Source organism: Setaria viridis, chromosome 5 (assembly GCF_005286985.2).
Source record: "Setaria viridis chromosome 5, Setaria_viridis_v4.0, whole genome shotgun sequence".
Lineage (NCBI taxonomy): Eukaryota > Viridiplantae > Streptophyta > Magnoliopsida > Poales > Poaceae > Setaria > Setaria viridis.
The window spans coordinates 26,282,337-26,352,416 of NC_048267.2; the positions used below are offsets into that span (position 1 = coordinate 26,282,337).

The 70,080-nt window shown below is 44.8% G+C and overlaps 6 protein-coding genes and 1 long non-coding RNA gene across 9 annotated transcripts; 6 read left to right on the forward strand and 1 right to left on the reverse strand.

Annotated features, from left to right (window-relative positions):
• Positions 1-9,275: 9,275 nt before the first annotated feature.
• Positions 9,276-9,578, forward strand: LOC140222857 (uncharacterized). The gene has a single exon (XM_072293980.1). The coding sequence runs from the start codon at positions 9,276-9,278 to the stop codon at positions 9,576-9,578; it is 303 nt and encodes a 100-aa protein (XP_072150081.1).
• A 2,040-nt stretch (positions 9,579-11,618) lies between these two features.
• On the forward strand, positions 11,619-12,287 carry LOC117856439 (uncharacterized). The gene is made up of 2 exons (XM_034738807.1): positions 11,619-11,778; positions 11,914-12,287. Exons 1-2 carry the CDS (start codon positions 11,619-11,621, stop codon positions 12,285-12,287), a joined length of 534 nt encoding a protein of 177 aa, XP_034594698.1.
• A 5,548-nt stretch (positions 12,288-17,835) lies between these two features.
• On the forward strand, positions 17,836-21,097 carry LOC117858269 (calcineurin B-like protein 9). Of its 3 annotated transcripts, none has more exons than XM_034741309.2 (9): positions 17,836-17,995; positions 18,093-18,399; positions 18,509-18,591; positions 19,471-19,530; positions 19,692-19,800; positions 19,890-19,942; positions 20,046-20,126; positions 20,205-20,317; positions 20,499-21,097. In XM_034741309.2, exons 1-9 carry the CDS (start codon positions 17,843-17,845, stop codon positions 20,554-20,556), a joined length of 1,017 nt encoding a protein of 338 aa, XP_034597200.1. In that variant the 5' UTR covers positions 17,836-17,842; the 3' UTR covers positions 20,557-21,097. The 3 variants fall into 3 exon arrangements, with proteins under 3 accessions (XP_034597200.1, XP_034597199.2, XP_034597201.1); XM_034741308.2 differs by having other exon boundaries at positions 17,843-17,995; positions 18,090-18,399; XM_034741310.2 differs by having other exon boundaries at positions 17,854-17,995; positions 18,096-18,399.
• Positions 20,388-21,052, reverse strand: LOC117858271 (uncharacterized). The gene is made up of 2 exons (XR_004640936.2): positions 20,774-21,052; positions 20,388-20,643 (listed from the first exon to the last, which is right to left on the reverse strand). It is a non-coding gene; the product is annotated as an uncharacterized lncRNA (long non-coding RNA).
• A 1,338-nt stretch (positions 21,098-22,435) lies between the features above and the next one.
• Positions 22,436-24,973, forward strand: LOC117858270 (uncharacterized). Its single transcript, XM_034741311.2, has 2 exons — positions 22,436-22,669; positions 24,256-24,973. The coding sequence occupies exons 1-2, from the start codon at positions 22,552-22,554 to the stop codon at positions 24,591-24,593; spliced, it is 456 nt and encodes a 151-aa protein (XP_034597202.1). The 5' UTR covers positions 22,436-22,551; the 3' UTR covers positions 24,594-24,973.
• Positions 24,974-25,818: 845 nt separating this feature from the next.
• Positions 25,819-27,988, forward strand: LOC117856438 (uncharacterized). The gene is made up of 7 exons (XM_072293981.1): positions 25,819-25,843; positions 26,205-26,323; positions 26,438-26,571; positions 26,619-26,683; positions 27,122-27,286; positions 27,414-27,507; positions 27,706-27,988. Exons 1-7 carry the CDS (start codon positions 25,819-25,821, stop codon positions 27,986-27,988), a joined length of 885 nt encoding a protein of 294 aa, XP_072150082.1.
• Positions 27,989-29,772: 1,784 nt separating this feature from the next.
• On the forward strand, positions 29,773-32,669 carry LOC117858739 (uncharacterized). The gene is made up of 8 exons (XM_034741864.2): positions 29,773-30,076; positions 30,223-30,341; positions 30,536-30,618; positions 30,960-31,081; positions 31,572-31,736; positions 31,844-31,937; positions 32,084-32,258; positions 32,363-32,669. The coding sequence occupies exons 1-8, from the start codon at positions 30,034-30,036 to the stop codon at positions 32,381-32,383; spliced, it is 822 nt and encodes a 273-aa protein (XP_034597755.1). The 5' UTR covers positions 29,773-30,033; the 3' UTR covers positions 32,384-32,669.
• The last annotated feature ends 37,411 nt before the right edge of the window (positions 32,670-70,080 follow it).

Here is a 70,080-nt window from a genome sequence, read left to right on the forward strand (position 1 = left end):
AGCGGTGATGCTAAAGCTCACTAGTAGACTTGTTAGTTGTGGATCTTGAATCACTAAGTTTCAATAGAGGGATATTGATTTTAGTGGGAGTAGATTCTGTTAAAATAGTTTAATGTAATTTGCTCTATCATGGATACGTTTGTCTTAGTGTATTTTGCATTACTTTTGTTGTAGATTAAATGGCACCTAGCAACACCACCACATCTTTTGCTTTGCGTTCGGTCCTTGAGAAGGACAAGTTGAATGGAACAAACTACTCGGATTGGATCCGCAACCTGAGAATTGTTCTCAGGGCTGAGAAAAAGGAAGATGTTCTAGACAACCCACTACCAGAAGAACCTGCTGAGGATGCACCCGCCGCTGCTAAGAATGCTTACAAGAAAGCATGTGATGCTAACCTCGAAGTAAGCTGCCTTATGCTTGCTTGCATGGAACCCGAGCTGCAGATGCAGTTCGAAACAAACCATGAGGCGCACGATATGATCGTGGCGCTTAGAGACATGTTCCAAACACAGGCCAGGACTGAAAGGTTCAATGTGTCTAAGGCCTTTGTTGAGAGCAAGCTAGCAGAAGGCGCAGCAGTAGGACCATACGTAATCAAGATGGTTGGTTACACTCAACGGTTGGAGAAGCTAGGCTTCCCACTGGGCCAAGAGTTGGCCACTGATTTCATTCTTTCGTCTCTTCCTCCTAGCTATGGGAACTTCATCTCGAACTACCATATGCATGGGACGGAGAAGGGTCTGAATGAGCTGTGTGGCATGCTTAAAACAGCAGAGGCTGACATAAAGAAAAGCGCTAGTACCAGCCATGTGATGGCGATACAGAACAAGCCCAGCTTTAAGAAGAAGGGCAATTCTTGGAAGAAGAAGGGCAAGGCTGGAACGTCCAAGCCAAACCCACCGCCCAAGGTTAAAGCTGGACCTGGACCTGCTCCAGATAAAGAGTGCTTTTACTGTCATGAACTTGGTCACTGGAAGAGAAACTGCAAGCAGTACCTAGCTTCGTTGAAGAACGGCGGAAGTAAGAGTACTTCTACCTCATGTACGCTTGTTGTTTATGTTATAGACAACATATTTCTCGCTGATACAGTTATTAATTCTTGGGTATTTGATACCGGATCGGTTGCTCATATTTGCAATTCGATGCAGGGAATGATAAGAAGTAGAAGCGTGGAAAGAGGAGAAGTTGATTTCCGCGTGGGCAATAATGCAAGAGTTGCTGCTTTGACCGTCGGGACGATGCAACTCCACCTCCCGTCAGGATTTATTATGGAGTTGAATAATTGTTATTTTGTTCCTAGTTTAAGTCGAAACATTTTATCTCCTTCATGTTTGATGAAGGATGGTTATTCATTTGCGAGTGAAAACAATGGTTGTGTGATCTCTAAGAATAATATGTTTATGGCTTTTGCACCCATTGTGAATGGATTATTTGTTTTAAATCTTGATGGTTCACCTGTCTGTAATGTAAGTGCTAAAAGGCCTTGGCCTAATGATTTGAGTCCTACCTACTTGTGGCATTGTCGTTTGGGTCATATAAGTGAAAACCGCATGAAGAAGCTCCATTCTGATGGACTTCTAACTTCGTTTGATTTTGAATCATACGAGACATGTGAGGCTTGCTTGCTAGGCAAGATGACCAAGACGCCTTTCACAGGATTTCATGAGAGAGCAGTAGACTTGTTGGAACTCGTACATAGTGATGTATGCGGACCAATGAGCACGACGGCTAGAGGAGGATTCCAATACTTCATAACTTTCACTGATGATTTTAGTAGATATGGCTATGTCTACTTGATGAGGCACAAGTCTGAAACCTTTGAAAAGTTCAAGGAATTTCAGAATGAAGTTGAAAATCAGCGTGGCAAGAAAATTAAGGCCTTGCGATCTGATCGTGGAGGCGAGTATTTGAGCCACGAGTTTAGCAATCATCTAAAAAGTTGCGGAATTGTTCCACAACTTATGCCGCCTGGAACACCTCAGAGAAACGGTGTGTCCGAGCGACGTAATCGAACTTTGTTAGACATGGTTCGATCAATGATGAGCCAGTCGGACCTACCATTGTCATTTTGGGGATACGCTCTAGAAACAACAGCTTTCACACTTAATAGGGTACCATCTAAATCCGTAGTTAAGACACCATATGAGATATGGACTGGAAAGGTTCCCAGTTTGTCTTTTCTAAAGATTTGGGGATGTGAAGTGTTTGTCAAGCGACTTCAGTCGGACAAGATCACACCCAAGGCGGATAAGTGCATTTTCGTGGGATATCCAAAGGAAACTTTGGGATATTATTTCTACAACCGATCAGAAGGCAAAGTGTTTGTCGCTCGGAACGGGGTTTTCCTAGAGAAAGAGTTTCTCAAAGGAGAAAAGAGTGGAAAGACAGTGCATCTTGAAGAAGTTCAAGATGAGCCAATCGGGCAAGAATCAATGAGTGATGCTAACGTAGCAGAACAAGTTGAGATACCCATGGCAAGAGAAGCACCGCCACAACCACGAAGGTCAGCAAGGCTCCGCGAAATGCGAGAAATATTATTGTTGGACAATGATGAGCCTGCGACATATGCAGAAGCAATGATGGACCCAGACTCCGAAAAATGGCAGAGTGCCATGCAATCCGAAATAGAGTCCATGGGAGACAATCAAGTTTGGAACTTGGTTGACCCGCCTGATGGTGTTAAAGCCATAGAGTGCAAGTGGATCTATAAGAAGAAAAAGGACATGGATGGAAATGTTCACATCTATAAAGCCTGACTTGTCGCAAAAGGTTTTCGACAAGTTCAAGGAGTTGACTACGACGAGACCTTCTCGCCCGTAGTGATGCTTAAGTCCATTCGGATTATTCTAGCTATAGCTGCGTATTTCGATTATGAGATATGGCAGATGGATGTCAAGACAGCTTTCCTGAATGGAAACCTAGCTGAGGACGTGTATATGATACAGCCCGAGGGTTTTGTCGATCCGAAAAATGCTGGAAAGGTATGCAAGCTTCAGAGATCCATTTATGGATTGAAGCAAGCATCTAGGAGTTGGAACATTCGTTTTGATGAAGTGGTCAAAGGGTTTGACTTCACCAAGAACGAAGAAGAGTCTTGTGTTTACAAGAAGGTTAGTGGGAGCTCTGTAGTATTTCTAATCTTATATGTGGATGACATATTACTGATTGGAAATAACATTCCTATGCTTGAGTCCGTAAAGACTTCACTGAAAAATAGTTTTTCGATGAAGGACTTAGGGGAAGCGGCATATATTCTGGGCATTAAGATCTATAGAGATAGATCGAGAAGGCTTATAGGTTTGAGCCAAGATACTTATATTGACAAAGTGTTGAAGAGGTTCAACATGGAAGAGGCAAAGAAAGGGTTCTTGCCTATGTCACATGGCATACATCTCAGCAAGACTCAGTGTCCTTCGACTGCTGATGAGCGGGATCGCATGAGTAGAGTGCCATATGCCTCGGCTATTGGATCTATCATGTATGCAATGATAAGTACTCGCCCAGATGTTTCATATGCGCTAAGTATGACAAGCAGACACCAATCTGATCCAGGTGAGAGTCACTGGACAGCGGTGAAAAACATTCTTAAGTACTTGAGAAGGACTAAAGATATGTTCCTCGTCTATGGAGGTCAGGAGGAGCTCGTTGTAACAGGTTACACCGATGCTAGTTTCCAAACCGACAGAGATGATTCAAAGTCACAATCAGGATTTGTGTTCACGCTAAATGGTGGTGCTGTTAGTTGGAAGAGTTCCAAGCAGGAGACGGTGGTCGATTCTACGACAGAAGCCGAGTACATCGCGGCTTCGGAAGCCGCGAAGGAAGGTGTTTGGATAAGGAATTTCCTCATTGAGCTTGGTGTGTTCCCGAATGCGTCCAGCCCATTGAATCTCTACTGTGATAACAATGGGGCAATTGCGCAAGCAAAGGAGCCAAGGAACCACCAGAAGAACAAACACGTAATGCGGCGATTTCATCTCATTCGAGACTTCGTTAACCGGGGTGAGATCAAGATATGCAAAATACACACGGATCTGAACATTTCTGATCCGTTGACAAAACCACTCCCGCAGGCTAAGCATGATGCGCATGTAAGAGCTATGGGTATTAGGTACCTTCTAGATTGACTCTAGTGCAAGTGGGAGACTGTTGGAGGTATGCCCTAGAGGCAATCATAGAGATGATGATATTCCATTTGTATCCATGATTTGTATGTTGTGTTCATTGAATATCCATTGAAGGCTACTTGAATTGATTTGCAATTATGTGAATTGTATGTGAAACTCTTTACTTGTATGGTTATTCTAAAGTTGTCCCTAGTCGGAGTTCATGTGAGGACACACATGAATATTAGACTAGCACATGTATTAGTTGATGACTATGTTTCACAAGTCATGGACATGGAGATGTTGAACTAATAATGTGGACACATGTGGAGACATGTGTTAGGACTGACCCAACGCGAGAAGTAGTTCTCTCTTTAAACAACATATACGCTTTGTCCTTAGACCTGAGATTGTCGCATGTATTCTAGATGTGGATCGACCTACTTAGGGGCTATCAAACGCTACGCCGTAACAGGGTAGTTATAAAGGTAGCTTTCGGGTTTGTCAAGAAGCATGCTATGAGACATGGTCAATCAAGATGGGATTTGCCCCTCTCTGATTGAGAGTGATATCTCTGGGCCCCTCGAGTGATCGGATCCGAAAATGCATGGCCATGCTACGTACGGTTAAGAGTTAACCTACAAAGGGATTCCGAATCACAGGATCGAGAAAGAGCGGTCGGCTTGAAGCTAGACCAAATATCGTGAGGCAAAGGGAATAGCATGTATATTATGTTGTGATGGTTCGTCTGATATGATCTTCGTGTGCGTATAGGAGTTGGCACGTCTTGCTAGAGGCCGCTACCGACTATTGGGCCGAGTAGGAGTACTCGGGCCATGTCTATACGTATCCGAACCCATAGGGTCACACACTTAAGGGGCTGGAAGCCCAATTCGGATATGATCCGAGTTGGATTAGGTTTAGGAGTACTAATGGGCCTCGGATCCAGAGGCCCGTCAGGAACCCCTATAAATAGAGGGGTGGGGGCGTCCTAGGGTTTACACCTTTTTGGCTGAACACACTTGCCGCGCCTCCCACGCCCTCGCCTGTTGCAACTCGCGGATCTAGCAATCCGGCTTGCGACGCTTCCTCCCTGCACGTGTGGATACCTTGGAGGTGTTGCGCCTGCAGCACTTGGACGAGCCGCCGACGAGCCGCCGACGAGCCACGACGAGCCGACGACGAGCTGCGGTACCGGAGGCGATCTTGCTGTGCACGTGGACGAGCTGCTGAGGAGCTGTTGGACGTGATCGACTACGTACGACTACGTGATCGTCTTCACTGCACCGACGCATATCTACATCTTCCGCACCAGTAGTGCGTCGAGTGGTAATCCCGTGATCCTTATACGGCAGTTCTTCCTGGTTATACGCGGTAGAAAATTTTGATTTGCGCTAGTGTAGCCTACCTCGTATCAGAACAGTGAGTTGTGTAAGGCAAGAGCTTATAAATAGATGCAACCCCTTATGTTTGTAAGATGGTTGTGATGTACCCACTATAATTATCAATAGAGCATGTTGTTCTACCCTTATATCTTGGACTAGATCTTGTACCCTAAAGGCTTTGGATTAAGCTCCTGCTGTCCATGGATTCAGATTCGACCTTTTAATTTGCTGCATCTTCATCTCTAGAACGATATCTAGCTGAGCACGTTGAAGTGGTTCCTTCAATACTTTTTGATGTTTCTATCTATTAGCATATTGGAGAGGTTACTCCAATACTTGTGCTATATATATCTATTTTTAGCAGCAACGTGGAGCTGTTCCTCCACAATAGTGTGGTGCACCAAAGGATTTATACTATTAGTTTATGCAACGAGTTGATTGAAAAGACATATGTATAGTCAGTTCTTTACATAACTTGACTATAAAATCGCATTTGTACCATCGGTTAGTGGTACAACTTGACTGTATATATGGATTGCACATCATAGGTTAAATTGATAACCATCACATTATATTTGTGCAGAAATCATCACAAGCAGCATATTTCACACAGTTCATCAATGGCATCCGTTGGCACCGGTTATTATGGCCTTTTTTTTTGCCTATTTATCCTTATATTTATGCTTAATCTCATGCATATATGTTGATTTTTTGCGATTTTTTGAGCATGTTACAAAATTAGGTTAAAAGACAATAAAATGAGGTCAATTTAGAGTAGGAATGGCAACTGGCACAAACCTACTGGGTTTTGCCATCCCAAACCCATGCCCGCGAATATAAGATCCGCCCGTTAAAAAACCCATGACCCGTCACAGGTTTAATTTTATGCCCAAAACCATGCCCATTGGGTTAACGGGTACCCACAGGTCGCCCGTGGGTACCAAAGCAAGAAAACATTACCATAAACATGTATATATATATATATATATATATTCACAATTCAATATATATGCATGCAACATTGATGTAGATTAATGGTAATATAGTAAGATAAGATATAAGTGTTATCCAATCATAACACCACATGTTAACAAAGCACTTCAAATCAGTGAAATAAATGCACAATATAGATCTTAAACTAACAAAGTTTATTGTTTAACAATTTAACTTATGATAGGAAGTACCACATGCATATCAGAATTGGGCTTTGGCCATTAAAATTGAGGTGTGGGCTAAGAACATGGGCTTACTTGGTGGTATATGGCCGGGTTTAAAAAAACCATGGGTTCATGGGTTCGGATTTTATGTTCCCAAACCCATGCCCACAAACACGATGGGTCTCACTTTTTGTTCATTATAAAATCCATGGGTAGAAAAATTGACCCACGTCCGTGCCCTAATGGAGTAAAAACCCATCGGATTTCGGGTTTCGGGCACCCATTGCCATCTCTAATTTAGAGCTTATGGAGAATTACAAGTCCAAGACCATTTCATATGGTGAAGATGAAGACCAACAGGTCAAAGATGGGCTTGACATCACCCGGTGCTAGCCAATCCTTGGCTTGCCAGAACTCCAGTTCAACTCCAACCAACTTAAAAGACCGCATCTTCACCAGAACCTTCTAGAAGATGGAAGTACCATTAAGTTAATTCATGGCAGAGCTCGTTGCCCACACCCAGCCTAGGGATCAGCACCCCCAGCCGCACCACCAACCACACCAGCTTACTGCTGAGCAGCGGGAGGATTACCTCCGCGAGAAGGCGGAACACCTTGCCGCTGAGGTGGCAGAGCTGGACAACCGCCGTGCGCAGTTCAAGCGCGATCATGCCAAGCTGAGCAAACAATGAGGTGAGCCAGTGTGTGGCGCAGCCCGCGACCGCTCATGCCACGTGCATGAGCAAATCATGCGCGACGGGGGCGGTGTCCACCACTTTGCGCGGGCCAGCCAGAACGTGGCCGCCGCGGCGATGATCCTGTGCTCGATCCCTGAGCTGCAGGACCCTAAGGGCTTCCATAGTCGTCGTGAGCTCAAGGGGTGGCTTGAGACTGCAGTAGTCCAACAGGTGGAGAGCTCCCTCTAGCAAAGGCAGGAGGCGAGTAGCAGCCACCGCACACGAAATGCGGGCGGCCCCAGGCTTCCTGTGCACCGGACACTGTCGCGACAGGCCACCAAGGAGTCGGCCAGCCTAAGGAAGCGGCAAGGGCATCGCGGAGACCTGCCGCCTCGACGCACAGCCGCCTGGGCGACGCCCATGATGCACAACGCACCATACAAGCGCAGCGCCGCGAATGAGCGAAGTCTGACCGACAGCGTCACCACGACTGTGACGACCACCGTGGTCGCCACGATCGCTAATACGAGCGCTTGCGCTCCCCGACTCCAGATGGCCCAGGCCCGAAGGCATTCGGGAGAAGAATACGCTCTGCGCCCTTCCTCGAGCACTTCCACGCTCCGACCAACATCAGCAAGTACGCTGGGGACACGAATCCCAATGTCTGTATTGAGGACTACCGACTCGCCTGCCGGGCCTGCGGCACCAATGATGACGACTTCATCATCCAGTACCTGCCAATCTTTCTCGCATATTCGGCGCAGGCGTGGCTGGAGTACCTCTAGCTGGATTGCATCCACAGCTGGTCAGACCTCCGCCAGATATTCGTTGACAACTTTCGGGGTACGTATGCTCGATCCAGCAACCCTTGGGACCTCATGAGTTGCAAGCAGAAGTCGGGAGAGACTCTCCGAGAGTACATTCGCTGTTTCTCCTGGCAGTGCAACGAGTTGCCTGATGTGGTTGACGTCGACGTGATCGGGGTGTTCATCTCAGGGACCACCTGTGAGACCCTCGTCCACAAGCTCAGGTGTGCCAAGCCCCGCTCCACCAAGGAGCTGCTGGACATCGTCACCAACCACGCCTCCGGAGAAGAGGCGGTGGTCATGATCTTCAATAAGGGGAGAGGCACCACCAGGCATGACGGTGAGGGGGGAGGCGGTCCCTCCCGCTACGATGGCAAGAAGAAGAAGAACAAGAAGCACCACGAGGGCGACCTCGTGGCGGCCGCCGACCGCCCTAGCAAGCAGCAGAAGGGGGGAAGCCCACCCCTGACCACTTCGAGAAGATGCTCGAGGGACCGTGCCCGAACCACGACTACACCATGAAGCACCTCTACAAGGACTGCGACCTCATGAAGTGCTACCTGAGGGGCGACCTCAAGATTGGCACAAAAGGGAAGCAGCCACAGGACACTAATGTCAACGCCAAGGAGGAGGACACCTTCGCCGAGCCTCAGCACTGCCTCATGATCTTCGGGGGCTCAGACTTCTACGAGAGCCACAAAAGGAAGAACACAGGCAAGCATGTACTGAGTGCTGACCCCGTCGTCCCGACCTACTTGAAGTCATCAGACACAACAATTATCTTTGACAAGACGGATCACCTCAACCACATCGGGGCACCCGGGAGGCTTCCTCTCATGGTGGCCCCGATCATTGCCAACTCCCACTTGTCCAAGGTCCTGATGGATGGGGGCTCCAGCCTCAACATCATATACATCGCCACCCTAGATGACATGAAGATCCCGAGGTCAGAGCTCCGACCAATGGGGGCCCCATTCCATGGGGTCATCCCGGGGAAGCAGGCAGTCCCCTTGGGGTAGATCGACCTGCCCATCACGTTTGGAACCCACGCCAACTTCCGCGCTAAGATCCTCACCTTTGAGGTGGTAGACTTCGAGGGGTCCTACCACACGATCTTTGGGAGGCCATGCTACGCCAAGTTTATGGCGATCCCGAACTACACCTACCTCAAGCTCAAGATCCTCGAACCCCGAGACGTGATCACGGTCAGCGCCAACCATGAGTTCGCACTTCTCTACGACGTAGAGAAATGCGAGCTGGCGACGCAGACCATCCGCTCTCCGGTTCTTCGAGATCCAGCAGATCACAGAAGAGGTCACCTCGGACTCCAACAAGGCCTTGACCTCGGGGCCTTCAAGCCCACGGAGGACGCCAAGGCACTCCAGATCAACCCTGAGGACTCTAACAAGGTGGCATGGATCGGCACCACACTATCCGCCAAATAGGAAGGCGAGCTTGTCGACTTCCTGTGTGAAAATCGAGACGTCTTCGCATGGAAGCCCTCTGACATGCCGGGGATCCCGAGGGAAGTCGCCTAGCACGCCCTCGACATCAGGCTGGACGCCAAACCTTTGAAGCAACGCCTGCACTGCTTCGACAATGAGGAGCGGAAGGCCATTGGCGAAGAGATTGCCCGGCTCCTAACAGCCTTTCATCAAGGAGGTCTTCCACCCCAAGTGATTGGCCAACCCCGTGCTGGTGAAGAAAAAGAACGGCTCCTGGCGCATGTGCGTGGACTACACGAGCCTGAACAAGGCGTGCCCAAAGGTCCCGTACCCATTGCCCCGCATCGACCTGGTGGTCGACTCGACCATGGGGTACGAGGTCCTCTGGTTCCTTGACACCTACTCGGGCTACCATCAGATCGCGATGAAGGAGTCTGACTAGCTCACGACCTCCATCATCACTCCGTTTGGTGCGTACTACTATGCCACGATGTCGTTTAGACTTAAGAACGTGGGCTCCACATACCAGAGGTGCATGAACCGCTGCCTCGACTACCTGGTCAGGGACACGGTAGAGGTCTACATCGATGACATCGTCATCAAATTTCACAAGACGGAGCAGCTCATCACCAACCTGAGAGACACATTTGAGTGTCTTCGCCGCTACAACATAAAGCTCAACCTGGAGAAGTGTGTCTTCGGGGTGCCTAAGGGCAAGCTTTCAGGCTTCATCATCTTTGAGCGTGGCATCAAGGCCAACCTGGAGAAAATTGCCGCCATCAGTAACTTGGGGCTGATCACCAACCTCAAGGGCGCTCAGAAGCTAATGGGGTGCCTGGCCTCCCAAAGCCGCTTCATCTCGCGGCTCGGGGAGCGCGGCATGCCTCTATACAAGTTACTAAAGAAATCCGACTAGTTCCGCTAGAACGATGAGGCTCAGGAGTCTTTTGACAAGCTCAAAGCCTTCCTGGCCACCCCACGACCTTGGTCTCACCGACCCCGGAAGAGCCCCTTCTACTCTAAATCGCCGCGACCACACAAGTGGTTAGCGTGATGCTCGTCGTGGAGCGCAAGGAGTCGTGGAGTGCAGAGGCCGGTGTAGTTCATCAGCGGAGTACTGTCTGACACCAAGGTACGCTACCCTCAAATCCAAAAGATGATTTATGCCATCCTGATCTTGAAGCGCAAGCTTCTCCACTACTTTGAGAGCTACCCGATCATGGTGGTAATGTCGGCACTGCTCGGGGAGATCATCCAGAACCGCAAAGCTTCTGGTCGCGTAGCCAAATAGGCAATGCTGCTCATGGGCTACCAGATCAACTACGTGCCAAGGACTGCGATCAAGTCACAGGTCTTCGCCGACTTCATCGCAGAACGGACTGAGACCCAGACCCCCCCTCCCACCCCCGACCAGTCATGAGTACCGGCAATGTACTTTGACGGGTCGGTCATGGCAGCAGGCATGGAGGATGGCGTTGTGCACACCTCCCCAAAAGAGGACTGCCTCCACTTTCCTACCTTCAACAACATGGCGGCATATGAGGCCCTCATCCACGGCCTTAAGATCTGGGCGCTTGCCACCTCTACATCAGGGGCGACTCGGAGCTAGTCGTTGGCTAGGTCATGAAAGAGGCCTTGTGTTGCGATGAAAAGATGATCTCCTGCTGTTACGAGGTGCAAAAGCTTGAAGAGAGGTTCGATGGTCTTGAGCTCTACCAAGTCATCAAGCGTGACAACCTCATCGCCGATTTCCTAGCGAAGCTCGTGTCCAGCCGTGAGCAAGCCCTGCCAGGTGTCTTCATCAACAATGCCCATGAGCAGTTGATCAAGTTCGCCAAGGCGCCTACCCCTGCGTCCGATGCAGCCAACCCTGACCCAACATCAGAGCCACCCACGGCGGCCAAGCAGGGCACCCCCAACCTTGAGGTCACGACACTCAAGCCAAGCTAGACCACGCCCTTCCTCGACTACCTCCTGCGGGACACCCTTCCCACCAGCGCCACTGAGGCATGCCACCTCGCTAGGCGTGCGGAGGTATTCATGGTCGTCGGGGAGGAGCTCTACAAGTGTAGCCCATCGGGCATCCTCCAGAAGTGCATTCCCGCTGATCAGGGGCGGGAGCTGCTCCTGGAGATCCACGTCGGCATCTGCGGTCACCACACGTTCCGGACGTCGCTGGTCGGCAAGGCATTCCGACATGGTTTCTACTAGCCCACGGTGGTGGCGGATGCTCAACAGATCGTTCGCTCCTATGAGGGGTGCCAGTACTACACACGACAAACGCACGTGCCGGCTCAAGAGCTGCAGACCATCCCGATCACATGGCCCTTTGTAGTGTGGGGCTTTGACCTGGTCGGGCCCTTTAGAAGAGCTCTTGGGGGCTACACACACCTTCTCGTGGTGGTGAACAAGTTCACCAAGTGGATCGAGGTGAAGCCTGTAACCAAGGTCATGTTGACAGTCGCGGCCGAGTTCTTCCTCAACATCGTCTACAGATTTAGGGTCCCGAACTCCACCATCACCAATAACAGCACGCAGTTCATGGGAAGGAAATTCCTGCGCTTCTATGGTGACTACCACATTTGGGTCGACTGGGCCTCCGTGGCCTATCCACGCACCAACGGGCAGGTCGAGCGGGCTAATGGTATGGTCCTGCAGGGCCTCAAGCCTCGCATCTTCGACGGGCTCAAGAATTTCGCGGGGCGATAGGCTGGCGAGGTGCCCGCGGTGCTCTGGAGCCTAAGGATGACCTCGAACATGTCCACGGGCTTCACTCCTTTATTCATGGTATACAGCGCGGAGGCCGTCCTACCCACCGACCTAGACTACGGGGCGCCCCGTGTCAAGGCGTATGACGAGGCGAGGTCGGAAGACGTCCGTGTGGGGGATAGATCCCCAGTACCCGCAAGGAAGAAAGAAGACGGACTCCTACTAGGATTCCTCTGTCATTCTACTAGGATTTATACCATGTAATCCTATTAGGACTCCTTGTAACCAACTAGTAATCCTGCCCCCGGAGTATATAAAGGAGGGCAGGGGTACCTAGATCAGCAGCTCAGAACCATCATCAATAGCCAATAATCAAGCTACACAACACCCAAGCGCAGGGCACAATATACAACACCCAAAACAGAACGTAGGGTATTACACGAGATAAAGATCTCACACGCAATGGCAATGGCTAAACAGGGACTGAGAGCCTAAACGTAATAGGCTAACTACTCAGGAGAAATATGGCCGAAACAAGAGCATGACATACAATATTTACATTATATTCATCACTGAATAAATTTCAGTAGTTCCAAATTCTACAAATATGCTACATAATGTATGCATTTCTTTTTTCAGGTCAAGTTTCGATGACGACTCTCCAGGATGCTCAGCGTACCTATAATGGCTTCGCTAGCTCCCAGGCTTAGGGGCTAAGCGCCCATTACTACTCGGAATACCTCCAGTGGCTCAGCTAGCTTCCAAGCTTGGGGGGTTAAACGCCAATAACTACTCATCGTGGCTCCAAGGGCTCACCTAACGCATAAGCTCGGCGGCTGGACGCCGCTAAATTACTCGAATGATGACTGACGTGAAGACTAAAGCTCGCTAGACCCTTGGATTGATTATTTAATCATTTTAAGCTACACCCAAGTTGATTTTTTCAAGATAAAGAAAGAAGATTCAAGGTTTTATTGACCCTCAGCCTGATTTTTCGATTCAACCTAAGGCTCGGGGGCTACTCCATATGAAGTGCGACTTCGGCCACCCTCCATATCACACTCCAAAGATGAAGATTACGAAATCAAAACTATCAGGACTTGAGCACACCATAGCCTCATGGTAGCTTTGAGGAACTTTGAAGATTCAGCCAGACAAAGTACTCGAAGAGTACCAAAACTACTCGGAGAAGATCTGAAAAGTATTCGAAGGCTACTACACTCGATTATGAAGCGTTCAGGGGCTTGTCGGGGATAGATCTCCAGTACCCGCAAGAAAGGAAGAAGATGGACTCCTACTAGGATTTCTCTGTAATCCTACTAGGACTTATATTATGTAATCCTACTAGGACTACTCCTTATAACCGACTAGTAATCCTGCCCTGAAGTATATAAAGGAGGGTAGGGGTACCTAGATCAACAGTTCAGAACCATCATCAATAGCCAACAATCAGGCTACACAACACCCAAGTGCAGGACGCAATATACAACACCCAAAACAGGACGTAGGGTATTACACTACTCTGGTGGCCCGAACCTGTATAAATCCGTATCTTGTGTCCTCACTTTTACCTTCAAGTTCCAGGTCCGACGATTCTCCACCAACCAATCTACTACATCAGGATACCCCTAGGTTGCCGGGTATAAAACACTGACAGTCCACCAGAACGCGCTCAACCAGCTCGACGAAGCGTGAGAAGTGGCGCTCCTCCAATCAGCCAAGTACCAACAAGCCCTCCGACGCTACCACATCAGGAGCGTACGAGGTCGCGCCTTTCGGGTCAGAGACCTGGTCCTCCGAAGGGTCGACCAAAGGGAGGCACAAGCTCAGGCCACCATGGTGATTTAGTTTTCGAAAGTTAATTGAAAGTATGTGGATTTGTCTACAAATGACACTGCGTGTTTTATTTATTTATTGAGGAGGCACTATATGTTTTATTTCAAAATTCTAAAATAAACACGTGAAGGAAGCGAGCTTAGCTCAACTAGCTAGAGTGAAAAAGATGTGGTCGTGCACTCTTTCTGGCTCGAATTTGAGTCCTCTCTTACTTAAATTTGGATGCCTATTTCTTCTCCATGAAAACCGCATAGCTCCTCCCAGGTCAATCTATTTTTTTTAAATAAACTCGTGAGAAAGTGTGAACAATTTTGAACAATTTTCCCGTGTGGAGGCGCCGTCCAGCTGCTCATGCCATCGACTGCTGAGCTTAAAGAAGGCCAACAGTATCTTCCTCCACCAGGCAGAGCGTAACCCTGTATTTGATTTTCCGATGTCTTCCGCGTTCACAAAGCCAGTGCTGGACGGGTGGGATGCGCGAGTCAGATGGATCGCGCTAAAACCCCTGAATAATGCACGGGGACACGGGGTGACGGGTGGGAGGAGGGAACGACCTCGCGTGAAAACGAACGCATCCCAGGCCCCCAGGCCAATCCAAGCCGATCCCCAACAAGGGGAACAGCCACTGCCAGGCCACCAAGAACTCGGCTCGTCCTCTGCCTATATATAAAACGCATCAAGTTCGTTCGTTAGCACTAAAAAAACACACTAGCATCATTGCTCGTCCACTGATGATGGACTAACGAAAGAAAGCTTGACGGCGATCAGAAACCCGATCCCCTTTCTCGCCTGCATGCCGTCGCCACCGGCTTTGTTTAACCGGCCAGTGTGCCCTTAAAGCGGCGCACGATCGGCACGAGCCACCAACGCCGCAGGCTTTCCATTTCATCCGTTCAGCGGGGAGCAGAGCTACTGAGCTACCACGGGCGCCCGTTCTCCATGGACTCGAGCTTCCGGCTTCCGATTCTCCTCCGAGGACATGGTGGGTTAGCAGTTGCAGTTCTTTCCTACTCGTATCCCAATTCTGCTTCTCCCCGTTGATGATCTCGGGTTTCTTGGTTCTATAAAAAAAAAAAGAACGAATAGGCACGAGACCGTGCCTATTTCATTGATAGAGTAGATTATTACAAGAGTGTTGCAAATATATTTCTCTTACGCAATTACTCTCTCGATAAGAAAAACGCTAAAGCTTTCGCCCCTGCTAAAATCCATGTGCCTGCTTCCTCCTTAATTTTGGCCAACAATGAGGTTGTGGCCATCTCATGATGGTTGAAAATTCGTCGATTCCGCTCCTTCCAGATTTCCCATAGTATCAGCAGTGCCATAGAGCAAATTCCTTTCCGAGGGGCTTCGGTCCTTGTAGTCATATTCATCCACCATTCCAGGGTGTTGTCGGTTGGGGGCCATTCTGAGGGTTGTAGACTTGGTTGCGAAGCCCAAGTGGCAACGAGGCTCCATATTCGCTTGGTGTATCTGCACTGAGCCACTAGGTGGTGTCCTGTCTCTTGTTGTACACGGCACAAGGGGCAATCGGGGGAGTGAGGCCATCCTCGTCGCGCAAGTCGATCAGCTGTCATACGCGGTTCTGTAGGATCAACCACGTGAAAAATTTACACTTCGAGGGCGCCCAGCTCTTCCATATTGTTTTGTGGTGCGGTGCATAAGTGGATCCCAGGAACTGCGCCTTGTATCTAGTCTGAAAGCGATCGCATTCGCATCGCAGTCAAAGGCCTGAGCCAAAGAATACATAGTATTGTTGCTCGTCCATTGATGATATATTGATATGGATTATTACATAAAAAAAATACACTACACTAGTATTGTTGCCCATCCATTGATGATGGGATTACAGAAAGAAACCTTGTGGCTCATAAGAAATCGGTTCTGTGCCTTCGCAGCTATTTGGGGTCGCCATTGGATTTTTTTTTCTTTAATTTGGGATTAGTGCGGGAGTTCATTAGCAAGGCGATTGAGTTCGAACCGTTTGTAGATTTGGTTTTTTAATGTTGATATAATAGGTGGACAAGAGGAGTATAAGGGCAGGAGAGAAGTTCAGGCGGGTTGGGACGCTCCCATGCTACCGACTCGCGGATGCCCCCCCCCCCCCCCCCCCCCCCCCCCCCCCCCCCAACCACCTAAAGATACATAAAAATTGATCTAAAATACGAATAAATTTATCTTGTCATCTTCTACTATCATCAAGATGAATAAAAAGTTGTGCATTGGAAAATAAAAGAAAGAGAAATCGGAGCATGAATAGTAACGGCGCAGGTTAAGAAATAAACAATTACGCTCGCAACTATTCATTGACTGATTTCTCTTTTTCATTTCTTCCTGCATAAAATTTTGCTTATCCTCAATTTTTACATGATAATAAAAGATGATAAGATACATCTATTCATATTTTTGGATAAATTTTCGATGTATATCTAGAGTGCATTAGCGGGTTAGGAGTACGGGAACACCTCAATCCACGGAAGTACCGAACCTTTCGCGTAGGACCCGCTCAAGGTTGAACCTAATCGTAGGAAAAAGAACCGAATATAGCACATAGTGGAGATGGACTGCTATCTGCAGAACCAAAATCAAACTTCAAAGAAAGATCGAATCATGCGGCATCCAGCTAAATAAAATACTCTTTCGTAGCGATGGAGAGGACATGCGCATCATCAAGTGCATGTGCTGCTCCAACTACCTACCGGTGGTGTAGCTTATACTTTTTTACTGTTCCCTTCTGCCCAACAAAACAATGGACACAGCACTTGAGACAAACAATGGTGAGAGATGTAGAAACTGGTTAGATTTCTCATAGTCTTGGATCAGCCGACTCAATCTCTCGAAGATGCTCACAGGAGTAGAGTTGATTCGAGACCATGCTTGAAATGAAAAATGGTGAGAGAGGTGTGAAAACTGGTTAGGTTTCTTGTGATAGAACCTACCCATACACATTCGAGTCCTCGACTTGGTGTGGCTACTTATTTTTTCATAAATTTATTAATTATCAATGCTATACTTTTAATGCTAGACGACATGCCATGTGACTGGAACGTTGAATGACTTCATCTATCTTAAGATTTGACATTTCAGCATTTTGAAGGTACTCATATGTTAGGGTTACATGCACGTGTATGTTTGCTATGATTTGACAAGAAAATAGAGTGATATATAGGTTGGTGCGTATTTGATAATAGATGAGGCACAGCTGCTAAATCACTTTTAAACTTTGCCTAATTGTTTCGTGAAAAGATCCATCTGCCGCGGCTGGATTTCGATCTGACGGCACCGAAAATGGCCGCCCTGTCCACAACTTCAGTATTGAATTATTGATGAATCCGGTCCCCTTATCTCCTACCCAACGGTTTTTGTTTAGGACATGTTTGGATGCAACATCATAAATTTTAGGACATGTCACATCGGATGTTTAGATACTAATTAGAAGTATTAAATATAATCTAATTACAAAACTAATTACACAGATGGAGTCTAATTTGCGAGACGAATCTAATAAGCCTAATTAATCCATGATTTAACAATGTGGTGTTACAGTACCATTTGCTAATGATGGATTAATTAGGCTTAATAGATTCGTCTCGCGAATTAGTATAGAGGTTCTGCAGTTAGTTTTATAATTAACTCATGTTTAGTCACCTCCTAATTAGTGTTGGAACATCCGATGTGACCTCTCAAGAACTTGTATCAAACACCCCCTTCACCGGCAAATGCGCCTTAAAGGGATGCACGATTGGCACGGGCTACCGGGGCGGCACAGACGCTGCATGCTTTCCAGTTCATCCGATCCGCGGCGAGCGAACAACGGGCGCCTATTCGCGATGGACCCGCGCTTCGGCTTCCGATTCTCCTCCTCCGACATGGTGGGTACTGGTTGCAATTGTTTCTCTGAGTGCAATTCTGCTTCTCTTGATTGATCTTGGGTTTCTTGGTTCCGGCGGTGGGCCGGCGCGTCAGCAGCAGTCGGCGAGCTCTCTGTCGCTGGGGGAGCGCCTCTGCGCGGTCTTCTTCCCCTTCGTCGCCATCGCCGAGGCCGTCTTCTTCGCGCTCACGGACTGCCTCGCCGACCTCCGGCCCGGCTCCGACTCCTCGTGCGCGCGCCGCTACGGCACCGGCCCTTCCTCCTCCGGCGCCACCTTCGTCGCCGCCGAGAAGAAAAGGAGCCACTACCACCGCCACCGCCACTACCGACCCTTCCTACGCCGGGACGGCTGGACCCCCCCCGACCTCCATCAGCTTGCGCACCTCGCCGACGAGTCCCGATGCTGTAATAATCCTATCTTTTCCCCCTAACTCATGGCTGGCTGGTTCGTCCGCCATTTTCTCGCAATGCCGTTCGATCTGACGCCCTCTTGCGCGCATTGGATTGAACCAAGTCTCGGTGAACGAGGTGGAGGCCCTCTTCGAGCTCTTCAAGAAGATCAGCTGCTCCATCATCGACGACGGCCTCATCCACAAGGTGCATCCAACAAAATCCCTCTTGAATTCCTGCATCTCTATGCATGCCCTTGCCTTCATAACGGGATTTGGTTAATTTGGACATCAATTTCTTTCCGTCGTTTCTTTGAATGAAACACTCCTCGCAGTACTTCGATCTAAAGGACTTTTTTGTCTTTGGCCATGGACGATTGGATTTAAATGTAAAAGAAATGGGTATTCTTATGAGCAGGGACATTGCCACTCTGTCATCCCTGCATAATTGAATAGTATTTGGTCATCGACAACGATGTGCAACTTAGTACATAGATCTATCTCGAATTATTGCACCGCACGCAATGAGTTGGATGATTTCCATAGGGCTGGATTAGTTAGACATTGTCATGTTCTTGTTTTGGAGTTGATTGGACACTGTCATGCGACAGGCACACATGAGAGCATTATAAAATTTTGTTTGACAGCCCATAGGATCGATTGCCTGAATTTCCCCATGTTGCGTGTTTCATTTGGCCTAAGGATAATACCAACACCACAGTAGGCTTGGTTGGCATGTTCCTTCCTCTGCCATCCCAAGGTTGTGTTTTAATTGGTGAAACATTGAATCACCAATATTTTTAGTTAAGCTGGTACTGTAGTGATTCTTTGTGTTTATTTTTTGACTGATGTAAGTCAAAGTCAGCTAAATAGTATTCAGGCCTCTCAGAAGCATCTCTTATGCGTGTGCAATGACACGTTGGGATGAACAATAGTTGAATAAGAGAATACATAGAGTAGTGAACAAAATTGGAATGCCCTTTGTCTTCGCATACAATTAGAACGATTTCTGAACAACAACAAAAAAAAACCTGGAGTGGTCATAAAATATTTTTCGTAACTGTTCCTCTGTTGAATCGTTCCTCAGGAAGAGCTCCAGCTCGCTTTGTTCAAAACTCCAAGTGGCCAGAATCTTTTTCTTGATAGGGTGAGTCCTTACTTTACTTTGCTCTTTTCAAAATGTTTTTAAATTCTTGATATATTTACCATATCATACTCTATTTTCTCCTGATTATCCTCAAAACATTTTACATTGCATGGGGCCTCCTTAAATAATGACATGAAACTAAGATTGTCCCCGTGATACAGGTTTTTGATTTGTTTGATGAGAAGAAAAATGGTGTAATAGAGTTTGATGAGTTCATTCATGCTCTTAGTGTCTTCCATCCGTTGGCACCTATGGAAGATAAGATCAAATGTATGTAAGCTACTCGCAGGAACTGTTTTCTCTATATTCATGTATTTATCTATTTTTATGTTGAGATCTATCTTTCTGGATTATTTCAGTTGCATTTAGGTTGTATGACTTGAGGCAAACTGGTTTTATTGAGCGTGAGGAGGTTAGTTAACAAAGTTTTCTCTGTATATATTGGTATCTTGGATGCGGTTTCTTGTCTAGTATTTTGCCACTAAGATGACAAATCAGCATGGCTTATTTTATAGGTTAAGCAAATGGTCATTGCTATTTTGTTGGAATCTTATGTGGACTTATCAGATGACCTTCTCGAGGCCATTATAGATAAGGTAGGCAATAATCAACTGGAAATTTTGTTATTTCTTTACTGCTATTGCATGAATGTAACTTTGGATGTATTTTCCCAGACATTTGAAGATGCTGATGCCGATAGGGATGGAAAAATAAATCAAGAAGAATGGAAAGAATTTGTATTACGCCACCCAAACCTGTTAAAGAACATGACACTGCCCTATCTAAGGTTTGCATCTGTTCTTGTGATCTTTATGGAAAAGTAGGTATATCATGATGTTTTGTCAAACACGCTAATGTTTGGAATCCATGCAAAATCTTATCTGCAAAGTAGTACAGCAAAAGAGATCCATAAATACAAGCCAGGGCTCTAGTATTGTTTACTGATTTCTTACCCCTCAAAAATTCAGGGACATCACAACCGTCTTCCCTAGTTTCATCTTCAACACTGCAGTGGAAGATGATTAAGCAGTATTGGGGTTGCTTGAGCTGAATCCTGATGACTGGTGGCTGCCGATTATGTCAACTTTCTCGTTGATATCGCCTCCCCACCTACTGAGAAAAATATGTGATCCATCATGAGAACTTGCTGAAGAAAAATCACCATTGATGGCTGAACATTAAAGCCGCCACCTGACCACCTAACAAAGGCTCATCCAGGGTGGTGAATCAGCGATGGATCTACCTAATCCTCCCAGATGGCTGCCAATGGATCTGCAACTGGGATGCCAACAAGCTGCCAGATGGCTGCTTCATCATGGACCTAATCCTCCCTCTCCCCTTTGACGTCAAGAGCAATCTTATCTCTTGTAAAAAAAGAGAGCAATCTTATCCCTTGTAAAAAAAAAGAGCAATCTTATTCTATCACAAACACAGGTAGTATGTCTCGGACGATGCTCCTTTTGGGTAAGTCGTCATTTCTGTCTGTTTGTTGCAAGGGATAAGAAGAATGATGTCACCTCGGCTTGGCCGCTAGCAAAGCGCATTTCCTTGCTTTTCCTGGTGCTAATCATGGCCGTACTAATAAACTGAAATCAAATCTCTTTCGGTTAGAATAAGCTTTGCGTGCAGATTTGGATGGTTCAGCCGTTCACAGCCACAAGTTACTAAGTATTAGCCATCAGTTTGCTTCCAGAAGATTCCTTGTCGTGCTAAAACATTGTCTCAACGATGCTACGAACACTAACCCACGATGAGTCCAGGCCTTAACTTTGTCGTACCTGTTTCGTGAATGGCCACGGAAAATCAAGTTTGCATCAGTAGCATACTTGTTATACAAGTTTATTTATATATCAAGCCTTAGACACGAGACGCATGCGCAAATTTAAACCTTGTACTACCGAATCTTTCCTTTCTCTCTTAGTGAAATATGTGCTAAACTCATTCTCTAAAAAAACAAGGTCTATGTCTGCGGATTTTCTTTGTTTGCAATCCTGCTAGTCGTTTAAGTTGATCGATCTCGTTAACACTCTGGTTTTTATTTTTTCCAATTAGGCCTCTAATCATGTCCTTATAACTTTGATGCATATACAGTACTTCGTAAGGAAAATCTATTGCAATAGGTTACTTTTGTAAGAGACTCACGTCATTGATTCTTTACGTGATGATTTCCGCTATCAAATTCATACTCGCTATTCCGATGCTATGCTAACCAAGTTTCATTTAAGTTGTCGTACTACTGTAATATGAAACAACTTAATTTGCAATCCTTCACCTCCCATGCCCGATGATATTCTCGTCACCTCTCTACCCACCTCTACAACGAATGTCACCATCAATAGGTTTGATGCGCTTTCCTCAAAACAGTAAACCTCAACCATTTAAACCCACCTTACCTGAAGAGTAACTCATATTAATGGAGAATGACCAAACCTGTATTGCTAACAATATGGATGGTTCAAAAATATGTGTCCTCCCGTAGAAACATGCGTGTTAATGTCTCCTTTTCTTTTGGTGAATGTTCTCCTAAGATCTTTGTTTGGGTCGGGTTTTGAATTTTGGCAAAACCGGTGAACCTCAGTCCACTATGTATCCAACGGTAAATTGACATATGGGCACTTTTAGTATTTTTTTATAGAATTTGAATAGATTTTCAAATTTAGTCAAAAAATGAAAATTTCAAAAAATTAGCTAAAATTTCGGCCGGTTTGAACCTAATGGTCTTACCATCCCTTCCAATTTTTTTTTCTAAAAAACAATAGCTTGAACGCTAGGTATTGGGAGCTAATTTTTTAATTCAATTCAATTCATATAGATTGTGAGGGGGTGAGTTTATTAAAACAAGGTCTTATTATCGAGCAAATGATTTGAGCAAATGATTGTGACGAAGGGATTTGAACGGCAAGGGAAGAGGGTAAAAGAGTCAAAAGTTAAATCTTCATCAGTGGTCCGCGCAATCGTCTCGCCGCCGCCGTCCCCGCCTCCCCGGGCCGTCATCGATCTTCCCTCCCTCGGCCCGTCGCGATGGCCACCGGCGGCAAGCCCGACCCTGCCGCGCCGCCGCAGGCGCCTTCGGCGGCGAAGGGAGTCTTCATGCGCCGCATCTTCCCCTTCCTCCTCGCCACCAACGTCTTCATCGGAGGTGAGAGAGAGGAAACCCCAGACCGACCGATCTCTCCCATTTTCACTCTTGTGCTCGATGTACTCGCTACAGTTCGTTTGATTCGATTTTAAGCTGCGATATGTGTCTCCTAGGGTTCTGCGGCCCTTCCTGTGTAGATTATGCTCGAGAAAGATCACATATGGTAGATTTGCAGTAAATATTAGTCGATTTGCAGTAAATATTAGTGATTTAATGATAAAAATAATTAGAAGCCAACCATGCTTGTAGTTTTAGCCATGGCATTGATGGTTGTGACTAGGTCACCTCAGTTTGGTCCTGGTGTTTTCATGGAAAGATGTGGCATTTCACTTGTATAAATGGTAGGGTTGGATGACCTGGCATGTCGTGGTTAGTTTTGTAGTTGATGGAAAACGGGTGTGGGTCAGTCTATCTTGTGCTGTACTAGATGTCAAAGGGATATGTTTACCTGGTAAGATGTGAATGGTTATATTGTGGAAATATGCATTTTTCTGTATTGTGTCAGAGGTAAAGAATTATTCAGAGGGTGAAAATAAGGCATGTATTGGACTTTTCAACGAACTGCACTTAGTATAAAATTCTCTATATTAAATTGCCAAACAGAAGGATAGGCAAAAGAGTTCCCAGACTGATTGTTAAATGAACTTAGTGATGGATGTACTCATTGCTTGGAATTTATCGGTACCAGTGTAGACATGCTATTATGGAGGTGGCGGTGGTTGAAATCAACATAGAATTTGATCATGGCCATTTACAATTTAGATGGAATGCTTCTGCAGTGGTAGGGAATTTCTAGAAAAAAATGGTCCCACACGTAGTAGGTGGTGCATGCTCCTGTTTAGTAGGAAACTGATGGGATAGACCAAGTGAACTCCACTTAGGGCACAGTGGGTGACTACAGAATCTCAGCCCCTTATCTGTCGCTATGTAATAACCATATTTGCAAGTGACATTCTAGGAGTTCAAAAGGCATGATATAGTGTATTCACAACTCTGTTTGATGGCTAGTCATCTGGGTATGTGCCAGGTTGACAATCACCAGCTTGATTTAACCTGTACTGTGGATTAAGGTGAGCAGATTCATGGAGTTCACATAAGATAGGATGTATTATTATTTTTGTATATTTGGTTTATTATCATTTTTTAAAGAAGGAAAGTACTGTAAGGCGCACATCAGGATCTAACAGATATACATGGGCACACAGCGCAAAACCATTTACATCAGCTAAAATTTGAACTTGATATGCGGTCGATACTAATATTACTGTGGTTTTTTTTGTCACCCACTTAATCTTTAACTGTTGTTTCCATGCTTGCATCACTCACTGCACAAATGCATGGAAGTACTACTGATTAAGGCATGCGAAAAAAACTAAGCTATCTAACATTTGATCTGTTAATTGATGTAGGCATGCCTGCCACACTATCATTAGAGTACCATGTAGGCATGCCAGTCACATATGTTTGTAACCATTGTATTGTTGACTATGCGGTGCTGAAAGCTATTGCAAAATGCATGTAGAACTCTTTTTTTACCTTGTGTATGTTCGCATGCTGCAGTAAGTTAACATCCACTTTCCATGCAGTTTATGTTTTTGCCAAGACCTACAAAAGAGACCAGGACAAGAAAAATGCTGAGGCTGCCGCTGCATCTGCTGCTGTTGCAGCATTGTCATCCCCAGCAAGTGCAACTGCGAAGGCTGCAGATCCTGCTCCTGCACCTGCACCTGCACCTGCACCTGCACCTGCACCCAAAAGGGTTCTCCCACCACTATCTGAAGATGAGCAGCGGCACATGTTCAAATGGATGCTGGAGGAGATGCGGAAGATCAAACCACGTGATTCCTCTGAGAAAAACAAGATCAATGAGGAGAAAGCTCTTCTCAAGGAGTTCATTCGTGCAGAGTCTCTCCCTCGTTTGTGATGATTGCATCTGCTGTCCTGCTGGTCTTGAATTTTTTTTTCTGCAACTGCAGTCCAGTGAGGACATGCTCTAAAACTACTTGCCTTTGTAGCTGGCACAATGGTAGCATTTTTTTTTGTACTGTCACTTATCTTCATTTGACAACGAAAAGATCTGAGTGGTTCCAGTCGTCAGGAAACAGTTTTGTTCTGATGAGAACTTATCGTGAGTTCGTGACCAGGGCTACTCGGGAGATGTTTTCCAAGAAACTTGTTGCTGCTGCAAAACGTTTTTTTTTGTCTACTTGAACTGCTGTTATTGGCTTCATCTAGTTATGCACTGCTATTCATATGTAAGATGAGTTCAGCTATTCAACTGTTTGGGTCATATTTCCTGGATTACAGAGTCTTTGAAATCACTGAGTCTGCTTCTTCGGTCCAATGTTGCGTCCTTGTTGACTGGGCGTTGAACTCGTTTTTATCATGGTCTCTAACTCAGATGTGAGAAATTCTGTCACCTTGCCAGTCCTGTTAGTGGGAATTGCCATCCCGTCCTGCTATTCTATTTTCATTCAGTTTTATTGACATGAGGTGTTGTATAAGGATTGAAAAAGAGAGAAGAAAAGGGTACTATCTGCTTATCAATTATCATCGACCCTTCCACGAAAACAGTGGACTCCTAGCAGCTTTAAGGAAGCTCGATGCCACGATGTCACGTGATCCCATGTTTATGGTAGGATCAGGAGCAAGATTTGCTTCTGTTTTAGCTTCAGCATTTGTTTATGTGTCAATCGTTAGTGGGATCTATTTTCCATCTAAAAGAAAGGAATGACCATTAGTCAAAAGATTTGAATTCAAGTCCAAAAATTTTTACTACTCAATAAGTTTTCACAAGTTCTTTATCGACTGAATGTTCTTTTTTGAATGAACAACCCCTGACATGTGTGTTTTTGTTAACAGAGCAGAAGAAAAAAAAAAGATTATAGCCCTGGGAGGTAATAACTAGGCAACAGAAAAGAAACTGGAAAAAAAACTAACTAGTATATGTCCGAAATTCTAATTGTTGAATTGAAGGTTGTTAGGGTAAAGAGTTGGAGGTTTGGATTTCATCAAGACTGAAAGTTTATCTCTAAAGATTAAGGTCAAGTTAATATTTTGTTTAGCTAACGAGTTCGATTGGTCAGCAAATGTTCACCAATTAGTTATCTTATATGAAAATTTCGGATACAAACAAGATTTTCTGATACATGGAGCGGCCAACTCATTCAAAAGGTATGCTGAAAGCCTGAAACATAGATCCCTTATACAAGTTTGAAGTATACTGTATACATATGCGTATACTCCCATAGCCATAAGTAGATAGTATTCCCTCAGTTCCAAATTGTAGGTCATTTTGTCTTTTTAGTTTATAGGTATTATTATGCATTTAGATATAGTGTATGTCCATGTGCATAATAATATCTATGAATATAAAAAAGGTAAAACGATCTACAATTTGGAGGGAGGGGGTTGTAGATTTCAATACTGAAGGCAGACCTTGCAACCTGACTGAAAACAACATAAAGTTGTTTAAATAAATGATTTGCCATAGACATTATCTCATAATAGCTGACTCGATGTTGTTTCTGAGCAGCCGCTCCGGAACAGAGAGTGGTGCTAGCGAACAAGCATGGCGAGAATCTTGTGGGGATGCTGCATCACGCGGGGTCGAACAAGGTTGTAGTCCTGTGCCATGGCTTCGCAGCTTGCAAGGTACATGAACATGTCATCATCTGAACAAGAAGAGCTTTGCCTTTCCTCTGCAGGACATGGTTGGAGATTACATATATTGTTTCCTGATTCAATCAATGTAAAACTCTTTTTCAGGATGATAGCATCATGATTGATCTTGCAGCTGCCTTGACAAAGCAAGGGATTAGTGCGTTTCGCTTTGATTTCAGTGGAAATGGGTATGTTTGCTCGTGTAATCATGCATCTACCTTTATGCTTCCTGATTATGAGTGTTGCTGCAGTACTGCTTCAATTTCAGATTTTACTTTTAACTCAGACCTGTAATCTCATATCTTTACCAGGAGAAGTATGATGTAACAGCAATTGTTGGTCACAGCAAAGGTGGATTGTTATCGCCTTTAGTGTTAAGTTGCTATAGTTGTGCAATTTATTACTTTTGCTGTGAAGTTGTTCCGTTGAATATCTGAATTAAGCAGGTTAAAAGAATGTGCTAAATTCAACAAGAACATGTATAGGAGTCAAACTTGGAGGACTTTTGTCCTGCATATTTGTGCATAACCAATTGCAGCATTATTTAAGTTCAGAACAAAAAGTGTAGCTTCAGTCAACTGGCATTCAGTTAGAATTACCGAGTTAGTTTTCATGTGGGAACTAGGAAGAGTCTTCGATATCATTTGAGACAAGCAAGAATGAATAAACAAGTGCATGCTCTCTCTAGTCCCATATCTCCAAAACAGGCTGTAGCTACCCACCCAGCCATCCTTGTAACCATCTAGGTAATTTGGAAAAGTCATTGAATCTGTATTTATTTACCTTCAGGTGGAAGTGTGGTGGTTCTATATGCCTCCATCTACGGCGATGCTCACATGGTTGTTAACCTTTCTGGTCAATTTTATTTGGAGAAAGGCATTGAAGAGCGTCTAGGCAAAGAATTTATGGATAGAATAAACAAAGAAGGCTATACTGACGTCATGAACGAATCAGGTAAGAAAACATGTATGACCTTTTATATGCATGGCTACTTTCTTAACAACTCATATATTCCATATGTGTACCCTATTTCTCTTCATGGATATTTATTGAACGTTTGTTGATTTTGATTCCAATGTAGGAAAGGTTTTGTACAGAGTAACAAAAGAAAGCCTGATGGAACGGTTGAACACTGATATGCATGCAGCAAGTCTTTCCATCAGCAAGGAATGCAGGTTAAGAAATTGATCTAAACATCATTTTCCCTTCCTGCGAATCAACAATTAAAGCAAACCAGCAGCATACAGTTTTCATGTTAAATTTATCATGCGCTTTTACAGAACCCAGTTTTATTCTTGCATGTTTGGCTGAGCATATGGATATGCTAGAACAGAATTTTTCTCATGCAAATTGTTGATTGACTCTCTGTCCAGGTTCTTCACAATTCATGGTTCAGCTGATAAGATCATACCTGTGGAAGATGCATATGAGTTTGCAAGGCTTGTAACGAACCACAAGCTGCATGTCATTAAGAGAGAAAATCATGGCTATACTTCTCATCGTAAACAGCTCTGTGATGCTGTAATAAACTGCATCACATCCAACGAGGTACAGAGAAACTGCAATTCGCCTGTAATTCTCTTGGTAATAAGTGCTACTGCAATCTGTTTCACCACTGGCTATTTCTTTGTGCAGGCAGGGAACACCCCACCCTAGAGCACAGCATCCCCCGCGTTGCCTCCTTCCAGATCGCCCTTCGTGCCTCAGACACCTTAAACAGACTTACTTTTAGGTCAATTTTTTAGTTGTAGAGACCTAGGTAGTGTTGACCTTGATTGTGACATGTTCCCTGGAGAACATTAGGCAAGGTACGAGAAAGTAGAAAAGAGCCAAGTTCACATGTTGAAATCATCGAAGAGCTTGAATATGCCCTCTCAGACTGTTCAGTAGGATGGTTGTAGACATGACTTTTCAATGGATGAATATAGCGCCCTGCGTATCAGAAAAATCCCATCTGCTCCGCAATGCTTTACGACCACTCTGGTTCTTTTTCGCGCTATGTCTTTATGCAAGAATGAGGGGAGATGGAATTGTTTGTCACAATGCGATGCAGCGATGGTTACGCTGCTGGGTCTCTAGAGCACATACAGAGAGTATGTATGATCAAGTCAATGCTCCAAGAAAAGGGAACCAATCCTAGCTGATCTTTCTTGTACCTTTGAGGCCTTATTTAGTTAACTCTCTTTCTAAGGAGATCGAGGAGGATTGGGAGGGGATTTAATCTCTCCTAATCCCCTCCAATCTTCTTCAGCCCCATTCAAACCGAACAAGACCTGAAGAGACTTTGGTAACCCTTTGTAGCGGCTAGTACCCATGACCTGTAGCCTGAGACCTATCTTTTAGTTTCTGATGGATACTATGGATAAAAGTAATCTAATTAATCACGAATCTATACGTCAGATATCCTTGCCTAGAGGTTAAGGCCGGACAGATCATTTACAAAATGTAGTTTTCCAAATGTTTCCCTAGCATCGGCGAGAGTCTTGTAGAATTAATCTCACCTTCAGTCAGCTTACAATCCTTGTTAAATATAGCACCTCCGGGTAGCCTTTCTAAAGAAACGAAAGGTCCAAAGTGCAAGAGAGATATTATCTGCGAAAGGGTCTCTCCTGAGTTTGACTTCACGTGGAAGCGAAAAAAATGGATCTGAAATAAAAAAAACTTATAAAATAAATAAATAAAGACATAAAAAAGAGAGATATTATCTAAATATTCCACGTGAAAGACCTCCGAGTAGTCTTTTAGTAACTCTATTCCACGTGAAAACCGCACCGTTGGACCCAAGGTATTATCTAAATATTATGAAAATGTGCTACATGAATCTACCAATATCAATATCATCTTATCCGATTTGCCTATGGACAAATATGCAAATCTGTTTCAAATTGCTTTTCTTATGTGTCATATTGTGTATAACAAAAGTTACGAACATAGAAATGACAAAACAACCTATAATTTGAAATTTTAGAAGTATTAGAGCAACTTCAACAGACCCCTTTCCCTTTCCATTTTTCAGCCATATAGGGGATTGAGAGAGAGAAAACGTACTCCAACATATTCCCTTTCCCATTTCTTAGACCCATTTATCTTCCTCCCTCCCTCCTTTCTAAAGGGATTTGCCTCTCCTCCTTTTCTTTTCTCTTCTCTCCTACCACATGATTTGAAAGCCAGAACATATCTTGGCCATCCGATTCTGTCACCATAACCGATATGCCGAGGCGCCGACTGCCGCCCGTCGGCCTCTCCAGCCGTCAGGTGGAAGGAAAGGAGAAAGGAGAAAGGGATCTGCTGGAGCAACCATCTTAAAAATTGTAAAAATTGTGAAAGGGGATTTTCTAGGGGGAGAGAGGGGAAATGAGAAAATCAATCTGTTGGAGTTGGAATTTGGATAAGAGGAAAACTTTCTCGGGATTCAGTAAATATCCCATCCGACGGCTTTAATCGCTGCCCTGCAAACTCCCGATTGCAGTTCATGCCGAGCAAGACAAATCCCTCTCCCAGTCGACGCACACCAAACCGCTGGCATCGAATCGGATCCGCGGGTGGCTGTAGGCATCCCGGCATTCGTCGCCCACCCACTCCACTCGCGAGCCCAGAGATTTCCTCTCCCCTGCCCACTCCGCTTTGCTGCGGCTGGCGACGTCGGGAACACCGGTCTCCTCCGATTCGATCCCGACCGGTGGTCTCCCCAGCGGCTAGCCATGGCGGAGCCGTTCAGCTCATCCCAAGACGCGTCCAATCCCCGTGAACGCCTCTCTTCCCTGATCTTATATCACTACCGCTTGCTCTGAATTCTGATTGCCAGTAACACTTCGCTGTAGAGATGGGGGCGAAGTAGAACATATCCTGCCTCGTAATTATTGAATTCATGTCGTTTGGTTTCTGAACAGCTGCTCCGGAGCAGAGAGTACTGGTGACGAACAAGCACGGGGAGAATCTCGTGGGCCTGCTGCACCACACGGGTTCGAACAAAGTTGTAGTGCTCTGCCATGGCTTTACGGCTTCCAAGGTACACGAGTACGCCATTCATCATCTGAAAAACAAAAGTTGGCTTTCGTCTCTGAGGACATGGCTTGCCAAGTTAATTAACATGTTTTCAAGTTAATTAACATGTTTCGTTATGCTAGCTGTAGAGAATTAAACTTTTTTTTGTAGGAATGTGCAATTGTTACGGATGTAATGAAATTTAGTGCTCGTTTTCAGGACGATGGAATCATTGTTGATCTTGCAGCTGCAATAACAAAGCAAGGGATTAGTGTGTTTCGCTTTGATTTCAGTGGAAATGGGTAAGTCACTAATGGATTCTCCCTTCCATCAATTGCTTTTAATTTTCTAAGGAAGCCTTGGGTTGGAAATGTTGAACTAAATTAGCTAAGTTTCCTAATTGTATGTATTACCACATTACTGCTTGGGTTTGTGATTATTTTTTATTAGACCTGCGTTATTTTTCAGGGAAATAACCATAGTGCATATTACTAATTCCTGTTTTAATATTCTTTGTTGCATCCAATTGTTTGAATTTGTATTGTACACTGCATTATTTTGCAGAATCTATTCAATTTTGAACTACCATGGTCCATCACCTTACCCTTATTTCATATGATGCCTTTGATCTTATGCTTTTCAGGGAAAGCGAAGGTGAATTCCAGTACGGTAACTACAGGAAGGAGGCTGATGACCTGCATTCTGTTGTTTCATATCTTTTCCAGGAGAATTTTGATGTAGCAGCTATTGTTGGTCACAGCAAAGGTGGGTTATAATCGTAGTTTGGTTTATTATAATCATGCAATTTATTGTTTGTGTTATTATGCTGCTCAATTGAATTTGTATCATTGTCTAGCCAAGTGCTCAAAAGAATTTGTTCATTCCTTGAACACTTGAACAAGAACTTGCATATGCAATCTAATATAGGGGTCATACGTGGAGAAAATCTCCAGTATATTTGTGTATAATCATGCACCGCATTACTCAGGTTTCAGAAATCGAAAAGTGCAGCTGCAATCAAATGGCAATCAGTTAGGACATATCAAGGCTCTGTTTGTTAAGGACTCTTCTTTAATAGGAGGGGGTCTGTTATCCTTTGAAACAAACAAGAAAGAATAAAAAGGCTCATCCTTGTATCTCCCAAAGCAAGCTGTAGCCACTAGCCACCTGGCCATCCTTCTGGCATTACCTTCAATAGTCTAGCAAATTTTAAAATACCAGTCATTATTTCGTTAAGTTTATTGTTTTTCCTCAGGTGGAGATGTGGTGGTTCTGTATGCCTCTATCTACAATGATGTCCCCATGGTGGTTAACCTTTCTGGTCGATTTAATTTGGAGAAAGGCGTTGAAGAGCGCTTAGGCAAAGAATTTATGGATAGAATAAACAAAGAAGGCTACATTGATGTCACAAACAAATCAGGTAAGGAAACATGTCTGATCTTTTTATATTCAAGGCTGCATGATAAACAAATCATTTATGGGAGCTGTAGCTTATTGTTTCTCTTCCATGTGCTTCTTGCAATGTAGGAAAGTTTTTGTACAGAGTAACCAAAGAGAGCTTGATGGAACGTCTGAACACTGATATGCATGCAGCAAGCCTTTCCATCAGCAAAGAATGCAGGTAAATAAATTAATTTAGGCTTAATCTTCCCTTTTTCTTACCTGGCTAGAATAAAAAATAGTACATGTATAACATTTTTGGCTATGTTCATTGATGTTCGAGCATAAAATCTTCTTCACAGAAATAATTCTTGACTCTTTGTCCAGGTTCTTTACAATTCATGGTTCAGCTGATGAGATCATACCGGTAGAAGATGCATATGAGTTTGCGAAGCTTATACCGAACCACAAGCTGCGTGTCATTGAGGGAGCAAATCACTGCTACACTGCTCATCGTAAAGAACTTTCTGATGCCATAGTAGAATGCATCACATCCAACGAGGTATAGATTAAGCGCAACTGATCAGCGTTTGTTTATTGCAGTTGGTGCTTTGCAATATGTTTCACCAATGATTTCATGCCTGTGATGACTGATTTCCTATGCAGGCAGGGGATATCCCACGCTAGAGCCGCACGTTCCCCACCACAGCTACTGGCTCCCTCCAAAAATATATTGGCGGATGAATTAGTCCTCGTTTTGTCATTGCGAAGTTTCATTGCACAATTACCTAGACTGAGAACTAGGTAACTCTACCAGATGAGTGTTATAGGGATGAAACTCCTCCCTCGTCTGATGAAACTCTCTATTAATTATCTTGCCAAGTTAGCAATTTTGCTGATGTGGCATTAAATTTAATGTCATGAAACTCTCATAAAACTCCCCATTAAGATTGGCCTTAGCAGTCCTTATACAGATCATGTTTCTTGGATTATTTACACGCGGTATTCGAGCTCTTTTTTTTTAATGCCTCTCCACGCTGCTACTCACTCACCTTACCGGTTTTGCTTTTTATTCGTTATCTTGGATTGTGTTGGGACATTGGTGTCATGGCGTTTGGCCATTGCTTGCTTACAATCAATGGATTCCGTTGGCGCACTGATCTGGACGCATCCAGGCACAAAAATCAGTGTGCCACCTAAGGTCTTTTTAGTCCCCTTGCAAGGGGTTTGTTCGGCTCAAAGAACACACGTCCTCGTCGGCTGGGCCGCTGGGCTGCTGGGCCGAAGCCCATCAGTGTGCATTCATTGCCAAGCGGTCATCGTGCAAACGATGCATCACTGCATTACTGCAGAGATCATATTGCCAAGTACAGATTGGGGGTAGTTGCAAACCAAGGATTAAACGAGCTTTTCGTGCACGTGTTAGGATCATGACTTCAAAACTCTTCTCCGTACATATTCTGACGGGAGTTTTACGATTTGAATCGGCGACGAAAAGACTTTTATTCTCTGCTACAAAAGGTTGTAGTGAGAATCAGGTAGCAGGAAACACCAAAGTTCTTGACAGTCCAACCATCATTGCATTTGGAGTTCTTTAGTGCCATGCTGTTACCACAAGTTCTTGGCGATAGCTTGGTGAACGTCCAACAAATAACACCAAAAACCCCCAGTGATTTAATTGCAGTGATTCTGAACAATTAACTCATATGTTGCAGTGTCCTGATGTGCTATTTGTGTTGAACCACCACCACGCGGTAGACAATAAATAATATTTGGCAAAACAAAAAAAAAACTGCGACCAAGTCCACGCTTAGTAGCAATGTACTTATCCTGATTCCTGAACATATCGGGAGGAGTAGAGCCTGCTCAAACTAACAGGAAGTCATCAATCAAGTATACAAATGCAACATAGAAGTCCTACCATGAGTTTGATATTTACATCATTACATGTATTCGTTAAGCACATACTAGCAACATAAAAGTCTTATAAGAGCTGTTTGACATCAGTCGAGAAGATAATCCACACCTATTACCTTGCAGAGGTTTGTTGCTTACTGGATGCCCCCATAATGGAAGAGAAGAATATGTCCCGCTCACTTACAATAATGGGCACAGATGTGCAGCCAAGGATTAAACAGTCTGTAATGGCCATGTATCTATTGGTGTCTGTCCCCTATCTTCATTGCAAAAAGGAAACTTCTGTCATATGGAATACCTGGACCTACAAAAAAAATACAAATGGCAAAGTTTAAATACCTTAGAACCCATTTGACGTGATGAAATCCAGTACTGCATCAGCGACTTCTTTGCGATGTGCGGTGTAGCTATGATTTGCTCCCTCTATGATGTGGAGTTTATGGTTGGGTATAAGCTTCGCAAACTCATAGGCATCTTCTACAGGTATGGTCTTGTCAGCTGAACCATGGACGGTTAGGAACCTGAGTACAGATAGTAACATGTCTGAAAAGCTGAAAAAGATGTGAGCTATTCTAGCACAATTGGACCTTAATGAGAACAAGAAACCTTGGACTTTTATTGTGCGCAGATGAAACTCTAATGCTCAAGAAATTCATCTTTTTCAGTTTGGAGTATAAACACGAGATATAATGTCTGAAATAGTTTTTGTACCTGCATTCGTTGCTAATGGAAACACTTGCAGCACACATATCAGTGTTAATCCGTTCCATCAGACTCTCTTTGGTTACCCTGTAGTTGAAATTTTCTACATTGTTCGAACACAGTCAAAAGATGCCCATGAAAGTTATTATAAAGCAACAGCTACCAAAGCCTTATTCATACCAAATTTGTCCTTGATGTCAAGATAGCCTTCTTTATTTACGGGTAGAAATGCCTGTACGTTGCTACGGGTCTTTACACGTTCTCAGGTTATTATTCTCTTGTTTCATGTATGGTCGCTTAGCGTCTATATTGATATTGTCGCTTCCACGCCACCAGCCGTGCTTTAGCCAAAGCCTATGCGGATAGCGGTCTGTATAATAGTGAAGAGCCGCATGAGAGGGTAGTGTTCTGCACTTCTACTACTCAACTACTGGAATTTCATGATTTTATTAGAGTTTTTCATTTCGTAGGAAGATTTAAAGCACCCGAGAGATATATTAAAATAAAAGACCTCATGATGTTTGAATTTTAGATAACTTGATATTGAATACAAAGGTAACTAAATGAAGCTATAACGTGAAAATGTTAAATCACCAAGCATTGCACAACGAAGTTCGTCATAACCGGTAAGTAACTCTCCTGGGCAATATACGAAGATACAGAATGACATTCACGATGTACTAGCCTAACTGCCTAATGCAACCCGAACCAGCCCACCACACCCAACCGTCCAACTTAGTCTACACAGAAAAAGAAATTACCGATCAATTTCAACTGGTAATTCAAGGAAAGCCTCGAGCTCAAGGGAAATAGTTACTGCAATATTTCTCAGTGAAAAATATGTTCCTAAAACACCAGAAACTGTTCAAAGATAGAAACAGCATACTGCCATTATACACTGGGGACTCAGAGCAGAAGAAGTGCATTTACATGGTATTTCATGGATACTGACAGCTCATTGGAGCTATACGCCATCTAATATACAGAAAACTCAACTAAAAATCATAATTATAGCAAATAGCTGTAAGGACCATGTAGCGGTTCAAAAAGAACAGCATAGAGAACAAAGTATTTGATTCGACTGAGTTTTCCATATTTGATATTTAAAAATTGGACCCAAAGAAGAAAATAATCGTAAGACCACCCATCCTAATTAACTGCAATACTTTTGTTCAGATCAGTTCGGTAGGTCAATTTAATGTGAAGTCAATGAATGAATGCTTTAGGTGTAGGACACATCAAATTACTAACTGCACAAAGTAAACACCCTCTGAAAATGTAGCTTATGTATATTTGGTGAGTCCATCATAGATAAACCCCCTTAATTAGGCATGAACTGTAATCTTTCAATAATCTCCATACATGAACGTATGGATGGCTCGGGTGCCCCGCCCCACTTCCTTCCTTCCTCCCAGTGCCTGCTGCCTAGGCTAGACCGCTAGAGTTTAGTAAATTTAGGGACTGGGGGGGGGGGGGGGGGGGGGGGGGGGGGGGAGAGATCATGAAGCTCTGAAAGGCAAAACCAACCATGATCTAGACTTGGTAAAGCAAGAGGTAGCCATCAACCATTCGCATTGTAAACACACAGGAAAGCATAAAAACAGTTAAAACTTCAACGGCTGGGGCATGCTTTTCTGCTCACAAGTAATTGATAACCTTCAGTACTGCATTGTTCCACTAAAATCTGCATCTAGTGTTCTACTAAAATCTGAATCTAGTGTTCTACTAAAATCGTATTAACTCTCAGTCACTTTTTTTTTAAAAAATCTAAAACCAAATCGTCTGAGGCTAGCATAGCTAGCCGACAAGAACAATTTACAAAATGTATCAAAGGAAATTTTGGACCTGCTGAAGTTGCAGTTCTGTCTCTCCTAACTAACAAGCTAATCATAAACTTTGATGCCAGTTACCAACTAACAAGGCAAGTAGAAAATCCACCTAAGGAAATCATGATTCCACATAGGACATCACCAGTGACAAGTTAAGGCCGTTACGATTAACATCCAATGGAAAGAGACAGCAACTGACCTACGCAAGCAGTGGCGTATGCAGAAATTGCTTTGCATGCCAAAGATTCTCTCAAATCTTCATCCGTGATTCTCCGAGGTGGAGAAGGCGACTACTGAAGTCACGCAACACTAGCTGCCAGCAATCGAGGAGGTAATTGAGATCTATGATGATCCAAATCTCCCGTTGTTGTGGTGAACCCTGTTGGCGCGAGGACTACTCGAGAAACAGAGGTGGCGTCAAAGGCTGGCGATGATCGCACTGTGACTCAACAAGCCGCGTCCAAGAAGCTGTCCCTGAGCATCAAGCCACTACGCCTATTAAGGGAGCCTTCACTGAAGCTGAGGCGTTCTTCGAAGTAAGTCGTGCTACTCCTTTTGAGTACTAATTACAGCCTGTGATAGACTTATTGTATGTCTCTGAAGACTTGTCTTATGTAGGAAATCCTCTAGCATGGAACTTGGAGGGGCCAGCTTGAAGCCTGTGATCGATGGTAGTAGCCACTCGGTCTAGGATGTTGCCCTGGCGCAAATAAGTCCGCCACTAGAAGAAAATCCTACGCCAATAATCAACTCAGGTGCCATATCTCTTGTAGCTGCATTGATGCAGGACGTTTCTTCGCTGACTTATGCTGTAGTGCCAGCCCCCGAGCAACCAGTACCCGAAACTCTAGTGGCGACTATCTTTGGCGTCGTGGGTACTCTCATAGCCCCCCGAGTCGGAGGTAGAAATCGAAGCCACGGAAGTGTTGGAAGTCGTGGCGGCCATCCCATCTTCCAGGCTGAGCCCGTCGACAAGTCGTGCCATGGTTCCACTCGATGCGGCAGATGCTGAAGTGCACGAGGAGCCACTGGTAGCAGGGGAGATTAATCCTGAAGACATTCAGTTGATCGACGACCCACTGCTAGACATGGAGATGGTGGCTGGAATGATGGAAATGTATCACCGTGTTGGTGTATATGCGGAGCTAAGTTCCATCCTACTGCTTCCATAACTTGAAATTAGTACCCATACCCCGACACGAGTATGTATTTTGTGGTATAGGATGTCATCAGGTGCTCCCGGCATAAATCATAGATGCTGCAAGGCTACGGGGACGCAGTTGTCCGTGCTTAGGCCCTGGCTGAGGAGCTTGCCAAGGAGAGGGAGTACTCTTCCCGGCTGCTGCTGAAATACGACGGACAAGCCACCGAGTACCGAAATAGTGTCCAGTGGTTTGAGGAGGAGAAAGATCGTCTCAGGAAGCGCAACAAGTCTTTGAAACAACAACTGAGAGGTAATTGATCTTCTCCCTTGGTCTTCGAGTACTGATTCCACTTTGTGATACTGAACTTCTTGAGTATGATTTCTGCAGTGCTCAAGAAAACGAAAGAAGATCTCCAGAGCCAAGTTGTTGACTAGAAGAACTCCTACTACCGGGTGACAGACCAGCATGACAAGTTGTCTGCATTGTATGAGAACCTGGACCATCACCTGCAGAAGGAGAAGAAGATGCACGAGGATGGGGAGGTCGACTTGGTCAATGCCATGAAGACCCTCCAAGAGCGTGAGGCCGAGCTAGAGGCTGGGAAGCTTGCTCTAAAGGAATTATCTGAAGTAGCCCAGTTGATTGTGGACATGGTGGAGCCCCTGGTTGAAGGTGTAGAGCCCCGCCCTCTGTCTAAGGTACTTAAGGAAGTGCCATCGAAGTTCACCAGCCACATCCAGAAGATAGCGAAGTCTGTCTCCAAGTAGCTGCTGAGCTTCATGAGGTCCTTCTACCCGCAGGCTGATCTTGCTCCTGTCGCGGAAGGAATAGCGGAGGACTTCTCAGATGAGCTATTCCAGCAGTACCTGCAAGAGATGGACCCTATCACGGAGGAAGTAGCTAATGATTTAGACCTTGAGTAGTCTTGAAAAAAGTGAACATTGGTTCTTTGTAATGTAAAACATGATATGAATGAAATGTAAATAATTCTAAGTCTTGTCCCAATTTTTATTGCTTTCGACTTGTTTTTTTAGTGTATCTTACCAACTACCCTGATAATTGCTCATACGGTAGATACAAGTATCTACGCACAAGACTACTTTAATGAGCCTCTTCAAATACACGATGTAGAGTACTTTAGGATGCGACTCCTTTCTACGGAGTACGAGTACTCAAGGCATCTAGGTAGTTAGAGCTCTTAAGCGAGTAGTCTCTTCAGGATTTCTTCAACTAGAGCCTATCTTTATAACCTCCCTGGGTTGTATTGATGTTGTGCTCTTGAAAACTTGGAACTGCAAACTTGTTATTACAAGCTGCGACTAGACAGACTTGTTTAGCAGATAGTAACTCAGATAGTTTAGATAACTCTCGAAGTGCTGATGACTCCTTCTCTGTAAGCTGCCATGGGACAGACTTGTCCAATGAGTTGAATAACTCACAAATTTTGCTGTGGACTTGTCTTTGCAAGCCGCGTTTGGACATTTTTATCCAGTGAGTTGAATAACTTGAAATTTTTTGTAGACTTGTTATTACAAGCTGCATGGAGGCAATTTTACCCCAGATGCTGAATAGCTTTGTGCAGACTTGTTATTACAAGCTGCGAGTTGGGTGATAGTGCCCAGGGAGCTGAATAGCTCTGCGAACTTGCCTTTGCGAGCTATAATCAGGCAAAAATAAGTAGTTGTATTATGACAAAAAATAAGTCTACTTTATTGAATTGTAGTTCTACACCTAAGGCCGATGGCCAATTTACATGAATATGTAAACTAAGGATAAAATCGACAAAGTTGCTTGATGTTCCACGAGTTGTCGACGTCTTCACCAGAAAGATGTTGGAGCTTGTATGACCCAAGTCCGGTGACCTTGGAGATGATGAATGGTCCCTCCCATGACGAATTTAGCTTGTGCAGCCCCTTGGTGTCTTGGATACGCTTGAGGACCATATTGCTTATATTGAACGAACGTTGTTTGATGTTGTGATCATGATAGCAACGGATTCCTTCATAGTACCTTGCAGACTGGACGAGTGCTGCACAGTGAGCTTCTTTGAGGCTGTCTAAGTCTAGACGCCTTGTTTTTTCTACTGCGCCCTCCTCGTACTGCTCGACTACTGGAGATTTCCACATGACGTCGGCGGGGAGGACAGCTTCAGATCCGTAGACTAGAAAGTATAGCGATTGCCCTATAGGCTTGCACGGCTGAATATGGACCCCCCCTGAGGACATTGGGTAGTTCTTTTAGCCACTTGCCCCCTTTCATGTTTCCAATATCATGCAGCCTTTTCTTGAGAGCCTCCAGTACCATCTCGTTGGCACGCTCAACCTGACCATTGGCCAGCGGATGAGTGATAGAGACATATCGGATGTCAATCCTGCTATTCTCGTAATATGCCCATAACTCGTGGTTGTTGAAGTTGGAGCCTAGGTCCGTGATAATGCGATTGGGGAAGCTGTAGCGGTGGACGATTTTATCGAGGAAGTCGAGTACTCTGTCTACCTTGGGGCAAGTTACTGACTTCACCTCGATCCACTTAGTAAATTTATCAATTCCCACCAGTACTCAGTTGAATCCTCTAAGCACGGTGGATAGCAGGCCGTTCATGTTGAGCCCCCAGTATGCGAAAGGCCAAGAAGGTGGTATGGTGATCAGCTTGTAGGCATGGACGTGTTATTATTTGGCAAAGAATTGACATCCTTGGCATCGATGGACTAGTTCTTCAGCGTCAGTGAGAGCTGTAGGCCAATAGAACCCTACTATGAAAGCTTTGCCAACAATCGTATGTGAGGATGCGTGGTTACCGCAGATGCCATTGTGAATTTCCTCCAGTATGTCCTTGTCATCTTGCTATGAGATGCACTTCATGAATACTCTTGATGATGTGCCTCTTTTGTAGAGCTTTCCTCCAACTAGAACGTAGTTCTTACCGTATCGTGAGACTTATTCTTCTTCTATTTTCTCCAATCTATATCGATCATCATAACCTCCCGATCTAGTGCGTGGTGACCTCGGTTGTTGATGGTGCGGCTCCGTTATGGATAGCTTGTGTAGCACATGGATGAAGACTCCAGCTGGAACTTGAGCACGAGTAGATCCAAGCTTTGATAGGACGTCCGTGGCAACGTTCTTGTCACGAGCTACGTGTTGAAACTCCAGACCAGAGAATTTATTCTTTAGCATGCGTACTTCTAGGCAGTACACTTCCATGTTGTCCTTGTGGCGATCCCACTCATCGTTGACTTAATTGATTACCACCAGTGAGTCGCCGTAGACCAACAATCGCTTGATTCCTAGCGAGACTGCCAGGCGGAGCCCATGCAGAAGCGCTTCCTATTCAGCTTCATTGTTGGATACCTCCTAGAACATTTGCAAGATATATTTGAGTTGTTCGCCTTTGGGAGATATTAAGAGTACTCCTGTGTCGGCGCCCTTGAGCTTGAGTGATCCGTCAAAGTACATAACCCAATGCTCTGGACGCTCTGCAGGCGTTAGTAGTTGATTTTTCCTGCCATTCTGCCATGAAATCGACTAATGCCTAGGACTTGATTTCAGTCCTTGACTTGAATTACAGGGACAATGCTCCAAGTTCTACGGCCCACTTAGATATTCTTCCCATTGCATCCTGTTTGTGAAGAATTTCTCCTAGGGGAAAGTCTGTGACAACGGAGATGTTGTGCTTCTGGAAGTAGTGTCGTAGCTTCCACGAGGTGAGTAGTATTGCGTATAGCAATTTCTTAACTAGCGGGTATCTAGTCTTGGAATCCGACAACACCTCGCTGATGAAGTAGACGGGCCTCTGTACTTTGTATACATGGTCTGGTTTTGGTCTTTCAACCACAATCACCGTACTGACGACATTAGTAGTCGCGATGATGTAGAGCAGCAAGTCGTCGTTGGAATTTGGGGCTGTAAGGATTGGTGGCTTTGATAGTAAGTCCTTCAATTATTGCAGGGCTTGATCTACCTCCTCGGTCCACTAGAATTTGTCTTGCTGCTTGAGTAGTTTGAAAAAGGGTAGGTCCCATTCTCTAAGCCTTGAGATGAATCTGTTGAGGGCCGCCATGCATCCAGCTTCTGGACATCCTTAATACACAATGGGGCATACATGTCGGTGATGGCGGAGATCTTCTCTGGGTTAGCTTCAATTCCTCGATGGTTGATGATGAACCCGAGTAGTTTTTTGGAGGGTACGCCAAAAACGCACTTTGTTGGTAGTTTCTACCGGAATTCTCACAAGCTTGTGAAGGTTTCTTCCAAATCTGCAATCAAGTCGTCGGGATTTTTGGTCTGTAAGACCACGTCGTCCATGTACACCTCTACATTGCGATGTAGCTGCTTCTTGAAGCACTCCTGGATTGCCCGTTGATATGTAGCGCCTACGCTACATAACCCAATGAACATTGTTGTGTAGTAGAAGGCTCCATATGGGGTGATGAATGCGGTTTTGATTTGATCTTGTTCCTTGAGAGCTATCTGGTGATACCCTGAGTAGAATTCGAGGAAACAGAGTAGAACACATCCAGCTGTGGAGTCGATGACTTGATCAATCCTGGGGAGTCCGAAGGGATCCTTTGGACAGTGCTTGTTGAGGTCTGTGTAGTCGGCACACATCCTCCACTCATTGTTGTTTTTCTTTCACACCAGGACGGGGTTGACAAGCCACTCTGGATGATAGACTTGTTTTATAAAACCTGCCGCGAGTAGTTTGGCCAGCTCTTTTTTTATTGCTTTCCTTCTGTCTTGGGTGAATCGTTGTAATCATTATATTTTGATGTAGCTTTTGGATCCACATTTAGTGAATGCTCGATCAACTCCCTGGGCATCCTCAGCATATCCATTTGCTTCCACGCAAAGATGTCATGGTTGGCCCAAAGGAAGCTGACGAGCGTGCTTTCCTATTTAGGATCCAGCCCTGAGCCAATCAGGGCTGTCTTGGAGCTATCACCAGTCTCAAGGTTAATAGTTTTGATGTCTACTTCACTTGCTAGTTTGTCCTTGGTTGCCCCTGACTTCTTTTCTAGGATCTTGAGTTCTGACGGGGACAGTTTCTTGGATGCGGCGAAGATCTGGATCATCAAATTTGACACTTGAGTAGTTGCTGCTAGCTCAACGGCTTCTATGTCGCAGTCGTATGACGTCTTCAAGTCTCCGCGGAGGGAGAGTACTCCCTTGGGTCCCGACATCTTGAGTACTAAGTACCCGTTGTGTGGGATAGCCATGAATTTGACCAATGCTGATCTTTCGAGGATGGTATGGTATGATGTTTTGAAGTCTACTACCTCAAATCGGATGTACTCTATCCGGTAATGTTCTTTGTGTTGGGATACGAGGTAGGCTACACTAGCGCAAAACAAAATTTTCTACCGCGTAAACCAGGAAAACTGCCGTATAAGGATCACGGGATTACCACTCGACGCACTACTGGTGCGGAAGATGTAGATTTGCGTCGATGCAGCGAAGTCGATCAACGTAGTCGTACGTAGTCGATCACGTCGACGTCCAGCAGCTCCTCAGCAGCTCGTCCACGTGCAGCAGGATCTCCCTTGTGCCGCGGCTCGTCGTCGGCTCGTCGTGGCTCGTCGGCGGCTCGTCGTGGCTCGTCGGCGGCTCGTCCAAGTGCTGCAGGCGCAACACCTCCAAGGTATCCACACATGCAGGGAGGAAGCATCGCAAGCCGGACTGCTAGATCCGTGAGTTGCAACAGGTGAGGGCGTGGGAGGCGCGGCAGATGAGTTTCGCCAAAAAGGTGTAAACCCTAGGGCGCCCCCACCCCTCTATTTATAGAGGTTCCTAACGGGCCTCTGGGTCCGAGGCCGATTAGTACTTCTAAACCTAATCCAACTCGGATCACATCCGAATTGGGCTTCCAGCCCCTTAAGTGTGTGACCCTATGGGTTCGGATACATATAGACACGGCCCGAGTACTCCTACTCGACCCAATAGTCGGTAGTGGCCTCTAGCAAGACGTGCCAACTCCTATATGCACACGAAGATCATATCAGACGAACCATCACAACATTATATACATGATATTCCCTTGGCCTCATGATATTTGGTCTAGCTTCAAGCCGACCGCTCTTTCTCGATTCTGTGATTCGGAAATCCCTTTGTAGGTCAACTCTTAACCGTACGTAGCATGGCCATGCATTTTCGGATCCGATCACTCGAGGGGCCCAGAGATATCACTCTCAATCAGAGAGGAGCATATCCCATCTTGATTAACCATGTCTCACAGCATGCTTCTCGACAAACCCGAAAGCTACCTTTATAACTACCCTGTTATGGAGTAGCGTTTGATAGCCCCTAAGTAGGTCGATCCACATCTTGAATACATGCGACAATCTCAGGTCTAAGGACAAAGCGTATATGTTTTTTAAAGAGAGAACTACTTCTCGTGTTGGGTCAGTCCTAGCACATGTCTCCACATGTGCCCACATTATTAGTTCAACATCTCCATGTCCATGACTTGTGAAACATAGTCATCAACTAATACATGTGCTAGTCTAATATTCATGTGTGTCCTCACATGAACTCCGACTAGGGACAACTTTAGAATAACCATACAAGTAAAGAGTTTCACACACAATTCACATAATTGCAAATCAATTCAAGTAGCCTTTAATGGATATTCAAGGAACACAATATAAATCATGGATACAAATGGAATATCATCATCTCTATGATTGCCTCTAGGGCATACCTCCAACACTTTGGTCTCAAAGGTAACTCGTAAAACCACCTGTCCAGGGGGTACAGCCGTATTTCCTGGGACAATCCCGTAGAACGGAGAGTTCATTGGGGTGAGCATGTCAGTGATGTCGAGGCCCATCTTCTTTAGTGTCTTGGCGAAGAGTACATTGAGACCGCTACCGCGATCGATGAGTACTTTTATGAGTCTGGAGCCACCGACTACTAGATCCAGGATGAGAGAATACTGTTCTGGGTCTAAGAAACTAGTCCATTGGTCATTCCTGAAGAAAGTGATTGACACCTCGGACCATTTGAGGAACGGTGGCGTTGCTGGTTCAATGGATATGATCTCTCGAAGGGCAAGCTTCTAGGACCGCTTAGTAGCAGTACCGGTGTGCCGCAGAAGATGATGTTGATGGTGTTGGATGGGTTATGGAAGTTGCCATTGTCACCATCATCTTTGTCTTCCTTGGCTTTACCCTTGTCTTTAGTACTAGATGGCTCCGGCAGGTCTTTCATGACCCTGCATAAACTATAACAATCTATCGCAGAGTGTTTATGGTATGAATGCTATGCGCATTGCTTCTTCAGGAGCTCGCTGAATGGGGTCCTGTCTTGATTCCTATTACCACCTTTCTTGGATGACTGTGACATTACCGCTACTATATTTTTTAGCCTTCGCTTGCAGTTCTGACATCTCGAGTAGTTATTTTGGTTGTCATTGTTGGGGTGATTGTTGCGATTCTTGTCGTTACATTGGCCATTATTGTGATTATTGTTGTTCTGGCCCATGTTGTGATTAGACTTGAACCTCTCGATCTCCCTGTATACTTCATCTACCCATGCCTGCACCATGATCTTAAGGAATTTGATATCACCAGCGCATCTTTTTCCAAAGTCCAGGAACATCCGGCGGTTGTAGAGGTCATTCTGGAAGCAATCTATGACGTAGCTCTCCGTGATGTCCACAATTGTGGCTTTCTTGTCGAAGAAGCAACGTAAGTAACTCCGCAGAGTCTTGCCTTCTTGTTGTTTGATTTGAGACAAGTCGATCCTGTTACCTAGACGCTGCATCACCCCTGTGTAGTTGTTGGTGAACACCACCTTGAGGTCCTTCCATGCGTCGATGGAGTTCTTATCTAGTGATTCGAGCCATGTGCGTGGCGCTGCCTCCATGCAGATGGGGAAGTAGATGACCTTGGTGTCATTGTTTACCCTGCTTCCTGTACTGACAGTGAGTACCACCGCAGCCATTGGACTGGGTCCTACTTGCCATCGTACTTGGTGATACCCGGAGGTTTGAATTTCTCGGGTAGAGTTATCCTCCTCACATGTCTTGAGAAGGGGGGGAACCCGTTAGAATCTTCTCCTAGGTACTTGACTTCTTGCTCGTGCTCACGGCGGCGTTCGTCAATGATGGTACGGGCATCACGGCTTGCGTTGATCTTGTTACAGAGATCCTGTACTAGGCATTCATGCTTTGGATTAGCTCCACAGTGGCCACGGCCTCCCGAGGGTCCCGCCCGATTACCCTCTGCTCCATCTTAGCTTGGTCTGGTGCCTCTAATTTGACTTGGTCTGATGGAGTGCGCCTATAGCCACTGCCATGTTGACTATGCTAGACTGGGGTGTGTTGAACTGAATGTATCAGGTTTTGCTGATCGAGTTGTTCATACGCACGCTCTACTACTTTAGCCAATTGTCTAGTGTACTTGTCCTATGGCATTGCGCGAGTAATAAGATCAATGGATGCGATGGTGCCAAGGGGAGTACGATGTTGACGTGATTGAACTGCTTCAAAACGCGTTATCCAGGTTCATGCTTGGCAGGTTTGCTGGAAGGCGACGGCGGTGCTCTGCTCTTGCGGCATTTCTTGCTCACCGTCGAGTTCTTTAAACTTCGGTCTCCTCTCCAACAACATTGGCAGTGAGTTCATCCTGCAAGACATCATCCGGGTGATGTTCATACCGCGGATTTCTCTCTGGTTGCACTTCTTCTTCACCCTCTTGTCCAAATAAAGTGCGAAGAGTTCTCGTTCCGAAAAGTAGCTTCCCAAGTTTGATGTGATGGCTTCCATGGAGTCACCTTCTTCATAGATGGGCGACAGAGGAGCTCCCTCCTGGTACGGGAGGGTGTCAAGGTAGGCGATGAGGCGTGAGTCATCGTCCTTGCCAAGGGTAGGTGGCTTCATGGTGGGCCAGTAGACGAATCTACCTTATGGAGTCGATGTGATTACCAGGCCCTGCTGCGGACCTGATAAAGGGGTCTCCTCATCCGGATCCAAGTAGTAGTTGAGGTCCTCGAACGTATTCGTGTCAGATTGTGATCTAGACAGGGTAGCTTGGTAAATAGCAATCGCGTTTCAGAGTCCGAACGGGAATCAACTTGGGTTGTAGTCTGATTCGCACAATGGCTTAAGTGCCAGCTCGTGAAAATCAGTCCGACTGGTGGAAGAAATCGAGTTATACTCGGACTCGTTCCACTAGCCTCTAACTGAGTCAGAAATTAAAAATTCGCCGAAATTCTCAATGAGATCCTCCAAAGCTTAATGCTGGAGCTTCATGGTTTGCTGCATCTTCTTCGGGGCTGGTGCAATGTGGCGGTGGAAGTTTCCAGCACTGTCTGCGACACAAACCCAGGAGCCGAAGATGAACATCATGCCCACTTCGAACGTGGCAAGTGGCTTGATGATGACTTGAGCCATCGAGTTCGTTAGTGGATTCTCAGCGAGAGCCCCAACCTAGCGCGCCAGCTATCGGTGTTTAGACCTGGCAACCTACCGAGGGGGGTGCCCGAGGCAGTGTTTGGTTTATGGGGCTCACCAAGATCAGGAACTTGAAGGTGAACACAGACACATGATTTAGACAGGTTCGGGCCGCTAGATTGCATAATACCCTACGTCCTATGTGTTGGTTGGATTGAATTTCTTTGGAGGGGTCCTTGCCTCTCTTTATATCTCCAGTGGTAGGGTTACAGGTTAGTTGATTTACAAGAATACTAGTCAGATTCGACTAGGTGAGTCCTACTCTAATTGCTACCAGTAGTTTTTCTAATCCTCGACTAGTTCCTGTCTTGCCATGAAGACTACACCATCCTGCACCGTAGCCTCCATGTCAGACACGTCTCGGTGCCCAGCCCTATATCTAGGACTATCCAAACCTTGTGGTGGGCCCATAGATGTATGTACGACAGTGTGGTTGTCTGAGGGTAAAGAACCTTCATAAGCATAAATTTAACTACTACTCGCTTACTTCAGGCACTGGCCTACACCTAGTCTGCCAAGTGTCTCCGGCTATTAGCTCTATGCCAAACCCGAACAAGGAGGGATACAAGGGACGGATAGGGCTGTCACCACCTACCGCCTACCTCTCAGGCCGTGGGGAAAGGTAGCAAACAAAGGTAACCTCAAGCCTAAACACCACGTCTATGCTATCGATTACTCCTCTAGCTTCGTCTAGACTCCATCTTAGACTGAAGTCCTCAAACTAGATCACCCGTTACAAGAACAAGCGATGAACCCGCAAACAAATAATAAAAAAAGCGTAACCTTACCAAGAACTCACCACCGTAGATGAACTCGGATACTTACTCAAAGGATTCGTATCCTCCGACATACAAGTAGAGAGAGAGGCCGACAAGTCCAACTCTCCTCTTGAACTTCTCCTCACACACTCCCTATCCTATTTTGCAAAAGTAGTTCTAAAGGTGGAGTCCCTCTCTCTCTTCTTCTTCTCTCTTGTGTTTTATGTTGTGAATGGAGGAGAGGGGGTCCTTTATATAGTGGAAAGGGAGCCTTGGGGGAGTGGAGATCCTCATGGAATATTCCCTTTGTTCCCTTCATTTGTGAAGGGACCGACGTCTAGGTGCATTGCTTCGCGCCAAACCTCCACAACCGCCTTTAGGGAGCCACCAGGAGTCGACATGTGGAGGTTGGGCACCTGGTTTGGCCAACCCCTGGTTGCCGCCTTTTGCATCGTCCTTTGGTTGGGATATTGTCTGGTGGGTCCTCAAGTGGGTACAGTGTGTCCCGCGCCAAGATAAGGCGGTTTACCCCCTAATGTGGGCCCATGGTTCTGTGTGCTCTTCCATGGTTTGTTGGAGTTGTGTTTATTTGCACCTTGAGTGTGTTTTCGAGCACGTTTTTTTCCCTGTGTGTAGACATGATGTCTTGTAAATAGCGATTCACCAAAAATTGTGGAAATAGTTAGAGTTAAACCCCCTATATCTAGTTTGGTGCTTGTTATTTCACTGTTCCTTGCAGGACTTGATAGTCTAATTTGGTAATAAGGACCATCAACAACACCCCCATAGTTAGCCCTTTGCTCGTCCTCGAGTAAAGGTTGAAGGACTAAGGTGGAACATCTCCTCGTCTGGTATGATACCTGCATATAAGTTATTCCAAGCCTCACCTGTACTTGTGAACTTTGAAGTGTCTACCATGCCATCTTGAATGGTTGAGGAATGAAATGGATTAGAATCAAGTCAACTTTACTTCTCATGCTTAGATAACCTGGGTTTTTGAAAGATTTTCAAATTAAACTATAGCCTTGCTCCTCAAATAGTTCTCTTAAATCGCTCAATGTGTATGGTTCCTTACCAAGGCATTATTTTGCCTCTTTTCTTCCTACTTCTAATGAGGCTATTTGTGGAGCTCAAGATAGGGGATGAAAAGAAAGCATACTTGTATTACATATTTTGCAAAGTCAAAAACCGGATCCAAGGAGAAAACAAGTCATATAATCAGATCAAGATGTGCATGTGTGTGAATATGTGGATGGTGGATAGAAGATGTATGGAAACTTCTTTTTATATGATCTCTCTACTTTGGAAATATTTTGAGAACATGGCTATTTTTCTTTTTCAGGTACTTGGACCTTCATGTGTCCAACTCTTTTTTTTATACTTGGACCTTCATGTGTCCATATTATATTTTTTTCTTCCCCCCTTTTTTCAATAGGCCATGTCTCTTTTGTAACGATAACTCAAGAGATAGATCAACATATAAAGTCAAGCATTTATTTTGTGGAATGAAAGGATGGATGGGTGAAATGTTGCCAACTCCCAGTTTAAGAGTTTAGCATATATAAGTGGTGTGTACGTGCTCTTAATCATGAAATCATGAAATAAATCTCACAAGAGTCACAACAGTTTGACAAACCTCAATGCAAAAACAAGTAGCATATTTATCATATCATTGAGGAGTCAAGCTATATATTTTTTTAAGATAAAATTCCCAAGTACTTTGCTGGAAGAAGCAAGGTTTCTATCATCATACCATATCTCATTCGTCAACTATTTAGATGACATGCTTTCCCTATGATAAATATGTTCACAAGTAAGGAATATAGGTGAGGAATCAAGAATATGCAAGCCAACCATAGGAAAGGCATGTTCATCATGAGGGGATTGGCAAGGTTCATTTTAATTTTAGTGATCAACAAAAAGTTTGTTTAAACTCAAAAGTTTATGACGTTAGAGGGTTGTGTTGCACAAACCTTTGTTGAAGAGGAACAACAGGGAATTAAGGGGAGTCAAAGGTGGTTCGGCTAAACCGGAGGTTCAGCTGTCCCTCTTTGGAGTCCATCTATCCTATTCTTCTATGGGCTGGACCGTCCGATGTTGTGCAACATGTTGGTGGGAGATCTTGAATAAGGGTGCGTCTGGTAAGTTTGACCGATCTCCCCCATACTTATTCTTGTACCTGTTTTTATTCAACAAAAGGCCAAAGGTGGAAACAAGTAAGGACTCTGCTGATTGTAAACATCGGGGAGTCTAAATCTTATTGAATCAAGGAGCATGAAGTGTTTGAAGCGCTTAAATTTCTTTTTCTTAAAATTGTCATAATTATATTTATTTGTTTTTTATTATTTATTTTTTATTATAATTATTTTATTTTTATCATGGCAAAATGGTCATGAAGGGAAACTTAACAGGGTGGAAACATGAGGCGAGGATGCACGAGGCTTGGGATACTTACCTCATGCAAGATTTAAGATGCTAAAGAGTTTACGAGTGCAAGAAAGCTTTGCATTTGTTCTGCTTGATTCCTCATGCATCTTTCTTCAAATGGGACCAAGGAGCATTTGTAGAAGTGTTGGAGTTATTGTGCACCGCTCCTTGGTTGTTATTTTATTCCCTACAAAATGTTAGTAGACAACAAATACTCGAGGGATGCTAAAGAGTTTTGAAGAGATTTCATTGTCGCCCCCAAGGTTAGTTTCTCACATCCATGCTTTAGAAAATTCACTTTTAAAGTTCAAGATACGTGGATCCCAAAATGCTTGCCAATACTTTATTTCATCATTTTTTTTCGAGAGACTCTTATTGGATTTATAAGCCCGGCAGTCCACCAGGGGGTTACCCAAGTGGTTGATTTGTAGGTGGAGGGGATTGCGAAACCAAGAACTTGAAGGTGATCACGAGAACACGAGGGACATGAGGGTTTTATATAGGTTCGGGCCTCCAAAGAATAATATCCTACGTCCTGTATACTGGTGCTTTGTATTGCTCAAGAGTTGATATGAGGTACCCTCGGGGGTGCCCTTGGTCGCCTTATATAGGCTGATGACCTAGGGTTACAAGTCGGTCTGAATCTAATCTACTCAGTTGTTACATGGAAGGTGATCTGAGTCGGATTACAATATGTATCCCACAATATCCGGGCTGATTTGAATCGTTCGACCTCCTTGACTTGTACTCCAAGTATCTTATGTCCTTAGCCCGCACACCCTAGTCAGGCGGGCCCACATGTTAGGTCCGGTCAGTATCCTGGTCAATGGGGACCCATGGGGTACCCATATCCCTCAAGCCCCCGAGCGATGTGTAGGCGAACAGGAACTTGAGGTTATCACAACAAAGCTTGGAAATTGGTCAGCTAAAGCTGCGATGGCATCATGGTGATGGAAAGGCTACACAATGCTCAAAAAAGAAGAAAATCCGAGTGAAGATGGAGCCACATGTGCAGCGTAAAGTCGAGTGCTGAGTTGGTGGATGTTGTGCATCTAGCATGTCGAAATGAAGGATATGGAGGGTGTCACAAGACACACTCCATAGGAGTAGCCCCTGAGCAAAGAAACGATTAGTATAATCGATCCAATGGTCAAAAAAGAAAAAAGTTGATCCCAATAGCAGGTCCAAGTGCTGGAACATAAGGATGGGTGAAGCCACAGTGGCATGCTGACAAGAAGTAAGCGCCCAGCCCCAAGGACGAGGACTGGCAGAACCATGAAGGCACACCAAGTCGCATCAGCCTGGGAGCTGGACGAGTCGCAGAAGCACTTCAAGTCGCCTCCTGCCCCGAGCCTGGGAGGCACGCCGAGTAGTTTTTGAGTTGTAAAAGGACAATAAAAACATTATGTAGTATAGTGTAAATCATTTAATAATTGAACAACTCGGAAGTTTAATTTGTTGTAGAAGTAAATCCTTGCACGTCCTACTCTTGTAGGATATGTTATTTCCCAGGTAGTTAGCCTGTTACGTTTAAACAACTAACCCTGCTGACCACTGCTCACGGAGAGGATGGCTTATCTCAGGCTATAACGCTGGGGCTGACCCAATGCTTGCATATAGAAGACACGCAGTGATATGGCAGGGGCTGTTCCCAATCTTTCGATGAGAGGAGGGGTAACTTCGATTTGGGGGTGGAATCAACGTTGGCTGTCCGACTATAACAAGCACAGGATGCTGCGCCTTAGCAACAGGTACACCGATTCCGATGTTGGCTGTTCTTGCCGGGCCAAGAACACCCTTGAACCTGCTAGCAATCGAGAACAAGCAAGAACAAGATGAACAAGCAAATAAACCCACGGATCTGAAACAAATGAAACCTGAATCACGAGTTGGGGTCTTGAATCAAGCAAATCAGGTGGTCTGGTCGACACACGCGTTCACTAGGAAGTAGCAGTAGCTAACTTGCATCTAAAACAAAACCCAAGTTCATCCTGGTGGCTGCTAGATGTATTTATACATGGGCAACAGCAAGGAGGCGTGGGAGGGTGTAAACCCTAAGCTGGAAAGGGCCCCTAGTGGGCTGCACGAGATATAAGGGTTTCAGCCCAAGACTGGAAGGCCGAACGTCTCTTTGTCAATTCTGCTCAGCTCCGGTGGAATTTCGTCATGAGGTTGGATCCATCTGAAAGTGAACTTTAAGAGCTTTCCAATGAGTACTCATATGCCTCAAACAACATCCGGAGTTGAGAAATATTGCCACGTCAATTTGATGTTGCCTGGCTGTACGAACTTGAAGTCTAAACTTGATGTCCGATCTTGTGCTTTCTTATTGTGTGATCTTGATGCCCAAACTGATTGGTTGATCCATTAGGCTCCTCTCCATCATTCCTAATAATAATAAAATCATCACAATGACTTAGTAGCATCCAATTCTGAGATGAGGGTTTATGGACAGTGAGGAATGAGTTAACCTGATAATTTAGCTCTCGTGCACGGGCTCTTGTCATTGGTCCTTGCTGCATAGTAGGCGTGGTTGTATCATTGGAAGGGATGTCCTCATCACGCAGGATGAGTCAAGGTTTCACGGATTAAGGCCTGTGCTACCCGAGTACTTTAGCCACCGTTAAGAGGGACAGACAAGCCGCAAAGCAGTCGGAACTGTGTGGAAAAGCACCAGCATGAGCTAGGCACCTATGGGGTGTGGCCCCCGACCGCCTGTTTTGTGGATGGACCAAGCTGTATAAGCAGTCAGAGTACGACCAAGGTGATCGACAAAAGTCACAGAGACATAGAAGAGCTGAGGCAGTCGGCGAAAGTCACGGAGACATGGAGGAGCCGAGGCGTATGTAGGTATACGAAAGCCGTAAATTATTTGTGGCGGAACCGTCCAACTTAAACTGGTTTAAATGCGCCTAATTGCTGCCGACGCAGCAATTATTCGAAACGCATTTAAAACAGTATAAATCCGGTCGTCCGTCGAGTGTCCCTAGGACTCCTCGAAAGATCCACGTTGTATTTCATAGCCATACATCAGGATAGTATCCGCGATGGGATAACATCAACATTACATTTTTACATACATATAAAAGGTACGAGTTATTACAAAACATAGATTGAAGCAAACTTAACAGTGCAGTGTTAGACAGAGTTCTAAGATTTAAAACAATAAACAGTTCAGGAGGAGATGAGCATTTAAAAACTTCTTCTTAAGGGTATTGTGAGACTCATAACAATACCCTAGGGCTTCGGGGCTTCCTCCTCTGTGGACTCTTGCGGAGCTTCTGAAAGATAGCCACAAGGGATAACCCTGAGTACGGGGTACTCAACAAGTCTTACCCGACTAACCAATATAGACTAACCAATATAATAGCTTTCTTTGGAAGTGCATGCTAGCTTTTTGGTGTACTTGGCTAATAAAACTTTTGCCGAAAAGCTTACTACGAGTGATGCCTTAGTTTTATCTTTTATTTGGGTTAAGTTATTACCTAACCATTTCTAGATGATGAGAAAAGAGCGAATATAGCAATAAGGTATTTGAGCCATACATCACTCATTTATCAGAAAGGTATATCATTCATGAATTTACACTACGATGCTCAACAGTGATCAAGTGCATTCGTAACCGAGAATTGCGGCGATCCGGATCCATTTACATCCTGCAGGAGAGTACCCTGATCACCAGCTTTATACGACTGTCCAGGTCGTACATAACAACTTTTCGATTAGCAAAATCAATGGTTGGGAATAAGACTACCCGGACCCAGGGACGCACCCCCACATGGGACCCCATGTCTGGCCCGATCACCATGTGAGTTTCAGGCTACGCCCCTGCCAATCTCCAGCACGTCAAGCGCGGGTACAAAGTATTCCCGATCAAAGAGTTTACTAACCTACTGGGCTTTACTGGTCCCATACCCAGTAAGTGATCAGATGCTTATCACTTGATCAAAGGTTAAGACAACGAATCGGGCCTTAACCAATTTAATCTAGCAGACAGAACTACATCTCTAGCTTCTGTCCGCTTCTCTATTTCCAAGTTATCCTTCCATATTTTACATGTATGACTCAAAAGTTTTCCTTAAGGTTGGTAAACCAAGTATGTAAGCAAGTAAGCAATTCTAGACTTGGGTTATCTACTAAAGTTTGAACAAGTGGCAAAGATGTCCTTAAAACAAGGCATGATCATACACAAGAATAGGTTTCAAGCAACTCCTAGACTTAGTGCATACATAGAGCAAATAACCGATAATTGGACACATGAAATAATAACTCCAAAATAGATAGGTATAAATGCACCGGGGCTTGCCTTGTTCGCTTAAAAAGTTAGTATTGTCCGACGGGTTGGCTTCGTAGGGGACCAATTCAAAGACTTCTTCGAACTCCGAAGATCCTTCTGAAAATTCCAAATAATCTCCTTCTGGTGCTTCAGGATCTATAGCACAATACATGTAGGGGTTAGGAATGCAAAATTTTGAATAAAAGACTATACAACTTTCCTTCATGATAAAGTTGCAAGCCAACAAGGACTATACAATCTATCATGATAAAGTTGCAAGTCAACACACAAAAACCCCAAAAGATTAACCCACAATTTTATTTTCTTACTTAACCCTACGTAAGGCTTTTTCTTTTATTTTTAGAAAAGGTTATAATTATTTTCTAACTTGAAAACCTAATTTCCTATGAGTTAAGAATAATTTTTGATTAAGAAAATGTTATTTCATATTTTATGCATTTTATAAAGATTAAGTATTTATTTAATTACCTTAAAAGAAAGGCATTAAATAAATACCCAAACTTTTATTATTTTTCTAGGGTGTAAAAATTTTAATGTATAAAGGAAAATAAAACAAGCCTAACAAAATTGGTTTCACTAATTTTGGACACTCCTAGAAATTTCTGTGATTTAAATGGTGAAATTCGGATTTAAACTAATTATTCTATAAAGGAAATCTAATTTTTCCGAAAAACACCCCGAAAAACTTTTCTTACGCAGCTCGAATCTACCCTCTCTCACACGCGCACTGGGCCCACGGCGCGGACCCACTCTTCCCTGTTTCACTTACCCGCCAGCCTTCTCTCCTCTCGGCCGGGCCCCTACTGGGCCGATTCTTTTCTCCTCCTCTTCTCTTTTCGCCGGTGGCGGCCCAACGGCCCACTTCTCCTTTTCCTTCTCCCCGTGAAACCTGGCCTGCAAAAACCTTGGGCCTCCGGCCTCTTTCTTCAGCGGTCGACCGCGTCGGCTTTTTGGGCTTCCGCTGCGCCGGCCCACAGACGTCCGCGCCCCGGCCTCCTTCTCCTCCTCTCCTTTCTCTCTGCCGCGCGGGCCCAAGCTCCAGGCGCTTCTTCCTCCTCCCGCCAAAACACGCGCGCGCGACAGGGGGCGGCGCGACTCGCCGGCCGGCGCCCTACCGGCGGCGGGACTAGGCCAAGACAACACCTCTATACCTTCACGCACCCGCGCGCGGCAACAGCTCCTCGGGAGATGGCCGGAGCCATTCCCTCCACGGCGGCGGGCGGCGGCACCTTCAGCCGGTCGCGGCTACGCACGACGACGGCACAAACTACTCGAACAACTGCTACTACATCATCCTGGCATCCTAGGGACCTGCCTAAGACTACTCAAGAAGGAAGGGAACCAGCGCAAGGTGGTGCTCACCGTGAGCGGGAGGCGCGGCGACGGCGGTTTAAGGCATGCCGGCGAAGAAGCTGGGCAACAAGCCGCTAGGGTTGTTGGTGGGATGTAGGCGGAGGTGTGGACGGATGGAATCGACGGGAGGTGCGATGTGGTGGGAGTATTTTGCTCGGCGGCGGCAACGGGGACAGAGGCGCTGGCGGCGGTAAAAAGAGCGGCGGTGAAACGGCGGCGCGGGAGCGGTAAATATACGAACGGTTTACCGCGCGCATGGCTGCCACCGTGGTCTACACATAGGCTTGCGTGGTGAGGAGGTGGCCTAGCCGTCACGCTGGCGAGCGACCGAGAGCGGCGGCGGCGACACGTCGAGCTCGGCTCTGCTGCCCTCCCCCTTTCTGATTTCTGGCGCCCAAAATTCAAAGCTTCCCCACGGTGGATTTCCAATCCGACGGTGCATATGTGTCTTAACCGAAGTTGTAGATAATCTCGAGCTTTCCAATTCATCTATAATCCTTTGCCCAAGATAAACATCCAAAAGTCTTCAAATTTGAATTTTTCTTTGGGCAATTGACTAAACCCTTTTACCCTTCCATTCAGTTTCGTCAGTCTCCCGACAGCAACATCGATCTCACTTGGTGAATCAATTTAGTGCTCCAATTCCTTTTCTTCCAGTCCAACTTCTCTCCATTTGTGTTCTACAACATCCCAGGGTTCCATTTTGCTCATGAACATGTACACCTTTTAATCTACATTCCTCTGAAATCAACCCCAAAGTCGGCCATATACTGTCATCTTCAGACTTAGTCATTTTCAGTATGACAGTCACCTGTGACAATGTGCTGACTTTGGGCTGGAGTTTGAATTCGTTCCCTCCACTGTTCCTGGCCAACAACACCCAATTCTAGGAGTCCAAGGTTCATACTTCAACATGGTATAGTTGTCCTGATCCACTTACTTGAAAAATTCATCAGAATTCAATTTCCAAAATGGACTCTGAGGCTGTTTTTTCTGAATTCTTGTTTTCGGACAATGAACAGTAACTTCAATTTTCCCTTTTCTTTCTTTAATTCCTTTGAGATATTTAGGACCATTTCGGTTTCAAATTCTTGATCCTCAAGTTCTAATTACTCTTACACTTCTATTCCATATTTTTGCCGAATTTTTCTGAATTTCAAATTCAAAATTCAAATTTCGGCTAAATTTGATCCGAATTTGATTTTCGGCCAATTTCTTTTTCTTTTCTTCTCGAATTGCTTCCAATTCATCAAAGTCACTTTAATGACTTAAAATGGCAGGTGTTACATTATTTAATTGTAAATAAGACTTATCTTGATTAGTGGTCGAGTTGGAGAACTCGCGTGTCATCTTCGTGTTTAGGCTTAGAAACCCCCAAGCATCATCTTGATTGTCGTGGTCGGCGGATAGTTGTTGATGAAGCAAACTAATTGGGGATTCGCCCCCGACTAGCTCTGCGTGGGGTCTGAGTCATTAGAGTTATCCTCGGTGCATCGGCATCAAGTGTTGACGCTGCCTTCGAGTGCACTAGCTATGCGCAAGCTGCATCCCACAGCATGCCATCATTGGCACGACTTCAGGATCCATCATCGGGTGCCGTGCCTAGACGACTTGCATCCACAGTGAAGATGCCCGCGCTCACGGGCGCGCTGGCGGCGCTGCCATCCTTGTCGTATGCCTTCCCGTCTGTCCGCACAAAGGCCGCAGATGAGCTGCATGATGGATTGTTCAACATCAAATCCTCGTGAGCTGATAACGATGTCTTGGCAACTCTGGACTCTGGAGGGGGCCCGCTACTCGCTGGGTACAATCGATCGAGCCGCACTACGCGCTGGCCGAGACGCTCTGGCTTCGCTCGCGGCGACCATTGCAACAAGAGAGGTAGTTGCCGAGGAGCCGCAGAGCCACCGTACCTCTCGGATATGCCTCGCCACTGCCAGGATCACCGCATGCTGGGTCACCACTGCTCCTGCCGACAGGGTCTCTGCCACGGCCTCTCTGGTGGCAGATGTGAACAAGCAGATGATGGGGATTTGGATTTTTTTTTTTGGTCAAGCCACCGTGCATGCTATTCCTCATATAGAATAGATCCAAAGCAACCGGATTAGAGTAGAATAAAGACAAGAAAACAAATATGCTTCCTAATCATGCAATTAATTAGATCCAATCCATTTGGATTAGCAGCTGGAGATGAGAAAAAGCTTTGCGTGGGTAAAAAATAAGAAAGACTCTTCCCTGTACGCTTGCGCGTGTACGGATCCTGACCCATTTCATGCATGTTTTGGCAATTTGGCATCAGCGGCGATCAAAGCACAGGCTCGTGGCATCTTCCTACCACGTGCACGTTGTGTTCTGGGCTAACAACGCGCATAGGCCTGTGGCCAAGTGGTGCTTGGTCCGAACAGCTGCAGATGGATGTTGCCGGTGATCAGGTTGAAGGGCGTGGGTGGGTGGATGGGTGCGAGGAAGTCCTTCATGCTCTCGAGGAAGATGACACCGGGGCAAGATGCCATCGAGCTCACTGGGGAGGATCTCACAACCACCCCTATCTGAAGCGTCAACTGTCGGATTTATTAGCCCGGAAGTCCACCAGGGGATTACCCATGTGGTTGATTTGTAGGTGGAGGGGATTGCAAAACTAAGAACTCGAAGGTGATCGTGAGAACACGAGGGACACGAGGATTTTAGACAGGTTTGGGCCTCCGGAGAGTAATACCCTATGTCCTGTATACTGGTGGTTGTTTTGCTCGAGAGTTGATATGAGGTACCCTTGGGGGGTGCCTTTGGCCGCCTATATAGGCTGGACGACCTAGGGTTACAAGTCCATCTAAATCTAATCTACTCGGTTGTTACATGGAAGGTGATCTGACTCGGATTACAATACGTATCCCGCAATATTCGGGCTGATTTGAATCATCCGGCCTCCTTGACTTGTACTCCAAGTATCTTCATACCCTTGGCCTGCACGCCCTGGTTGGGAAAGCCCGCTTGTCAGGTCCGGCTAATATCCTAGTCGTTAGGGACCCATGGGGTACCCATATCCCTCAACTCTTTTATGTTAGAAAGGTGTTTTTGTAACTTTATTGTTCACCAAATATTTGTCTTTTCAGCATAACTCAAACATGGCTGAGATAAAATTGCATGAGCATAACAAAGGGGTATTTTGGCAATATACTCACAGTGCACCTTGAAAGGTGATTTGTGCCTCCTTTGCATGTTGTGCAATTTTTATTGAAGTGTGTCCCGAGCCTTGGTTTATCTCTAGTATGAATTGAACTTGAGGACTTACCCATCTATTTGAAATCTCCCTGCAGGGGTTAGTCCACAAAGGATATACATCCAATGCCCATTAAGTATAAACTCTAACGGTTCATAAATCAAACTTTACACCATGTCTAATTTCATTAAAGAAAGCTATTTAACCTAAGCACCATGCTTAATTCAAAAAGCCTATGGACACACTTCAAAGATACATCCAAACCCGAGCATACAAAAATAGATAAGGGATGCATGAATTTGTAAAATCAAGCTATGCACATATGGGGATAAATATGAGTAAAGGAGGGGGGAACTTGGGGTTATCTTGCACGTACCTGAGTGAGCTTACCAGCAGCATGTGAGGATGGATGCTTTGGAATTTTTGCAGATGCATCAGGGTTTCCAATGGTTGTTAATGACTACTCCATTTCAGCGAAGGAGGGCACTTCACCATGCCAATTTGGGTAAGCAACACGCCTAAGTTTCACACGAGGCTAGTGTGTAGGGACCATGGGTCTTGGTGGCATGATCCGTTGGCATAATGATGTAGGATTGGAGGCATAAAGTATGTCTCCTCTCGTGCATGCAAGCAAGTACCAAACGGAGTGGAGCCAAAGGCCTAGAAAAGAAGAGGAGCATTCCTCCTAGTCGTATGCATGTAGGAGCTGCTAGAGAGAAGCTGTGCAGAGCCAAACTAGATGAAATCTAGGCCAAGGCTTGTATGCATGCGCGAGAGCACGGGTAGGTGGAGCCAAGCGGCAAAATCGTATCTACCAGGGTGCAATGCCACAGCTTGAAGGCACGCTCATAATGCGACCCTTGACCCATGTGGAACTCGCTAGCTCTCTCTTTTCTCTTTTTTTATTCTTCTCTTTGTTTTTTGCAAGACAGAACTAACACCATCTTTGGTACGGATGGATCATGTTGCCAGGTGCTCACCAATCTCCCCCAAACTTGGACTTTTGTGTCTCACGACACCAAAAATCAAGTGTGTGATGTCAGTGTCTCCTTTAGAGTGTGTTCCATCGCAAAAGAGTACCAAGCGTACAGTTGATGCAATTCCCATGTTTTTGAGCATGGCATGACCCTCGTTCTTTTGAATCCCAACTTGAAATGGTTAGCGACCAAAACTACCCGAAGGTGCATACTATCCTAGAAACATGTTCTTGCTTTTATTATTTAAAAGAGAATTTTATTTTTATTATTATATTTTTGATAATCTGGGTTATCTACCGACAGTGATTTGTTTACGGTCAAAAGCTCGACCATGGAGAATCTTCGCACTGCAGCTACCACTGGCGATGTAGTTCCCACCTTCACCGCCAATCGTTGATTTGATGTTTAAGCTACAACGTTAGTGCCATAGTGTATCCATGAAATTTGCAATGCTTATGATAAACAAAAGCATCTACAACCAACCTTCTAAACATTTTGCAAATAAGGACTGCAGGGTGGTTGTAGTCCCTGAATGTGCTTGTGGCACAAAGCGTGGCTATCTCTAGAGATGTGTTATGCGAGCATAGTCTTGTGGTGTTTCAATAATGAAGCTCCCATGCTCATCTATGGAATCCTTTCCTTCGAACACCAGAGTCAGCGCCTCATGAAATTCCATGGCCCATGGGTTCTCTATCTCAAGAGATTCATCATGAAAGATTATGGCTGTCTCTTGATCATGGTCAAGAACAACATAATGCGGGCTAGCGGGAAGAGGCTCAAACTCGATCGAGGGTGATGATGATCGTCCACCTTCACAAAGGTGAAGGTCTTCTGAGTTGTCCTCATTGGGGGCAAAGGAATCTGCGTCATTAATTGGAACACGCTTAGTTGATATGAACGTAGATGCACGCATCACCTTCTCGAGCGGGTTTTGCTCAGGAAGAAGCTTCGCCAAAGGATTTCCTAGGCAAGAGATAGTGGTGGCGGAAGCGGTTTCCCTAAGATTTTCATCAAGTCTCCCTTCATATGTACTTTCTAGGTGAAGTTTTTCCAATGGGTAGCCTATGATAAGATTAAAATCGAGGATGGGATAGATGTGGAAGTCAAGGTGAACCTCAATTTTGTCTATCTCGATCGGTACGTCCTTTGTGATCCTCTGACATTCAAAGATGAGTCCTGAGGGACTTTTGAAGAGTTTGTCGGTCAGGGCTAGAGGTATGTTTCCTAAGAAAGTGTCCATGAGGAATTTGGACATGATGCAGGCCTCAGCAGTGGGGTCATGAACAGTTCCCCTCATAGAACAACAGATGGTTGTAGAGATTGAGCTAATCCAAATTTCTTCGAAAGGGCATCTCACTTCCTTCGACCATTGCTCCTTCATGGCCTCCTTGAGAAATGCTCTGTTGGGAGGATCGGGAGGAGAAGGAGGTATTGTAGGTTTCTTCTTGTAGTGGTCATTCGAGGTGTTTCTAAGATTTTTAAAAGTATGATCCTCAAATTGGAGAGAGAACTCTGAAGGTTGAATTTCCTCTTCCTTTGATGTTCGTGGTTTGAGAGAGGGCTCAGCAGACGAATCTTGGGATGTGGAAGGTAAAAGTTCGGATTTTGCTGTTGAGAGGCTCTCATGGCTCGACTTGGATTCCTTGTGGGGTTCGCAAGGATTGGTAAGGAAGGAAGAGTTTCCTAAGATATGATCTAGTATTTCCTTTCCTTCCATCAGAGTTTTGTGCGCAAACGAACCTCCGACGGTGATGTCGAGATGTAGGGTAGAGGTCATGTCTAAACACATGCAAAAGATGTACAATGATATATCATTGGGTATAGACCAATCTGGGCTTGATGCTAAAAGGCACGAGAATCTAGCCCATGTTGCACCTATGGACTCCTTCTATAATTGCTCAAATGCAAGGATGTCACCCCAGAGAGAGGCTATACGGGATAAAGGAGAGAATGAGTGACAAAAGTAAATCTCAAAGCCTTTCCTAGTCAAAATTCACACTCCTCACGTTGTGGAGAGAAAGGAAACAACTTCCACCTCGAGGTTTCCTGTGTCATGCTTGGGATTACCAAGCACGAACACAGTTCCTCAAACTCTTGCAAATGATGGTGGGGATCTTCATTTACAAATTTAGAGAAGGTTTGTCCCCGAGCCATGGCTATGATGCTAGGATGGAGTTCATAGCTAGAAGCTATGATAGGCTTTGGAGAGGGTGGTGGCTCTAAGAACTCATCCTCCGGAGCAGAAAGTTTTTGAGTAGAGATATGTTCCATGGTAAAGAAATGATAAAAATAAAAGAAACATAAAATAAAGGTTACATGGCAGACTAGGTTCAAAGATAATTACAGCAACCGTTCCCTAGCAACAGCGCCATAAATGCTTGTTGGCATTTCTTAACGTTCACAAATAAATCCGCAAGCGCACAGATATACCGTTGTAACACTTCACCCGGAGAGTATTCAGGGTATCGTAATTTCTCAGGGAACGGATGAGCAAAGGTCTTCTAACTAGTTTACCCAGAGAAAAGGAGAAAGATATATTGGCCTGGGTAGTGTGGTTGTCTAAGGGTAAAGAATCTTCAGAAGGATAAACTTAGCTACTACTCGCTTACTTCAGGCGCCTACAGCTGGTCTACCAAGTGTCTCTGGCTATTAGCTCTATGTCGAACTTGAATGTGGAGGGATACAAGGGATGGACAGGGCTATCACCACTTGCCGCCTACCTTTTAGACTGTGGGGAAAGGTAGCAAATAAAGGTAACCTCAAGCCTAGACACCACGTATATGCTATCGATTACTACTCTAGCTTCGATCGAACTCCATCTTAGACTGAAGTCCTCAAACTAGAGCACTCGTTACAAGAATGGATGATGAACCCGCAAGAGAATAATAACAAAAACGTAACCACCTTAGAAAGAACTCACCACCATAGACAAACCCGGATACTTACTCAAAGGATTTGTATCACTAGTAGAAAAATCTCGGTTCTTTAGTCCCGAATCTAAATTTTGTAGTCCATGGAGACACCTTTAGTCCCGGTTACCAACTGGGACTAAAGGTGATCCTTTAGTCCCGATTGGTGTTACAAACCCAGACTAAAGCCTCCGATACCAACCAGGACTAAAGGGTCCCCCATGAGTTACTACAAAAGGATTGCATCCCCTACTCAGTCAAATGTGTTGTGTATGTGAGATGGTAAGGAAGCTACGCGCGAGCCTTGAGGTCGTGGGTTCGAATCCCACACACCGCACACGCGCATATTTCACGTGAAAAATCATGTGACTTGTGACTTGCGACGTGCACATGTGGGGGGGGGGCCTCCCGGGAATTTGGAATATTTTTTTGGTGCAAAACCTTTTAGTCCCGATTGGTATTACCAATCAAGACTAAAGGAAGGTATTTAGTCCCAGGTGAAAAACTCGGGACTAAAGATGGGGACCTTTAGTCCTGATTAATTAGTCCCAGTTGATAAAACCGAGATGTATGCAATTTTTCAACCGGGACTAATGCTCAGTTTTCTAGCAATGTGTATCCGTCGAGGTACAAGCAGAGGGAGGCTGACAAGTCCAACTCTCCTCTTGAACTTCTCCTCACACACTCCCTATCCTATTCTAGAAAAGTAGTTCTAAAGGTGGAGTCCCTCTCTCTCTCTTCTTCTTCTATGTTGTGTTTTATGTTGTGAATGGAGGAGAGGGGATCCTTTATATAGTGGAAAGGGAGCCTTGGGAGTGGAGATCCTCATGGAATATTCCCTTTGTTCCTTCATTTGTGAAGGAATCGACGTCCAGGTGCATTGTTTCACGCCAAACCTCCGCAACCGCCTTTAGGGAGCCACCAAGAGTCGACATGTGGAGGCTGGGCACTAGGGGGGCCAACCCCAGTTCGGCCAATCCAGGGGTTTGGCCGACCCTTGGTTGCCGCCTTTCGCATCGTCCTTTGGTTGGGATACTGTCTGGTGGGTCCTTAAGTGGGTATAGGGTCACGCTAAGATAAGGCGCCCTAATGTGAGCCCATGGATCCGTGTGCTCTTCCTTGATTGGTTGGAGTTGTGTTTCTTTGCACCTTGAGTGTGTTTTCAAGCTCGGCTATCCCTCTGTGCAGACATGATCGAGGAGTAAACAATGATTCACCAAAGCTTGTGAAAATAGTTAGAGTTAAACCCCTATATCTAGTTTGGTGCTTGTTATTTCATTGTTCCTTGTAGGACTTGACGGTCTAATTTGGTGATAAGGACCATCAACAACCACCAAGTTGCAAAATGTGCAATCATGTGCAACAACTAATTTGGTGTGTGTACACGGTTCCAAGTACCACGCCCACACATGAGGCAAAAATATGGACATCAAATACAGCAAGCAACTTTATTCATTTATTTTTGTCTTGGTTACAAGATAGCTACGTCACATGTTTATTTTTCCTTTTTCCCTCTCGTGGTGCATCCTATCTTGAAGATGTAGCAAGTAGTTAGCGCCTTCCCTGGGTACCCTATGTTATACATTCAATTCACCGTCACCCATCTCACTCAAATCAGTACTACATTCTGTGCATATAAAAAGAAGAGCTAACGTTTCACATACTTGGTAAGAATATTAGAAAATTAAATGAGTACAACAAATATAATTAGGTCCATTAGTTTGTGTACCCTGCAGAGTGACACTTATACCGTCATAAATCTTCACGCATTAATTATATGGTACCATCCTTCATTTGAGAATAGCGCAATTGTGTCGTCTCCCGATGGGGAGCGCACCCGCCCGAGTTCAAATCCCAGCGGGGATGGCTTGAGTGTTGCATCGGGATTTTTTCCTAAAATTTGATTCTGGAAGTCCTGGACGTATGTGCGGAGCCATAATGATAACTGTGACGTGTCCGTCACCTATGAAATGCTGTGCGACTTTGTCGATATCTGGATATATCGACAAGAACATTGTGTATGTATAGTTCTTAGATCTAGCGTGCGTACAGGGGTGTAGATAGGGCGTGTGTGGGTGTAGTGTGTGACAGGATACGGTAGAGCCCAAAAGAAAATAGAATCCTACCTTACTAGCTCTCACCTCACACTGACCTACCCATCTGTGCATATTGCCATCTGTGCATCAATATTACGGGTTTGGCCAATGTAGGCTAAGTGTACCAAATACTTACCTCGATAGGGACGGGCAATGTAGGCTAAGTGTACCAAATACTTACCTCGACAGGGACGGTATTATCTCATGCGTGTTTTACTAGTTATAAATATTCATCATATCCCAAGTTCCTAGCACATCTAATAATGCAGTAGCTCACAAAAAATTTACCAAATTAATGTAGATCGTTACAAGCTTTGCAAATAAGTAAAGCAGGTTAATTGATATGCACAATTTTGCCATGACTGGCCGGTAATTCTCCTGATTAAAAAAATAGCTACGATCAGTAGTCAGTGTCGATATGCTAGAGAGCACAAGTACATATTGAAAAGACTAAACACCATCCTAGCAATACGGTGATGAACAATATCATCTACAGATCTGCATGGAACCATACTAACCTACCTATCCAGCTATAGACATTACCAGAGAATCTATATGCATGCGAGCTCAACCATAGAAGTAGTAAAATTTAAGTTAAAGTACTAAACCTACGATCATTTACATCCAAATTTATCTTGTCTCGAAACAGCAAATAACCCGTGTGTAGGAGTATATACATGTTGCAAGTACTATTTCATTAGATACTTAATTAGCATGCTCATTCAATTTAGAATTTTGGACTAGATACAAGAATCATGATGAAATTAACAAAAGCCATAGTAATATTGGTATGCATGCATGCCAACCATAAATGTAGTACTCCCTCCATCCCAAATTGTAGGTCGTTTTGGTATATTTAGATTCATATAAACTTTGCTATGTATCTAGACATAGTGTATATCTAGATAGATAGCAAAATCAATGAACCTAGAAATGCCAAAACCACCCACAATTTGGAACAGAGGGAGTACTTCTATTCAGCATGTACGCTGCCTTGCACAGATGATCTACTTAGGTACAACGAGTGTCTAGACTACTTCCTACTCCTTGCTACTGCATGCAACAAGACTACATGAAAGAGAAAACCGGAAGGGACATGTACCTGTGCTCGTTTTTCCTTTGTCAATTTCCTACGGAGCTTCTACCACTAGTATGTGCAGTGTTCTTTGATTGTGTACGGTAGGAGTGCCTGCGAGGCCGCTATTTATAGCTTGGTTGGGGATGGGCAAATTAAAGGAGTGTCAGTGAGACCACTATGGCACATGTACATGGTTGGTACATAGTTCAAAATTCACCATTACACATTGTACTACCATGATGCTCCAAACAAATAGAGTTTGGACTCTTTTGCAGTAGGAAGAACACTCTTTGTGAAAAACAATGTAGTAAAAAGTGTTTTGGTATGAAATTTGATAGAAATTACATGAGAACACATATATACCTTTCACGAGCAAACTTAGTTCATCTCTTTTCTTTCAATTCGAATTTTTAATTGTCTCGTAGATCTCAAAAATATCAAAACTCAAATCATGTGAACATAAATTATATTTAGAGTTAAATACACCAGCGGCCCTCGAACTTGTCCTAAGATTCCACTTAGGTCCACAAACTCGCAAAATCAAAATCTAGCACCCTGAACTTGTTAAGTTCTGCCACTTAGGTCCATACCCCTTCGAAATCTGATGTGGCATGCCAACATGGCTCCACATGAACGAATATATGCAAAAAAGTCCTTGAGTTTTATCTTCTTCTATATCTGCATCCTCCTCGTCTCTTTCTCCTCTCTCTCTCTCTCCCTCTCTCTATCCGGATGACGCCGGGCAAGCGGCGAGCGCTTTGGCCGGCCGGCCAGGCCCTAGGCGGCGAGCGGCACTCCAGCCGGGCGGGCCCACGCCCCACGTGGCCCAGGAAGAAGATCAAACTCAAGGGTTTTTTTGTATATGTTCGTCCATGTGGAGCCTCGTAATTGGCATGCCACATCAGATTTTAAAGGGCCATGGACCTAAGTGGTACAACTTAACAAGTTCAGTGTGCTACATTTCGATTTTACTAGTTCGTGGACCTAAGTGGCACCTCGGGATAAGTTCGAGGGCTGCTGGTGTATTTAACTCTTATATTTATATATTGTGTGTCTCTTCCAATAGCATGTGTACCATTCAGGTACACTACATGTACATGTACAAGCAATATATTGTACAAATTAAAAGAAGCACAAGATATATTCAAGTACAAGGTCGTAGATGACAAGTATGATAGTACCTCTAACGTTTTATGCCCCACAAGGTTTCCAACGCCAACACCACCGACACATAGGTTGGCAACAGCGCCGCCATAGGTAACGCACCACCGAGTTGCAGACAGTCATTTAACAGTGGCTTATTCATAATAAGTTGCACAAATAACACGACATCGCGATAATACTTTATTTTTGGATGAATATTTGAAAAAGGATTGTTTTAGCAAGGTGACCTTGATAAGGCAAGCGTATTAACCTAGATTGGCTATACCTTCAAATATGCCAAACTTCACTTTCTTGCAGTGACTTCACTTTCTTGCAGTGTCGGGGTCTTCTGCTTCGAAAATTGGACAATCCAAGCTAAAAAGGTGATAATGTAAACTCTCACATGGTATTTAAATAGAAGTACTAGGCTACTTGAAGGTCCCGGTTTGGGAGGGTTTGATTTTTGATGAGTCGATGCATGCATAGTAGCGACGGTGATGTGAATATATGTTCCTTCCTGAAGCGAGCCAGGATAACATTTTCATTGTACGCTGACCGATACCTCATTAGCCACCATTATATTCTTCAGGAATGCTAGTATAATACTACCTCCGTTCTTGATTACTTGACGTTTCAGACAGCTAAAATGACTTTTAATTAGCTATGTTGAGCTGTCGGAAACGTCATATAGTACCAAACGGAGGGAGTAGGTTGTTACCTCTCTCGTGCGAGAGGTACGGGAAGAGGTTGTGCGAGACTGCCATTTGCGACGAGGAAGGAGACCAGATCAGCTCGTGTGCTTTGCCTCGTCCAGAAACGAGACGGATCAGTAAGACAGAGGCAATCGCGCGTCACGTGCAAAGAACGAAGCCAAGAATTAGTGGCACTCCCTCAACTGTCAAGTACATACCGCCTCATCAGCGTACCCAGCAATGAATGAGACCTTGAGAGCATGCATATTTGTGCTAGAGATATAGATCAAGTTTCAGCCGCAACTAATAAAAAAAAGATTTTTAAATCTGTCATGGTCATGGAGGTGACTAGGCTTTTCTCCTTTTTTTCCCAGGCAAGAATGGAAGAGCATACCAAACCTCAGGGGCGAATCCAGGTGAGAAAGCCACCGAGGGTTAGCTCTATTGCACACGAGCATCAGCTCTCTTGTTGAACAGTGCTAGGCAGTGATTTTTCACAACATTTACCAAATTAAGTTCATCGGGGTTAATTAGCTGACCCCAATAAACACCCCTAGATCCGCCCCTGCCGAACCCGAATGTAGTTTGTTAACGGCGGGAAAGAGATTGGTTGGCGTTAGAGGTGAAGCCCAAGATATTGATATAGAGGAGTCATAATCAGGAGATTCTGGACTCACCAAAGAAAATGGCGTGGCATGTGAACTGTTGGGCAATTACGGGCTTAGAAAAGAAATGTCAGTGGACGACATGCAAGGCTAAGAAGAATTACGGACGGCAATTAGGCTTTTGATCGGTGCAAGAGCTGGAGATCCTGGCATCCTGCGACGGCCGATCGTCGATCAGGAGGTGAAGATGTTTTATACACGGCGCGGTGAATTCGGCCAAGCAACGATGCAAGATGCATAGTCAGTTTGGCCGGGACCATGGATAGTCAGGCAGGGTGTTTCTACCTGCTGACATCGGTTTTTGACCAGAGTCAACCGAAGAGGATAAAGTTCTGACGGCCGATGAACGAGAGAGAAGGAACCCGTTGACGATTCCACGTTGACCAAGACTAGCTGCGGGTAATTAGGGTTCCAGAAACCGATAGAAGACTGGAGGAGGTCCGATCCGAAGCAAAATCGACTCCACCAAATAAGGAAAAGCGTGGAGACGTATCTTTAGTAGTTTTAAATTAGTTTGTAACAGTTCACGTCGTAATCGATTAGGACTTTAACTTACTCTAGGGTATAAGTATAAGCCTATGAGCCTTGTAATGAATAATCATCAATCAATCAATACAACCTTTCGGCGCCACGCCACCAAAACCCTAGGAGTAGCAGTAGAGTAGTTTCAACGAGTTTCTTCTTACGCGCACGGCTGCATCGGTTTCGATCTCAGGCATGTTTGTAAGTACCGTCATCCGATCATTACGACCTCTATGGGAACTTTCTAAGTTAACTCTTATATTTTGATATTCGGTTGTGTGGCTAGTTATCGAGTTATCTTAGATTGCAAGTAGAACTTTCTAGGTTTTGTCTAATATTCTGCTTGTCTTCGACGTTGCTCACAGTTATCGAGTTGTTTGGTTCTATTAAGTGCATTGTATCGATCTCTTAGTTTTATCAAGCGCTCACAGTTATCGAACGGCTTAGATCTGGTTAGGTTGTCTTCGTCAGCTCCTTAACCTTGTCCAAGTATTCACTAGTTATCTGATCATATCGGCTGGTTAGATCCTGCATGCTTTTATTGCTTTATATATGCTAGGTCCAATAAATCTTTACCCCTCGTATTGCTAGCCGTCGGATCCTAACATCAGAACACTACTATTGAGAGCCGATGCATCGGTTGGGTATCATCCATATCTCACAAAAGCGCGATGATGTCATTGAGCCGATTGGTGCACGTACGAGACCTTGCTGCCGCAAGCTTATCTGTTAAGTTAATGGGTTGAAGTTAATATCCTCTCATTTATGTTACCTTATCTAAGTTCAATACACTTATCATGACATTAATTAGATCTGTTGGTTTAATCAACTTGTAAGCGGTAGGCAAGAGGTCCTTGTTACTGTGTTCTAATCTTTTAGATTAATAAATTGATGTCAATGCCCTCTCATTCGTGTTACCTTGTCTAAGTTCAATACACTTATGAAGACATTGACTAGATCTGTTAGTTTATCTGACGTGCGCACGGTTAGCAAGGACTCCTTTTGTGGCTATTGTTTACATTGCTTCTATTTTAGCCCATCGGATCATATAGCCGATGGCACATGGCATTAATGTTTTCATTTATTTACACCGCACGACCTAATGGTTGTGGTGTTTATTTCAAAAACACCTACACATAAGTTCGAAAGGCTTCGTTGCTGATTGGCTCAGAAATTTAATGTTTACCTTATCAATTTTTAGGTTAA

What these genes read in the sequence shown, in the direction of transcription:
- LOC140222857 (XM_072293980.1), top strand. Translation starts at nt 9,276, where the DNA reads ATGGCGATCCCGAACTACACCTACCTCAAGCTCAAGATCCTCGAACCC.
- LOC117856439 (XM_034738807.1), top strand. Translation starts at nt 11,619, where the DNA reads ATGGTCGTCGGGGAGGAGCTCTACAAGTGTAGCCCATCGGGCATCCTC. An exon ending in CGGCAAGGCATTCCGACATG is followed by an intron (nt 11,779 to 11,913) that starts GTTTCTACTAGC and finishes GGCCCTTTGTAG; the next exon opens with TGTGGGGCTTTGACCTGGTC.
- LOC117858269 (XM_034741308.2), top strand. Translation starts at nt 17,843, where the DNA reads ATGCGCCTTAAAGGGATGCACGATTGGCACGGGCTACCGGGGCGGCAC. An exon ending in GATTCTCCTCCTCCGACATG is followed by an intron (nt 17,996 to 18,089) that starts GTGGGTACTGGT and finishes CCGGCGCGTCAG; the next exon opens with CAGCAGTCGGCGAGCTCTCT. An exon ending in ACGACGGCCTCATCCACAAG is followed by an intron (nt 18,592 to 19,470) that starts GTGCATCCAACA and finishes ATCGTTCCTCAG; the next exon opens with GAAGAGCTCCAGCTCGCTTT.
- LOC117858270 (XM_034741311.2), top strand. Translation starts at nt 22,552, where the DNA reads ATGGCCACCGGCGGCAAGCCCGACCCTGCCGCGCCGCCGCAGGCGCCT. An exon ending in CACCAACGTCTTCATCGGAG is followed by an intron (nt 22,670 to 24,255) that starts GTGAGAGAGAGG and finishes CTTTCCATGCAG; the next exon opens with TTTATGTTTTTGCCAAGACC.
- LOC117856438 (XM_072293981.1), top strand. Translation starts at nt 25,819, where the DNA reads ATGGAGCGGCCAACTCATTCAAAAG. An exon ending in ATGGCTTCGCAGCTTGCAAG is followed by an intron (nt 26,324 to 26,437) that starts GTACATGAACAT and finishes ACTCTTTTTCAG; the next exon opens with GATGATAGCATCATGATTGA. An exon ending in TTTATGCTTCCTGATTATGA is followed by an intron (nt 26,572 to 26,618) that starts GTGTTGCTGCAG and finishes CTTTTAACTCAG; the next exon opens with ACCTGTAATCTCATATCTTT.
- LOC117858739 (XM_034741864.2), top strand. Translation starts at nt 30,034, where the DNA reads ATGGCGGAGCCGTTCAGCTCATCCCAAGACGCGTCCAATCCCC. An exon ending in ATGGCTTTACGGCTTCCAAG is followed by an intron (nt 30,342 to 30,535) that starts GTACACGAGTAC and finishes GCTCGTTTTCAG; the next exon opens with GACGATGGAATCATTGTTGA. An exon ending in TATTGTTGGTCACAGCAAAG is followed by an intron (nt 31,082 to 31,571) that starts GTGGGTTATAAT and finishes GTTTTTCCTCAG; the next exon opens with GTGGAGATGTGGTGGTTCTG.